The sequence below is a fragment of the Adiantum capillus-veneris genome, chromosome 25 (assembly GCF_014529385.1).
Source record: "Adiantum capillus-veneris isolate H3 chromosome 25, ASM1452938v2, whole genome shotgun sequence".
Lineage (NCBI taxonomy): Eukaryota > Viridiplantae > Streptophyta > Polypodiopsida > Polypodiales > Pteridaceae > Adiantum > Adiantum capillus-veneris.
In genome coordinates, this window is record NC_140955.1 from 38,070,803 (window position 1) to 38,142,891 (window position 72,089).

Here is a 72,089-nt window from a genome sequence, read left to right on the forward strand (position 1 = left end):
GATCGAGAGTGTTCTTGCCTATTTCATTGGAAGCAAAGCATGAATCAACACATGATGAAGTACATAGTAGCACCCTCAACAAGCAACACACATAGAAATGTGTGAAAAGTGGAGACAAGCACCATCCAAGGAGGCAGCGAGTGTCGAAGCCCAATTGATATGGCAATGGTGGCAACTAGGGAATTGCATGGGCAAAAACCTTCCATACATGGATTCATAGCTAAGCTGGTGGGAGGTGTGCATTGCCCATTGGGGTAGGTAGCATCATGATATCCATAAAAAACAACAAGGACGGTCCCAACACCCACACACAAATCTTGTTGGAAGCAAACATGGGAGCTGACTGGTAGGAGGGACTTAAGAGGCAGATATCATTCTACAATGCATGTATCATCGACCTCGCTAATGCACTTCTACAAAGTACGAAAGCTATTTCATACTTGCAAGAAAAACATTTAGGAATGGGTCTGTCCTTACAAAGGCTTGCCGAGTGGCTAAGTAATCGACCATCTCATGTAACAGAAACTACCGAGTAAATGCCGTGCTACAGGGTGCCCTCAGCTCTAACATGTGACAAGGAAACTTCTCAAAAGAGAGGTGATTAATATTGAGGATGAGTCAACTCATTGACTAGATTACAATTCAATCACAAAGGATTGACGGCCAGGTAAGCGGCCAAGGACTCATCATCTTACTATGGTCTTTTCAATAATTGTCGGCTTAAAGTACTCACTATAGGTAGCTAACCATGTTGATTAGCTTATGGTATTGTGTCAATGAGCCATAGCCTACCTTGCTTAGCAATGCCTATCTTCTTCTTATGCTATATTAGCATGTATGATAGTTTGAGAGAGAGAGAGGGGGGGGGGGGGGGGGGGCTTGAGAGGTGTAAAGACATGGGTTCTATGGGCAAGGCCACTGGCACGGTTGGATAGTGTGTACGCTAGGGGGAGGCTATAAGATAGCATGGTTGGGTGGAGACTAGCACACGCATTACCACAGCCCTTTCACTGGTATCAGAGCTATTTTTGGGAGGAAGCTAAAAGCAAGTTGCATGTGCGTGCGATGCTCAGCTTCTCTCCCACGTTCCGCTGCACAGCGACGTCTCCACTGTGCAACAAAAGAAGACAGGCACGCTTTTCTGTGCGAAGCGCATGGACAGACAGCGACAGCCGACCGCAACCGACCCATCTACGCCCTCCACAGCGGGCGACCAAGGCAAGCTCGACTGGCAACTCGACGGCACCGAGGCTCTAAAGGCTTCCGTTGCACGCGTAGGAAGGCCCGCTTAACCCTTGCATGAAGGAGGGTTGAACCCACCCCATGAGGGTAAGAGGCCAACATTTTATCATCAAGCTATTGACCCTTAAGGAAAGATAGCCTACTTGTATTGAAAGGAAAACTATAAGGAAAGGGAAAGCTTTAAACTTCAAGGAAGTAGCTTCACCCTTCCTTTTCACTTTTTGGAGGAAGGCAAGTTTTCCTCCAAAACTTCTTTTTTCTTCAAGGAGGTAGCTTCAAAGTGAACAAAAGCCTTCACAAAAACGACGGGTTTTTGTGAAGAATCATCAAAGGTGTTCTTACAACGAACGACAAGTGAAGCGCTCAAATTTTTGCAAGGCAAGGTTCGCATACAACGCAAATCGTGGAGCATACAAAACGCAAAGACTTCAATTTCTCAAGGTACAAGTTGTCATTTTTTCTCTCTCTTTGCATTAGTGTGTGTTTACCATGGCCACTGAGGATATCCCACCTACATATACGTTTGATTTTGAGTACGTGGATCAAAATCAGGGCACCATGGGTGCTGCTGATGCTCATATGCATGATGATGATGATCTAGGAGATCATGGGCTTGTAGATATGGCTTCTTTCAAGACTTTTGAACATCACCAAAGCGTACTTGAAAGCAACCTCTTTGCACTCAATGCAAATGTTACCAATCTTACGAAGTTACTTGTGAAATTTAAAAGTTACAGACGACTCAGGAGCCACAAGTGGCACGGTTCAAGGGAACCAAGCTCGCATGACTCAAGGAGTCCAAGAGACAAATGCTGCAAAAGATGCAAAAGGTAGCAATGCATTACTTAAGAATATCACCATTCCTGAGTTTCACCGAGAAGAGCGTGATCGCAACAAGGATGCCGTCAATACGTTCTTACACAAATGGAGTGATATTCATAGATTGAGACACACCCCAAATATAAAGACAGTTGTGGAAACAAGTCTATCTCTTAAAGGCAAGGCCTATAAGTGGTGGATGACATTTCCAATAGATGCTCGTCCTCCGTCTTGGGCTGCGTTTCAAGTTTCTTTCTCCAAAGAGTTTTTGGACTTCAATGAAGAAGATAATAATTGGTTAGCATGAAATGCATGCCGCATATCTGGCCTCTCTCTCACAGAGTACCTTTCGAAGTATCGGGAAATCATATTAAAACTAGAAGGTCTAGATGAATTCCAAAAGATACGGGGTTTTAATAGGGGTCTTGACAAAGACTATCGTCTTCATGTCAAGACCCAACATCCAAAAACTTTGGAAGAAGCCATCAGTCATCCCCAAAGATATGATGATGACCAAGAGAGGAAAGGAAATGTTCCCTACTCTAAGAATAATTTTGCTAAGAGCAATGTGGCTAAGAGCCAATGGCGAGATAGATCTCCCACACGTTCCAAGAGGATAAGAGACAATCTACCTCTCCACGCACACAAGAGGCTAAGAAGCCTAAGCAATCACGAGATACTCCACGTGGGTCTCTCAACACTGCTGATTTTGAGCGAGAAAGAAACAAAATTTGTGTTTTAGATGTCTTTCGGACCAACATGACAAGAAAGATTGTCCTCTTTTGCAAGGCAAAGAAAAGGCCATGCACACGGTGCAACGCCTCACATTAGATTCATCTCCTAAATATTGTGTTGTAGAGGTTCTTCATATGGAAGAACAACACAAGTGTTGTGTGACTGCTTCAATGCGACAGCCCACCTTTGGCCCCCATGATTTGATTCACATGCATGGCACTATTAACGGACAACGTGTTCGTATTTTAGTGTAAGATGGTGCAACTCATAACTTCTTGAACTATAAGCTAGTCAAGAAATTGAAGCTTACACACTCTTCCTGCTCTCACAAGTATGTGGCGGAGCAGATGTCTGGGAATGATAAAGAAGTAAGGGGACACGGTAGTTCAAGGGGTTGAGCTTATTGTTCAAGATCATACGATGACCCTTGACTTCCAATTTATGAACATGGACCGTGCTGATGTAGTTTTAGGACGGGAGTGGCTGCCTAGTTTAGGAAACACATTGCACACTAGTTATGAACACAACTCCTTATCCTTTATGGCCAATGGTAAACATGTGCTTTTGCTTGGTGAAAAAAATATACCATCTGCACCTCTTATATGTACAGCCGAGCTTTCTATTTTGCAGAAAGCAAATTTAATAAATGAAGTATTTTTGTGTTACTGCTTGTCTCCAAGTCTTGTGAATTCTCAAGAGCAAAGTGTGGTGAATTCTAGTAATGGTATGCAAAGTGCAATGAATTCTACTGATAAGCAAAGTGTTAACAATCTAACGAGCAGAGTGCTCTCAATTTTAATTCTATAGAGCAACGTGCAATTGTTGTAAAACAAACATTACAGGAACTACTGATTCTCCATCCCGATATAACTCTAATTTACTTTCTCCTTTCGCACGACAAAAGCTAACTCACTTACTCACGGAGTATAGTGATGTGCTCTTAAGTGATTTACCACCGGGCTTACTCACTACATGTGATGTGCAGCATGGCATAGATGTCTTGCCAAGCACTAAAGCGGTGAGCAAACCACCTTATCGTATGAGTGCTAAAGAAGACAAGGAGGTTGAGAGTCAGTTGGCTGACTACCTCACTTGTGGTTTCATTAGACCTAGCACTTCGCCTTGGGCATCACCAATTCTATTGGTAAAAAAGAAAGATGGTACTATGTGCATGTGCGTAGATTATCGTTGATTAAATGCGATAACCATCAAGAACAAGTACCCTCTACCTCAAGTGGATGAGTTGTTTGATCAACTCCACGGGGCAAGATACTATACAAAGATAGATCTTTGTTCAAAAATACCACCATGTGCGTATCCTACTACAAGATATCTCCAAAACTGCCTTTAGAACACGGTTCGGGCACTTTGAATTTTTGGTTATGCCTTTTGGTCTAACCAATGCTCCAGCTACATTTATGACACTCATGGATAGTGTCTTACGTCCCTATCTTGGAAAATTTGTTGTGGTTTTCCTTGATGACATTCTCATTTATAGTAAGACTGAAGATGAACACATAGAACACTTACGATTTAGTGTTCGAACAGCTACGAGCTCACGCGTTGTATGCTAAGCAAAGCAAGTGCAATTTCTTTAAAACAGAGATACATTACCTTGATCATGGATCTCTTATTCTGGCATCAAAATGGACACTAACAAGGTCGCTGCCATTCTTCAATGGCCACATCCCAACATGATTGAGGAGCTTCAAATATTTTTAGGCATGGCTGGATTTTATCGACAGTATATCCATGATTATGCCAAAATTGTTGTTCCTATGACGAATCAACTTAAAGCAAAAGGTAAGACCTTTTCTTGAGAAGAAGACCAAAAATGCAGTTTCGAACAGCTCAAGGTTGCTATAGCCACTGCTCCCATCCTAGCAATCGTCGACCCACTTAAGCCGTTTGTGGTAGAGACCGATGCTAGTGATAAAGCCATTGGTGCGGTACTTCTCCAAGAGGGAAGACCCATAGATTTTGAAAGTAAAAGGTTAGATAGAGCTCAACATAATTATTATGTCTATGAGAGAGAGCTCTATGCCATAATTCACGCTTTACAAAAGTGTCGACACTATTTATATGGTGCCGAGTTTGAAGTAGTTTTTGACCATGAGAGTATCAAATGGTTTACTACTCAAACGGACTTGAAGGGGCATAAAGCTAGATGGGCCAAAATCCTTCAAGACTATGATTCTAAGCTACGATATCGCAAGGGGCGATATACTGTAGTGCAGATGCACTAAGTCAGATGCCTCGGATTAATTCACTTGCTTTCACGAAAATAAAGAGTGGATTTTTAGAGTCATTACGTGGCAAGTGTGCACAAGATCAATCATCTGCTAAAGTGTGGAGTGCAGTTTTAAAAAGGGATCCCTCACACTCACATGTCTCTGAACAGCCAGATCAACATGTCTCTGCACGTGCAGATAAAAACTCCAAGACACAGAGCTCCACCCCTACTCAGGAAGAGCTTAAGCGATGGAAGAATTTTTCCATTGATGATGGCTACTTACTCCACAAAGGTAGAGTATGTGTGCCAAAGGACTCAGACACTAGGCGCCAAATCTTATTTGAGTGTCACTATAGTCCAAGTGCTGGTCATCTAGGTATTCGTAAGACGTATACCTTAGTTTGAAGGCAATTTTATTGGCCGCGTTTACATCGTGATGTTCAAAAGTACGTACTAAACTGCCAACCGTGCCAAGCTAATAAGGCAGAGGGTAAGTGGGAGAGTATCTCTATGGATTTTGTATAGGACTACCTACTACAAATCGTGGCCATGATGCCATTTGGGTAATTGTAGACCGTCTCACAAAGATGGGTCGATTCATTCCCACTAAGACTACGATTAAGACACCAAAATTAGCATGGCTATTTGTAGAGCATATATATAAACTCTATGGTCTTCCAGCTGGTATCATTAGTGACAGAGATCGAAAGTTTGATAATCACTTCTGGAGAGCTAGTTCCAAAAGTTGGAAACTAAACTTAATCTAAGTACGACTGATAATCCAGAAATGGATGGTCAAACAAAAAGAGTTAATCAAGTGCTAGAGGATATGCTAAGAGCGTACGTTAGCAAGAAGCAAACCAATTGGGAAGACTACTTACCTATATTGGAATTTGCTTATAATAGTTCAAAGCATGTGACTACAGGGTTTAGTCCATTTATGCTTCTGTATGGATTTCAACCTAGATCACCCGTTACGGTGGGGTTGGCTAAGGAGAAGATACAGCAAGTGAAGGATTTTCTCCAAGACCATTTTGACATGCTTCGAGTTGCTCGACAAAATGTTAAGCAAGCTCAAGATCGATATAAAAAGTACGCAGATGAGCATCGCCGTCTTGCTACTTTCGAAGAAGGAGACAAGGTTTTCCTCAAAGTTTCAAAGCATTCAGAAAGTCTGAAGACGAAAAAAGCTGTTAAATTTTCACCATGCTATTGTGGACTGTTTACCATTCTCAAACATATAGGTCAAGTGGCCTATAAGTTAGCTCTTCTAGAGCACTCACGAGTTCATCCTATTTTTCATGTTAGCCATTTACGAAAACAGCTAGGACAGAATGATAATGTCATTGACACAGGTGTGTTGGTTGACCTTATCACACCACCAAGTATTCCTCATGAGCCCGAAAAGATTTTGGATTCTCATAAGCTTCGCACCAGACATCATGTCAGACGACAGGTGTTGGTAAAATGGCTAGATAGACCTGAAGAAGGTTCTACAAGGGAGAATGTCTCCGCACTTAAGAAATGTTTTCCTACATTCGTTTTTGAGGATGAAAACGATTCTCCAAGGGGGGGGTAACGTAAGGACATGGGTCCTATGGGCAAGGCCATCGGCACGGCCGGACAGTGTGTACCCTAGGGGGAGGCTATAAGATAGCACGGTTGGGTGGAGACTAGCACACGCATTACCACCGTCCTTTCAAGATAACACAGGGAATGACATGTACTTCTCGACTCAACCTTCACTTAAATAGATTTTGCTATAGAGGTCCCGTTTCCAATGCCATATGGACTCATGACTTATGGCTAGGCCCTGCCTAGGACCCTTGTCCTCACACTACTCCCCCCTTGGAGAAGAGTTTTTGTCCTCAAAAACCAAAGTGAAAATCCATTTTTTGATCACACAAAGTGTTCTCCAAGTCTGTCCTTCCACTTGAGCAAAAACTTCATAAACATCATAAAAGTATAGCCTCCACAAATATGCATGTGGATTTAGGAGACATAGACATGGAATAGCAAATCATAATTCTCATAGCATAGAAATAAGTTGAATGGATTGATGCACCTATTGAAATGAATTGTAGATAAGTATTATCAAAACGTGCATTAATACCATACAATCAGTCATAAAGTTTTTATACTTCCGTATCTTGCCACTTTAGGCAAAATCATAATCATATCGAAATAGACAACTCTGGCCACACAATTGTCTAAAAAAAGAGAGTTCTTTGAATGCTTCTCATAGAACGAGAGTGATCAACACCTTAGGACCCATCATGACACACATGAAAAAATGGTGTCAATGCCATAGTCCTCGAGAACTCATACTCTCCATATGTGGACTATTTATTTTATAATGATATTGATACGTTGAGCATTTGCATTGTTATCCTTCGCAAAAAAAGAGTTAATGTATGCATGGGGAAACTAAACTCCATAAGCTTCCAGACCATATTATCGCCCTTGTGACGGATAACAAGTGTCAATAAAAAAAAGTCTCTATTGTTGTAAACATGGGATCTTTGTGATCCAATCTTGCTTTTAAGATTTTGGAAGACATAAAACTATTACATGTTCACTTGTTTGTTACCTTTGTAGCTATACTTGTCTTTGTATAAATAAACAACCTCCCTTCATCTAAAAACCTGGAGTTCAAAGCGTAGAGCCTTGTCCACAAGCATTGGCATCATAATAGTATGGAATCTTTTGTCTTTGTATCCATCTCGTAGAGTACAATGGCATGAATGCTGAAGTGTAAAGTGATAAGAAATAGGCAAAGTAAATTCCACTTGATTGCCTCACTATGGTCCATGCTTACCAAAAAGAAAAGAAACCATATATTGTGTGAATATAACAATGATAAGGCTCAATCATAAAGAGTCATTGGTCATCTATAGAAGCAAAATAAATGATTAGAAGAAAATATCCATGTCCAAAATATAATAGAAAATTGGTACATGGCAAAATAAATGCCAATCATAAATCTTCTACGAACGCACACTTATGCAGATTTCCATAGGGACTTTAATGAAAATGGCCTATGAACATTGAAAGTAGTGGAATTAGGAAATAAGGTGAAGCATTGTTAAGGGATTACTTTGTGAGAATAGCGGGTGAACTTAATTGAAGGTAGCAACATCAACATGGTACTTAGTTAACTTGGCATGAACAATACTTTTGCAAGAGAGAGAGAGAGTTTAGAGAACATGACAATAGTTGAGGACCGGATTCATATGGAGCCGGTCTCCCCTCCAATAGGCATTTGTATTATAGTTTCTCTCATCAAGAGAGACTTGGTACAATACAATCTTTGTGTTCCTTGTGACCTAGGTGATGCAATGAAGATGGAAAACTTCATGCATCACAAGCATAACATAAACTTTGTAGAAAGCATTAACTATCCCAAGCCTCAGTCCCAAGGCCTCAAACACCTTCAAAGGTGGAGAGAGAGCTAGCGGGGAATGAGGGTAGGGAAGAGGAAGAAGAAACATTCCATAGGAGAAAGAAAGTTCCTCACTTATCATTACTCTTCTTGCTAGCATACATAATAGCATAGTAATGGAGATGGAGAAGATGGCAAGCTTAAGCATTGAAGCATGGCTCTTGGTTGGAGTTGCATTTCATAGCCAACAGTGTTGATGTAGGCTCTCACTTCTCACAAGCTTCGAGAAGGAGGTGGTGTTCCTCAACTTTCACCAAGTGAGAATGTTCTCAAAATGAGTATGTGTGGGGTGTATATCCCCCTAGCACCCCCCTCCTTGCTTTGGGCGAGTGGTAGCTTTCCCACATGGTTCAATCTCATTGGACCCCTCTCCCCTTAGCCAATCACATGCAGCATGCAGTCAAGTACATGGGTAGTCTTTTTTGACAAGTGTCCTCCTTACCCCTTAGAGAGAGAGAGAGAGCTTGAAAATATCTAGATATCTGTTGGGATGGAAGTAGAAGCTCATTGGACCCCTCTTTATCCCAACCAATAGCATTCAAGCACACCATGTGGTTAAGCTTAGTGAGAGTCTGCTGACATGTGTCCCATGTGCCCTTTTAGAAAAGGGGTGCCCCTTGGGTGAGTGGAAGGTTAGGTCAAAGATTCCCCTAACTTTGGGACTTTTATGCATAGGAAGCTTCTCAAGCAACTTCCTCATTAAGTGTGTAGGGTCTCTTTTTGACTCAAGCAATCTTACCCCCCATGCATAGGAAACTTCTCGAGCAACTTCCTCATTAAGTGTGTAGGGTCTCTTTTTGACTCAAGCGTCTTACCCCCCATGCATAGAAAGCTTCTCAAGCAACTTCCTTATTAAGTATGACAAGTACCTCAAGTACCTTAATCATCGAGCATGACAAGCACCTTAGGTGGAGTTCCCACCTCAAGCTCAGCCCTAGCTTGCCTAAGGTCAAAGGCAAGTTTAGGTCGGGTTCCCACCTCAAGCACAACCCTAGCTTGCTTAAGGTCAAAGACAAGTTTAGGTCGGCTTCCCACCTCAAGCTCAGCCCTAGCTTGCTTAAGGTCGAAGGACTTTTAACACTAACCATTGGAGGTCTTTAATGAAGCTAACCCAAAGGTCTTTTAAGCTCCATTAGTTAACCTTTCTCTTTGATAGACCATCTCTCATTTGGGCCCCTTTACCATTGGCCCCGTGTTGAAATAGATTCATAAGCACGTGTCTATATTCTAACCCTTGTTCCCATTTATTATCCCACATTAAATGATCAGTTTAATATGAGAAAATCATTTGGGTTGGTTAGATATTAGATATTTAATGACATTACCTCTCCCTTGAAATCATAGTCGTCCTCGACTATGAGGTAAAAGATATAAAGTCATAGTCATTAGTCAATTTGTCTTAGCTGGTAGAGGATCCCTTTTTACCCTACGACATCATTCCAAGATGGATGACTAATCCATTTGGTGCTTGGGAGATATAGCTGCCGGAATGAGCCAATGGTTAGGCAAGTTGAGTTGATAAGCCACCTCATCGATTGGCTTCAAAATTTAAAAAGGACCATAGTATCTTTTTGCTAGTTTAGTATAATACGTTTGATGGCCGTAGGATTTTTGCCCGTCATTTGCCTCAATCGAGCCTTAAGAAACTTAAGTAAGACCCAATCATTTTCTTTGAACGTTAAGGCCCTTCTGTGATTGTTGATGAGTACGCGGATGTTTGCGTACGGAAGTGCGCATGCGTATGTGTGTGTGTGCAAGAGGATGGAAGAAGAGAAATGGGGAAGGGGGAGATGCACAGGCAGCCACTGTGTGGGTTAGTGGAGTGAAGAGGGTGAATACTCTACACCCCTTATTCTATATATGAACAAAGAATAAGGGTCAGTGGTCAATGGTCAGTGGGCGGCCTGGCGTTGGGCGTTGGCCAAGGGTGAGGCACACCGCCTTTACCCCAACAATCTCCCGCTTAAAGGCGACTGTGCCGATAAGGGGATCGTACTAGCTATCTACTAGTATATACAAGATGGTAGGGGAGAGACTCTCTCAGCCTACGTCCACTGGCTCACTCACTCGATCTACATGCAGTGGCATTGGCTCTAGGCAAGCGTGTAAATCCACGCTAGAGCCTGCATGCAAATCCCGCAGACATAGCTGTAAAGTCTGCATAGCTCCACGAAGCATCATGCTAGCATCAGTCATAATCGAACTGGCAATCCCCGCTGCAAATGCTCCCACCGCAGCTGCTAAGTCGGGCCTTGACACTAACAATTCGAACATGAGACGCCCAAACGCCGATGAGATCTACGCAATCCTGGCTCTGTCAGCCTCCTTAGTGCTATATGCATAAACTGCACCATTAGGAACACTCATCACGTATGGGTGTGTCGCGTCTGACACTCGAACATGCATGTCTCTATTGTCCATAGGTGGTACCATGTGTCCTGGCAACTCATCCTCAACATCTAGCATAAGCATATCAAAGAACTCCATATCCGTCATCTCGGCATGTGCCTCTAGGGAGCAGACCCGCTCTACCTCTGTCTACACAAAATCGAATGACGCCTGTTGTGCCTCACTGGAGCAAACCTGCTCCACCTCTGCTGCTGCAGAGTCTACTGACATGCCCTGCACAACTAAATGCTCTGTCTCTGAAGCATACTGGAGCTCACTAGCGAAGGAGACTCGCCTCATCTCTCGCTCATCACATGTCAGTGTAGTAATTGAGACTATGCCGTCTCGTACATCAGATACCTGCAGTGGATACACAACATAAGACCTAGCTCCACGAGCTATCACAAGTCTACCCAACTGCATCTGGAAAGACTGCTCTCTAAGCAGTACCTGACAGCCCTGCTGTCGTAAGCATATCATCGAGATCAAACTCTGTGCAATCCCGGGAACATAGCGCACATGTGACAAAGTATACGATGCACCACTGGGAAGTAATAAGCATACATCTCTAGCACCCTCTATGTCATGTGCTAAACCATCAACCAAGTGCACACGTCCAAGATTCCCACTAGCAAAACTGCTAAACCAGTCACGACAAGGTGTGACATGGAATGATGCTAACTCGTCAAGCAACCATCGGGAGCTGGTGCCACCTATGGACGACAAATATCCTGGGTGTAAGCTAGAGGTAAATGTGACATCACCGTCACTGGCATAAGAAGCAATCTCTCTAGCATCTGCAAACCTGTTTCTGTGCATCACGTATCTGTCTCCGCTGCTGTCTCATGCGTCTAAAACAGTAGCGTCTAATGTGCCCTGTGTGACCACAATGCCAACATCGCATATGCCTGGAAGAACGAGATCTACGTCTCCCATGCGTCGACTCAACACTGTCACACATCATACTGTCAATGCATAAACAAATCACGCATCAACTCTATGCATCCAATGGCTCAACAGTGCATACTCATAACCCGCATGCTATGGTCTCATGCTGGGAAAACTCATCGAGTGAGAACGTCCAACAAAATCAAAGTCACCTGTAAACCACTAGAGCATACCAACCAAACCTCACTCCTGCGAGAGTGGAAACCAATGAAACAAACTATCCAAATCTGTCAAGAAAACCTGTCAATGTGAGAGTCCAACTCGATCACAAACTGTCTCAAAAACCTATGGCAAGAATCCTGGAGAAAATCCGGCAAATTCTCCTTTGTAAAAATGACTGAAAAGTCAAACCAAAACTGCCATAATCCGGCAACACAAGTAGTAATCCAACTCAAGTGAAGCCCTGCGAGGCTATGCGCATAATCAGACTCAAAGTCTAGCACTCCCAAGTGTCCATTATCAAGTCAGCACGACCAAAACACTCTCTATACGACTATAGAGGCAAGACAACCTGTGGAGTGTCACAAAAGCACAAAACCTATCAACCAAAGTCCACAATAGGCATACATACGCCAAAACCTTGGCAAACTGCTCACTCCTGAACAACTATACCTGTGAACCTGTATCATGAGCTATCGTAAGCTCAACTGCACAAAACCTGTGCTAGAATCCTCTGCTAAACCACAAAGTCAACATACATATCATCAGTTGGAAAACCGTCAGCTGGAACTGTAAACACAAAGTGCATACATCACCGCATAAGACCATACAAACCAATGTATGTAAAACTTGTCACTATGAAGACACCACCTGTGATGTCGTCGCCAAAAAACTACGCCTCAGTTGGAATAAATGTCGTCAGCTGGAACCAAAAGAAGAACAAATACGCCACCTCCGGACAGCGAATCCAGGAACCAGTCTCTCAAGAGACTCCGTGAGAGCGAAAACCTTCTCTCTATGCACCCCCACTCGCGCTCAATGATCGAGAGCACGCGTGCATATATAATTGCTGCTCTGTCTCTCCGCTGAAGGGCTGGATTCTTGTGGTTTTCTACAGCCAGATTGTATTGCTGGTGATACACAAGTGTCGGGCCTCTCTATGAGCTGGTCGGCTAGCCCTAATTGCTGTTGCTCGCCTCTCGAGTCCCCCACCTGTAGCGCTACACACATAGTGTGTGTGTGTGTGTGTGTGTGTGTCAGTTGAAGGGTGCGTGTGTGTGTGCGGAAGCATGTGTTTCTACTCGATTTCCCTGCAGACATTTGACTCGCTCTGCTCGTAGCTTTGCAGATAATGCTCCCACTGTGTGTTTGTGCTTGTACACATGGTCTCAAATCTCCTGCAATGCTCTCCAAGCTCCTACAGAGAGAGTGTGTGTGCGTGCGCACTATACACAACACCAAGCAAGTGCTCTCGGCTGCCTTGCTTGCCCGATTCTGCCCACTGCTAAGACTGCCCGCTTTTCCCTACTCTTGGTTGATCTCGATCTGCTCTGCTCACAAGCAATTCCACTTGCTCTCACAAGCCTTTGATTGATTGCACCCAATTATGCCTCACCCAAAACTGGTTGCACCACTCTCTGCAGATCCTCGATTTGTGTGCAGAATTTCTCGATCTGCTGGCTGCAGCTAGCTACACGCATTCCCAAGCTCACACCAAGCCTTGCAGAGAACTGATCTGGCTTCTTCTCCCCCTAGCTCAACACGAGAGCTTTGAGCTTACATCAAGCTCGCACATCACACCAATAAAACGCAGCAGAAATTGAAAACGCGAAATACCTCGATCCAGTTACGGTTGGAACGGAGAGGGGGATGCACGGGGAGATACGCCGGGGAAGAGGGAGCGTCCGCACGCGATGCTACACCATAGCTCTGATACCAATTGACGAGTACGCGGATGTTTGCGTACGAAAGTCCGGGTGCGTGTGTGTGTGTGTGTGTGTGCAAGAGAATGGAAGAAGAGAAATGGGGAAGGGGGAGATGCACAGGCAGCCAGTGTGTGGGTTAGTGGAGTGAAGAGGGTGAATACTCTACACCCCTTATTGTATATATGAACAAAGAATAAGAGTCAGTGGTCAGTGGGCGGCCGGGCATTGGGCGCCGGCCCAGGGTGAGGCACACCGCCTTTACCCCAACACTTGTTAGCAACAGCTTTTTGCCTTAGTTGGGAGATGGATATAGCCTCCTTAATCTTTTGAAAATATGCTTGCAGGTCACGGCTATACTCATCGGCAGCGAAGATCTTCCCATGTACTTTAAGTAGCAAGGGACTTTTAGGTCTTCCCTGTATGATTTCAAAAGGTGCTTTTCCCGTAGAAGTATGGATAGTATTATTATACGCATACTCTACAAGAGGTAGGTACTTTTCCCATTGTGAGCCTTGATCTACTTATGTAACATAGGTCTTTAGTAGATCAAGCATCGTTTGATTGGCTATCTCACTTTGGCCATCCGTTTGTGGGTGATAGGCCGAAGAGAAATTCAATCTTGTACCTAGATTTTCGAAGAGACCTTTCCAGAATTACTAGTCATTTTAGGATCTCTATTTGACACGATGGATGTTGGCAATCCATGGTGTTTGAGAATCTGTGATATGAAGAGAGTTGCCATTTGGTGTGCCTTAATAGTCTTCTTGACAGGGATAAAGTGTGCTTGCTTGCTAAACCTGTCGATTATTGTCCATATTCCCGTATTCCCATGGATAGATTTTGGTAATCCAAAGATAAAATCCATGGATATACTCTCCCATGGTGAATCAGGAATTGGCAATGGCTGGAGTAATCCAGGTTGCTTCCCTCTATCATAATTGATCTTTTGGCATACCACACATTTTGAAACATACTCTTGTATGTCCACTTTCATGGTAGGCCAATAAAAGTACGTCTCTACTCCTCAAAGAGTAGGTTGAATGCCTCTATGCCCCGCATAGGGAGGAGCATGGGATTCATACATGACTTTCTCACGAAGGGAGTGGGTAACACATAGCCTATTGCCATGGAGAAGATAACCCTCCTGCAAGGTGGATGGTTCCTCTTTCTTCCCCAAAGCAAGGGCTGACATTATGTCTTTAAAGTCAGGGTCAGTAGCATACTCATCTATCATAAAAGATAGATCCTTGTGAGTTGCTATTGACACAGCATTAACTTTTGGTCATCATGAAAGTGTATCAGCCACTTGATTGTGCTTACCAGCAATGTGAGAAATGTGGAAATTAAATTGTGAAAGAAAATTTACCCACCTCATTTGTTTGTCGGAAAGCTTTGTTTGCATCATGAAGTACTTGAGACTTTGATGGTCTATTTGTAAGATGAATGGAGTCCCCAATAGATAGTGCTTCCATGTGTCTAGGGCATGTAGAACAGCTAACAACTCTTTCTCATAAATGCCTAAGACCCGTTCATCCGTGTTGAGCCTTCGGCTCTCATATGCTATGGCATGCCCTTCTTGAAGCAAGACTGCTCCAAGGCAATCACCACAAGCATCACATTGGACCTCAAATGGCTTTGAGAGATCCGGAAGCATAAGGACTAGTTGGGAGATAATATTCTCTTTGAGCTTGTCAAAAGCACTTTGCTCCTTAGTAGTCCATGAATACTTAACATTTCTCTTTGTTAAGTCATGTAATGGTCCTGTTATTTGAGAGAATTTTGATATGAAGCGTCGATAGTATGCACACATACCAATAAAGCTTCTTAACTCATGTAGATTTCTTGGATTAGGCCATGCTTTTATTACCTCCAACTTTGATGGATCCATACAGATACCATCTCGAGAGATAATATGACCTAAGTATTGAATCTCTTGAAGGAAAAATTCGCTTTTCTTTTGATTGAGAAAAAGCTCATTCTCCCTTAATGCTTGAAAAATCACTTGGAGATGTTGCTTGTGTTCCTCCAAGGAATTGGAGTGGATGATGATATCATCAAAGAACACTCCAGTGAATTTGCGATAGGGTCTAAAAAATTTCTCCATTAATCGATTGAATGTAGATGGTGCTTAGTCAAGCCAAAAGGCATGACTAGATATTCATAAAGGCAAAACGTTGTACGAAACGCGATCTTTAGGATATCTTCATTCACTATCCTTATTTGATGGTAGGCGCTTTTAAGGTCAATCCTACTAAAGTAGGTAGAGCCTTGTAGATTATCAAACACATCTTCTACCCGAGGTACGGGAAATCTACTTTTGATAGTGATATGGTTTAGTGCGCAATAGTCCACACACATGCGGTATGTACCATCTTTCTTTTGCACTAAAAGGACTAGAGAGCAAAAGGGAGAGGAGCTAGGCCTCACCATTCCTTTTTCTACCAATTCTTGTACTTGCCTCATGATCTCCTCTTGTTGAGCTTGTGAAACTCGATAGGGAGGTTTGTTAGGCGGTGAGCTTCCTAATAGGAGCTCAATTTGATGGTCATCATCCCCTCGTTTTGGAGGTAAGTCCATAGGGATATCATTGATGAACACATCTTGGAATCCTTTTAGAAAGTTAGACAAGTCTAACTCTTCTTGATTCCTACCATTCACCTTTGATGAAACATTAGGACCTTTTAGGGATTCTTTGACAAAAATCATGTACGCAGAAACTGAGCTCTTCATTGATTTATCAAGAGCAAGAGAATTTACAAGTGGTATAGTACGACCAGACTCATTAGAATCTATATACATGTTCTTTCCCCTGTAGGTGAAGTAGATTCTCCTTTTAGGGAACTTCATGTTGGCAGCCATGCGGTTGAACCATGGTACCTCTAGGATAGCATCCTCATGTTGGAAAGGAGAGATAAAGAAGTCTTCCTTGTCGACATAGCTTTGGACATGAAGCCTCAGCTTCCCAATCAAGGGAGTAACGGAGGCTTGTTGTCCCTTGAAAGCGGCATCGGCAGTTACAACATCTCCCATCTCAAAAAGCTTGAATGCCCAACTTGGTGGCCAACTCCACTAATATGAAGTTGAGAGTAGAACCAGGGTCAAACAAGATAAAGGCCTCATGCTCCCTTACCTTTTCCCCGAGCATAGGAGAGAGGTGATCCTTTGCAATGAGTATCCTCTTTTGGAGCTTCAATAGTGGAAGCTCTAGGAGTCTCATTGCAAGCATTTCTTTTGGGGCAAGAACGATAGCTATGTCCTTGCTCCCCACACTTAAAACATTTGTGATCCTTGCGAAAATTTTCAACTCTTCAAGAGAGAGTTTATTTTTACCTTTGTAAACTCCTTTCTCCTCGGACTTGTTGTTGTTGTTGTTGGAATGGCCGTGGAAAAAATTTTGGGCATTAATTTTTCCCTTTGCATCACTTTTGTCTTTATTTTCCATGGGTTTGACATTCCGTCTAACCCCTTGTTGGAAATTGATGCGTGAAGCAACCATGGTATGGTGGATTACTTCGCTGATAGAGTCAGGCCGTTGAGAGTTGACATACTCGGTCATCTCTTCATGTAATCCCGCACAAAATTGTTGTTTTTGCTCAGCAAAGTCTATCTTTTGAAAGATAGTAGCCTTCATATGTAAATCCCAAAACTTGTCCACATATTTGTGGATAGACTCATGAGAGAGAAGCCTTAAACTACGCCATTCGGTGAGCACTTTGTCCTTTGCATCGCTTGCAAGGAATTACTTCATGATGGAAACTTGTAGAGTTTTCCATGTCTTTGGGGCTTCGCCATTGCCACGAAGGCTAGCCCACCATTGACGAGCCAATTTTTGGAAGTGCATAGCTACATGGCATAGCTTGGAGGACTCCGTGAAGCCCTCGTCTCCAAAGGCTGCATCAAATTGTTGGATGAAGGCCAATACTTTGTCGGTAGCACCAAAGGTGCCATCATAGGTGAGAAAAGAGATACTCTTTCCTCCCTCTTTGAACTTCTTGAGCTTTTGTGACCTTCGCCATGCAGGGTAAGATTTGCGATGTCGTCCCCTCTTTCTCTAGGAGAATAGCCATAGCTTTCATCGGTAGAGGAGGAAGGTGAAGAAGAAGGAGAAGAGGGTGACCTCTTTCTTGTCCTTTTCTTCCTTGGTTTCCTCTCTTCACTTTTGGAGTGACGAGGAGAAGGACTATGGGTTAACCATTTCCTCTTGGGAGGAGTTGGAGATCTTTTAGTCCGCCTTCTTCGTGGAGCCACATCTTAGGAGGAATTTAGGGATTCATTGTTTTCTTGATCTTTGGATTCCTCCTCTCATATGGGAGAGAGTCTTCCTTTGGGGGTCTTTTCAAGAGGCCTCGTAAGCTCTCTCTCCTCTTGGAGAGGAAAGGAAATCCCATAAGCACGAAGTTGTTGAGTAACTTCGGCTTGCAAAGTGGGGTTGCCCATAGCTTGTTGCAACCTAGTGACAAGATAATTAACAAACATGGGGGCATCATCATTGGCACCTTCATGTGCAAAATCAAAGTTATCAATGTTCATTCTATTCTCTTGGTTATTGCCAGCCATGTTAATTAAACTTATATGTTTACTTAGTGTATGCTTTGGCAATTCAAAACCTTAGTTGCTACGTCTCTTAGCCTTTGAAAATAGACACTTAAGTATCTACACCCACTGCTCGAATTGGTTAATTATAGAGAGTAGTGGAGTGATTCTAACATAACAAAGTTGCCGAGGGATAGCTCCTTTCGGACTTCTTATGGCTCAATAATGGTAAAGCCGTAGGCAAGTCTGAAAAGACTCCATTATTAAGACCAAAGCTCCCAAGGTGTGCACCATTTCCCACATAGTGGGCTCAACAAAATCGATAATAGATCCCAGTCCCACATACCCTAATATAATCAACAAAAACAACCATTAATAGGCTACTTAAGGACCTCTCTTCTTAAGCAAGAAAAGAGAAACCAAATGCTCTGATACCAATGTAATGAAAATGGCCTATGAACTCTGAAAGTAGCGGAATTAGGAAATTAGGTGAAGCACTGTTGAGAGATTACTTTGTGAGCATAGTGGGTGAACTTAATTGATGGTAGCAACATAAACATGGTACTTATTAACTTGTCATGAACAATACTTTTGCAAGAGAGAGAGAGAGAGAGTTTAGAGAACATGACAATAGTTGAGGACTGGATTCATACGGAGCCGGTCCCCCTCCAACAGGCATTTGTATTATAGTTTCTCCCATCAAGAGAGACTCGGTACAATACAATCTTTGTGTTCCTTGTGACCTAGGTGATGCAATGAAGATGGAAAACTTCATGCATCACAAGCATAACATAAACTTTGTAGAAAGCATTAACTATCCCAAGCATTAACTATCCCAAGCCTTAGTCCCAAGGCCTCAAACACCTTCAAAGGTGGAGAGAGAGCTAGCGGGGAATGAGGGTAGGGAAGAGGAAGAAGAAACATTCCATAGGAGAAAGAAATAGTTCCTCACTTATCATTACTCTTCTTGCTGGCATACATAATAACATAGTAATGGAGATGGAGAAGATGGCAAGATTAAGCATTGAAGCATGGCTCTTGGTTGGATTTGCATTCCATAGCCAAGAGCGTTGATGTAGGCTCTCACTTCTCACAAGCTTCGAGAAAGAGGTGGTGTTCCTCAACTTTCACCAAGTGAGAATGGTTCTCAAAATGAGTATGTGTTGGGTGTATATCCCCCTAGCACCCCCCCTCCTTGATTTGGGAGAGTGGTAGCTTTTCCACATGCTTCAATCTCATTGGACCCCTCTCCCCTTAGCCAATTACATGCAGCATGCAGTCAAGTACATGGGTAGTCTTTTAACAAGTGTCCTCCTTACCCTTTAGAGAGAGAGAGCTTGAAAATATCTAGATATTTGTTGGATGGAAGTAGAAGCTCATTGGACCCCTCTTTAGCCCAACCAATAGCATTCAAGCACACCATGTGGTCAAGCTTAGTGAGAGTCTGACATGTGTCCCATGTGCAGTTTTAGAAAAGGGGTGCCCCTTGGGTGAGTGGAAGGTTAAGTCAAAGATTCCCCTAACTTTGGGACTTTTATGCATAGGAAGCTTCTCAAGCAACTTCCTCATTAAGTGTGTAGGGTCTCCTTTTGACTTAAGCATCTTACCCCCCATGCATATGAAGCTTCTCAAGCAACTTCTTCATTAAGTGTGTAGGGTCTCTTTGTGACTCAAGCATCTTACCCCCCATGCATAGGAAGCTTCTCAAGCAACTTCCTCATTAAGTATGACAAGTACCTCAAGTACTTTAGTCATCAAGTATGACAAGCACCTTAGGTGGAGTTCCCACCTCAAGCTCAGCCCTAGCTTGCCTAAGGTCAAAGGCAAGTTTAGGTCGGGTTCCCACCTCAAGCACAACCCTAGCTTGCTTAAGGTCAAAGACAAGTTTAGGTCGGGTTCCCACCTCAAGCTCAACCCTAGCTTGCTTAAGGTCAAAGGACTTTTAACACTAACCATTGGAGGTCTTTAATGAAGCTAACCCAAAGGTCTTTTAAGCTCCATTAGTTAACCTTGCTCTTTGACAGACCATCTCTCATTTGGACCCCTTTACCATTGGCGCGGTGTTGAGATAGATCCGTAAGCACATGTCTATATTCTAACCCTTGTTCCCGTTTATTATCCCACATTAGATGATCAGTTTAATATGAGAAAATCATTTGGGTTGGTTAGATATTAGATATTTAATGACAAGCACCATTGTGCCCAAAATCATAATTGAAGACCTACGTACTTATGTAGCAATTTTGCATACCTTGTAGATGTTAATTAGAATCTACTTTGTCAATCACAATCAAATAGTTGGTTGTAATTTGGTTGACATTGTCTTTGACAAAATGTCATATATCGTAGTGGAAACATAAAAAGGCCACTTGCATGGAGTAAGTAAGGTCCATTGCATAGGCATGCATTGCATGTAGTTTCTACAAATGTAGTAACCCTCATTTGCACTTTTTTAATATCTTCAATCATAAAAAAATTGCTTCTAAATTTGGATTGTAATCTTGAGCTCGATTTTGTGAGCCAAGTGGGCTCCCTATGCGTGAGGGGAGCCATTGGCAAGATTTTCTTGCAATAACATCTTATGTTATGGCATAAAATCAAAGTTAATAAACCCTTGTGTAGGAAGCTTGAGTATTACGTGTCACCGAACATGTGGGCTAACATGGTACCTACATAGGGTCAATTAGACCATCTTTTAAAGAAAGCTTGTATAAAAAAGACTAGTACGGCCTTCAGCGGCCTCTCTCTCTTTCTTTCTCTCTCCCTCTTTATCGTGCGTGCAAATTTTTGGACTGTAGCCTTCAGCTCGCAGCTCTCGACACGTGTGAAGAGCACTCTCACTGCCGTTATAGAATACATATAGATGTAACTAAATCGTCAAGGAATCCTTGAACTTGTGGACATGTGGATGCCTTTGCATCGAAGCTTAATTTTTCTTGCTTTAAGCACACAAGCTTTACATGCTTGGCTTTTCTTAGCTTGCCAATTTATCTTCATTCAAGGTAGCCTTATGAAATCGACATCAAAATTCAAGAGTTCACATGACCATCACCCAAAAACTGAAGCTTTACATGCTTGGCTTTTCTTAGCTTGCCATCTTGTGTTCGTTCAAGGTAGCCTTATAAAATCGTTCAAGGTAGCCTTATGAAATCAACATCAAAAATCAAGATTTCACATAAGCATCACCCAAAACCTCAAGACATATTGACAATCTCATCATCAACATCATCCGGTTTCCAAGCCAAAAACACCTTGACTGCATGCAATAGTTTGCTTTACTTTGCTTCATGTACACAAGCCTCACCTTGCTTGACTTGCCTTCACACGACTTTCCACCCTCATTTGCCTCGGGATTTCTCTCCCAAAAAAAAGGTTTTGGCCTTGTGCAAGATTTTTGCAAAATTAACTGAGCTACAGAAGTTAAAAACAATTAAAAACTCGGACAAGAACCTTGTTGTCCTTCCCTTTGTTATCGTGGGCCTCACTTGCTCAAAGGATTTACCTTGTATGTGGATGGGATTGCCATTCTAGCGGATACTTTGGCCAATAAACCCTAAAGTAAGGTGCCAAAAGCTCCAAAATATGAGCCGTGTAAAACAAGTTCGGCCTCTTGTGAGCCCTTTCATGCCTCTTGCATGCCTTTGCATGGGTTTCTTTGGCCATAAGCCTCGCACGAGGCTTTGCTTCCCATGCTCCCACCTTCTCACATCTTCATTCTCGATCATTTGTTGGCTTTTTTGCAGAAACTGCACAATCTTAGACACTACTTACCTACTCTTCAAAAGACTTTTGTGTTTAATTTCTGATGGATTCTCCAGACATCAAGCTTTGGGGCGATGTCGAAGCACTTCTCTTGTGGGAGTAAATAGGGCCTCTTAAAAATACCCCAAAGGGGCACTCTCTTGTGAAAACAAGCTTCAAGCCACGGCGTGGAGGGCAACAAGTAGCGCGCACACACACACACACACAAAAAGAGAGAGAGAGAGAGAGAGAGAGAGAGAGAGAGAGAGAGAGAGAGAGAGAGAGAGAGAGAGAGAGAGAGAGAGAGAGAGAGAGAGAGAGAGAGAGAGAGAGAGAGAGAGTCAAGGGCGCACCCTATAGGCCTTGGCTTGCCAGAGTGAAGAAGCAAAAACTGAGGGCCTCACCATGACGCTCCTCTTTCATTCCAGCCTCCCCACAAACGGCTCTGTCCACCATGGCGCCTTCCTCCATGCAAGAGGCTTTTCCCACACAACTCATACTTCCTTGACTCGCTATGGAAGCTTTGCCTCTCCATGCACCTACCATGGAAACTTTACATGATCAAGCACATGCAAGGTCCACAACCCTTCCTCCCAAAATTGATGAGTTCTAAGACCATTGCGAGGACATAGGGAATGGCATGTACTTCTCCACCCAACCCTCACTTAAATAGCCCTTGCTATAGAAGTCCCCTATTCAATGCCATTAACCCCTCGCCCAGGTCCCTTGTCCTCACATGGCCTCTATGTGTGGAGGTCTTCTTCATGTAATATTCTCCTTCATGGGGCACAATATTTTTTAGATCCATAAAGAGCATCCATGATCAAATACAGGTTGCAAGCTTCACATGAGACTCCTTGGATAGTGATTACAGTCGATACTTCAAAGGAGTACACACTTGTGGAGATTTGAGACTTCATCTTGGTTCTAGCCCTTGGTTTTCATAGTTGAAGAATACATATATTTCTCCTATTACTTTTTATGGTATGGCTATGTAGGAGATCTGCATCCGACCTTGGTGTTTCACATAGGGATCTGATGGAGTGGATGCAGATAGATTTTAGGACACAACATAGGGGCTTCTCAGTCCTATGGTTTATATGAGCTGCTATGGAATGATTTTTTGGAGTGAATACTTGTGATCATTTTTGGTATCCACCACTGGACTAATGGTCTTGCTATAACGAAGCTTTTTGGCAAATCTTTTTAGGCTTCTACACCACTTTTGACGATCGATCATATCGTATCAATTATGTATCATGTGGTTGTATGGGTGTTTTATGCCTCTGATGTCCTTGTCTATGCTTTAGGGTTTTCCCCATATTTTCTTGTATACTAGTACAAGCCCCACTTTGAGAGAGAGAGAGAGAGAAGGAACAATTCCAAGATACCGTAAGTACATAGCCTACCCTAACTAATAATAAAAGTTATCATGTGGGTTACATTTCATAAGCACGTCGTGGAGTAACTTTCGTTCTGGTTAAGTGTGGGGGTGTGTCACCGTGTGTGTGTGAGAGTGTGAGAGAGAGAGAGAGAGAGAGAGAGAGAGAGCAGTGATGGCAGCGGAGGAGGTCCGTGATCGGGATAGTCTCTTCCGAAAGCTCAAATCCAGGCCCGAAAATAAGGTGCCACGACGTTCCTGCTGTCTTTCTTTGCCATTTTTCAAGAAATTTGAGCAAGTTGTTGTTTGTTTGTTCCTGTGCTTTTTCTTTGTAAAGACCGAGTCTGAGCTGCATTTGCCGATTCTATTTTTCGTCTACACAAGTTTCCTCATCGTAGGAACCATTAAACAGTCCCACATCCTTGCTGAGAAAGCTAGGAGCGTAATGAATAAGTCTGATGGTACTGCATGTGCTGAACATTGAAGGCTGCAGTCCCTTTCTACTGTCATGGAGAAAGAGACATCTATGTGCACTTGGTTTGTGTGTGTGATGGGTTGTGCCTAACCATGATACATGGGTGATATATTGAAAGGGGGACTGGCTTATTTCATCTGAGGTTCTGTTGGTTTGTATGGAGAAAAAACTGTGCGCTTAGCTTTATCAAGTGTAGTGGAAAGGTTGAAGACAAGAGAGCACGGGTAGTTGAGAGAGGTGGGGAGGTGAAAGCAAAACTGGAGAGAGAGAGAGAGAGAGAGAGAGAGAGAGAATTCTTTGGTAACAAGAAAATACAAGTTTGCGCACAATGATGCCACAAGGGGGCACCATATAGAGGGAGCAAACCAGGCTGCTTGACTCCCCATACGCAACTTGGTGAACCCGCAACCATAAATACGGAAATACGAGGAAACTCATCCAACAAATAGGGCACCCTCATAAATTGGGCACAAAACATAAGTGCTGACTTATGTCACCTGCCAAGAACTACATGCAAGTGACTAGCTTCACAAGGTTGGGTGCAACCATAAAGAAGCCCACTCTCTTATGATCTAGGAAAATTACCTAGGAAATGACCCTCAAAGCTCCAAGAGTTCAACCGGTTGATGAAAAGCTTAAAGCGCTTTTGGAAGAAGAGGAAATCAGTGGATTTCACCGGTTATTTGGGCCGGAAATCAACTTTCGAGGTGGTGATGGGGTCAAGCAGTCAAGTTTGACACGTTTTTAGGATACTAGGACACCCATTGAGCCCTTGAATTCATACATCAGTAACTCAGTTTGACATTGCGTTCTCGGGAGGTCGTTTCTTGGAACTCTCCAAGTTACGAAGGGCGGTGCCTTGCTTGAAAGGAAACACACAGACATGGAAAAGCACCTAAGGAGTGGAATCGTGGATTAAATCCAAGAGAGTTCACTTTTGCTTGGATAATGGAAGAATATGAAGAAGATGTCATCACAGCTTGACATCATAATGAATAAGGAAGACACGTTGGATGACTATTACGAGAGGTTTTGGGATATCTATTTACTTGTAACAAACTGCTGACGTGTCAAAGCCTAAAGAATGGAGCCAACTTACAGATGCCGGCCGAGGGGCCCAAACCCTAAGAAGAACAAGTAGTAGAAGAAGTGTCACAGAGTGAGGACGTGGTTGCCCGAGTGCAGAAAACCCTAACCCTAATTTCTGCCAGAAACCCTAATTCTGAAAACCCTAACTGCTGAAACCCTAATTCTGGAAACCCTAACCCTAAAACCTGCAAACCCTAATTTTTGCAAGAAACCCTAATTGCTGCAAACCCTAATTCTGAAAACCCTAACCCTAAAACTTGCAACCCTAATTTCTGCCAAAAACCCTAAGCCTAACCCTAACCCTAAGGCAGCAAACAAATTCCGAAAATTGCGCTGACATGATGACGTGACAGGCTGTACGGATTTTCGTAAATTGCGCTGGCAGCTTTTGGCATTGCTTTTTGGACCAGAAGTTTTTGAAAACTTTTTATGTTTTTTGGACGAGAAGCTTTTGAGTTTGAAAGCTTTTCATATAAACTGCTTTTCAGGCCAAGGGCCTTAAAATATGAGGCTAGGGCTCATTCTCTGGTATGCTTCAGTACGAAGGTGCAGAGTCTGGAGTACCGGCTTGTACTTTGATGATGCAATATAAAGAAATACCGAAAGGGGCGCCAAGGTTTGGGCCAATACTCTCTGGGGTGGAATTCCGCCACTCCGTGTCGCGTGTCGTCTCTCTCTCTCTCTCTCAGTTCAGTTGTTATTGAAGTGCGAAGAGTTTGTTCAGTCTGTTCTTTTCTATTGGCACGTGGTGCCCGCCTTGTGACATTACTTGTGTCCTTGTTTCGAAGGATCAATTTGAAGGACCTTGTGCGGTGCTGTTGTGAATTGCAAAAAGAGATTCAATGGTATTGTCTGCAAAAGAAGTCTGACTTCATTTAGAGACTTATGTGAAAAACTGCAAACTCAAAAGCTACTGGCCCAAAAAGCTGTTAGCGTGAATCGCGGAAATCTGTACAGCCTACCACGTGGCACAACCAACGCAAAAAGCGGGATCTCTGTATAGTTGCAACATCAGCATGTCGGCACAATTTGCGGGATCTCGTACTGCTTTGCGACGTCATCAATATATGCTGCCACGTCATCAGTTTGTGACATACCCCCCTCGACATCAAAATTAGACATAAGCCATAAACTGATTTATTAGACACTCGATTACGCTTGCAAAATCAGACATAAGAATTGTAATTGCCCTCGATTACGCCTGCAAAATCAGACATAAGCCATAAACCAATTCAGTAGAAACTTGTTAGATTTACACCACTCTGCTGCTTCACACATGTCTAGGGCACTTCCTTGTACGGCTAGCGTCTCCGGGCTGGCCACCCATAGCATAGGTTGTACCTTGTCCAGCCGTCCGAGTTTGGGGCCAGCCACCCACTTGAGTTGGGCGCCCACCACCTTGGGCACTCATAAATATGGGGGCCAAGGGGGTACACATTTCATAGACATCTGATCATTGTACAGGTCTTTTGCTCTGGTAGTCAGTGGGGGACCTGATCGCCCCCTCTTCCTACATCTAGCGTTTTGTGTTGTTCTCTCTCTCTATCTCTCCTCTCCTCTCCTCTCCTCTCTCTCTCTCTCTCCTCTCCTCTCATCTCTCACGCTTCCGCACACGTGCACTCACATGGTATCAACAGCTTCAGGCTCTCCATGGGACGAGCGCTTCATTGTCAGCATGAGGTTCTCCTCCCGAAGATTAGATCAGCTAGTGTTTGTGTAGATCTGCCAGCGTTTTGCAAAAGCGAGGCAAGCGGTGGAACTTGGAGAGTTTTCATTGCAGAGGACCTTCTCCACCTACGTTTTTTGTCTCCACACCTGGCGTTTTTGCTTCTGGCTGCCAGCGCTACCCTTTTTGGGACCATTTGTCGTCAGAAAACCCCTCTGCCCCATCTGCGTTTTCAGCCAGATCTGCGTTTTTGGGATCTGTTGCGTTTTTGGACAGCAAGCCAGCGTTTCCTGCAGAGAGGGGGAGCGTTGGGCTTCCTACCCCCGATCTTACCTTTTGACACACCGGCTTGGCATGTGGTGCCTTGTCGGCGCATATCCTCTCCATTTCCGTCAGATTACAATGATACACCTGCTGTTTTTTCTCTGTTTGAAGCCCATCTGGGGTTGTTACCGTGATTCCCCACCCTCCCCAGACCCTCTGCACCGCTCCTGACCCTGCCGAGGGCGTACAACAGCGTTTTCATCACCTCGCAGTTGCGTTTTTGGGTGGACAACAGCCACATGGTTCGTGTTTTTCATAGAGGATGAGATTACCTCTTGCTAGGACACCATCTGGTGGTGGTCCATGGGTTCTCTCAGTGACTGTTGCAGTATACGGTATCTTCGACATTGGCTTGATCATCTACGGGAGTACGCTCTTTGGGAGATCCATTCATTCCAGCCATCATTCGGCGGTTGCACACTTAAGAGGGGGTGGTGACTTGTGGTTTGCTATGGACACACCTATGCACTCATTAGAGGAGTTGTCACGAGATATGGCCATGCCCATGGCATATGGGATTCCGACATTCCCAGAGACGACACCACCATCTTGGGTGGACAGACACCTACCACTTAACCTCGACACGTCAGATCACTTGCTTACATAGGAGCATCTACATGGACTTAGGGAGAGGATCTTGGATCTCTTCTTCGACAGGTTTATTGCTTGGATTTACAGACTAAAGTGGGACTTTAGTGCTTTGGACTGTTGGAGAGTTCACCCTCGAGATGCGGGAGATCAGGCATCCCGCGACTACATCCGGAGCTTGGCTTGGCTTGGCTGGCAGTGCAATTGCTCTTCTACACTCCTGATCATGTGGATTGCTACCTTCAGAGTTGCTTACACTCACTCTCGATAACCTTACAACAGACTTATCCCCCGACCTGAGCAATAGGCCTCTCCCAGCTCATTTACATTGAGTGCCACACCGAGATGCGGTTTTGTGGCGTTGTTGGCGTGGATTTTGTTTTGGTTGACACCGGAGGATTGGAGGCAGGAGATACATGGAAGACGGCACAGATAGATTGGTCTGGCCTTTCCTCTTCTCAGAGGATCTTCACAGCGCAGACTTCCAAGTTTGGCTTCCCTACTTCTACATGATGATTACGGTGCAGTAAGCTTGGTTTGACCACACCTCTTCTCAGAGGTCCTTCACAGCGCAGACTGTTGAGTCTGGCTTTCCCCTCATCTTGGATTACCCTACCTACTGACGGGACACCATCCGGTGGTGTTCGTGCGGTCTTCCGGTGACTGCTGCAGCTTACGGTAGCTTCGACAATGCAGACTGTCTAGTCTGGCTTTCCTTGTTTTGGAGCTACATCTCGCCTTCTTGGAGTTTTACACAACTTAGCCACCTGGCCACCTTGGGTTGCAGGTTCATGCATTGACAGGCTTCCGGTCATGCTCATGACGGTTCCTTGGCTTTCCCATTTTCTCCAAACGGTTTAACTACAGACACCACAGATCCTATTGGGCAGGACACTTGCAGGTCTATTGGCACTTTTTTAATGACAAGGAGTAGTTTTCACACTCAGCTTGGGACCTTTATGCAATATGTTCACCTTGTATTGGCGGAGTACAACAGTTTCCTACAGTGCTCGTGACGACACTTTACCATGGAGATTTCTTGGCGGTTGGGACACCCTAGACTGCTGCTATACTCGTGGAGTTCGTCGGAGTAGTCCTTCAGTGGACATGCCAACAGATCTCTTCAATTTGCCTCACATCTTCGGTTTCGTGCGGTTTGTTCAGCATCAGGTGCTGAGAGGGGGTGTTAGATTAGATTTACACCACTCTGTTGCTTCACACAGGTCTAGGGTACTTCCTTGTACGACTAGTGTCTCAGGACTGGCCACCCATAGCACAGGTCGTACCTTGTCCGGCCGCCCACTTTAGTTGGGTGCCCACCTTGGGCACTCATATATATGGGGCCAGGGGGTAACACATTTCATACACTTCTAATCATTGTACAGGTCTTTTGCTCTGGTGGTCTGTGGGGGGCTGAGCGCCCTCTCTTCCTACACAAATCCAGCACTTGCACAAAGACGACAGTCGCTGAACATTCACATCACATTCAAGTCATATCACATAAAATCCATCCAGACCTAGGAATCACATAAAATCCATCCAGACCTAGGACCATGATTGTGGCAACGTGTTTAGCAATGGCATCTAAATCCACACTGGACCTCACTGATGTTGGATTAACTAATTCTCATTGCGATCATGTCCATAGATTCTCAAGGCCGAAATGCTGCAGTCATTTCGTTTTTCAAATCTACACTCAAACACAATCACATGAATGAGTAGTTAAAAATCAGATTTATTTCCAGGAATACTAGTTCATCAATCACACACTTAGTTCACACTGAACACAGTGTTTTAATCATTTAGTCTAGTCATCTTATTGCTGTTTAGTCATCTCATCCCTTGGGAACTCTTGATGTGCTCACCATATTATCCAGTCATATCATTCATCATCATCATTCAAAAGTCATGATTCTTAAATTGAATCGTAATCAGGTTCATTCTAGAGCTGTCATTGCTCCCAATTGCATTCATTCGTCATCATCTCTGTTAGGTGCAGCGGAATGATCTGTATTGCTCAAGGTTCCTTTTAGTTCTTAGGGAAGAAGAGAGTCTTCCGTCTTATGTAGAGTGCTGTGATCACGAACAAAGTGAGTGGATATTGTGCGTGCAAGTGAATGAGACTGAGAGATAGAGAGAGAAGAGAATACGACACCAGAGACGTTGTAAAACCCTCCTCCGAAGGCCCCACTCTCGTCGGCGAGAGTGGTCTACTTATGATTGCACAAAGTGGTACAATGACGATGCATGGACTGATGCAACCTATGACTATGTCGGTGGGACGACGATGGTGATGACGAAGTCGACCTAAGGGCTGAAATCTGTGATCTTCTATTGGCTAAGTTTCGTGGTCTTCTTGGTGGCGGAAAATGACTGTTTCTTGCTGTTTTCATGGCTGAAAATGACTGGTTTATTCGGGGGTCATGTTGAGGGTGAAAACGCTGATGTTGCTGGCTGGAAATGCTGCAAATCTGCAAGATAGGGCAGCGTTTTTAATGGGCTGCAAACCTGCTGCAAAAACGCTGAAGGGACTGAAGTTCTGCTGCGTTTTTGAGGCTGAAAAGCTGAGGTAAAAACGCTATGGCTGCTGGTGGTTGCAATCCCAAAAACGCTGGCTTTTGGGGTTGCCTGAAGGGGGAACAAGCGCCAGGAAGAGAGCTTGTAGGCGATGGTTGAAACTTGGGAGGGAAAACGCCAAGGAAGGGGTGGTGATGGCGATGGTCTAATGTTGAGGGAGGGTACTGTTGAGAAGTTGCCTGTTGAGCGGGAAGCTCCTGCTGCCTCTTCTGCCAGAAAGTGCTAACTTGGGTTTGCTTATATATTAACTTAGCAATATTGCACTACCTACTTTTGTTGGAAAGTCACTTAAAAATAATAAGTGAAAATAACCAAAAATAGAAAAATAGGCTAAATGCACTGGAAAATTCCCCTAACTGATGCTAATGGATTCTGATGGGAATTCCGATGATCATGTTGTGCGCAACCGGAGGATATGCATCTATGCTAAGTGACTGGGCATGCACGGTCTACGAATAGACTCACAGAAGTGCCAGATCACTGCTAATCTAGACTTGACTGAACTGACGGGAACCTTGCTATGGTGTAGCTTGTCCACGGACACATAGGGTTGGGATGTGTCACGTGACATCCCCTCCTTTTCAAAGTGAGGTACTGGTACCGAACTGTATGGCGTCGAGGGAGATCGCCAACAACATTCGGAATCCTGGAAGGCTCTTCGCCGGCCCACTCTGCTGTGTGGGTTGAGCGGTACTTGAACTTCATAAAGGTCTGCAACGCTTGCTTCTTTGGGCCGCGCCAAAAGCGACACAAAGTCGTTTGAATCTCCTTTCTTACGTCAACTTCGTCTAGAGATCTGCTTCTTTCGTCTGGAAGAATCTCCATGGTTGAAAATTCTTGAAACCATCTCCAACACAAAACCATGAACATACCCATTCCATGTAAAGTGAAGGAAAAAAATATTGTCTTCTCTAAAGACCGTGTATGCAATGTCGATGAACATAGAGACGGAGTGACAAACCGTTCATCAAACACATGCAAACAATGAGGTCGAATCTTTTCTGTTTGATTGAAATCAATCAACTGTGGCAAATCACAAAGGAAATGCCCATGCTTGGTGCTCATACAGTCACGTGCTCTTTCGGAAACTGTGTCATGCCAAGGAAGAGACATGGAATGTGACTTCCTGACATACAAACTTTTCATCTTTTCATTAAAATTCCGCATACGTTTGTGCTCATCCGTGAGAGAAACGTGCTCAACATACAATATGTCATGTCTAGGAAAAGGGATCACATAACGATGCTGACTAAAATACAGGAAACCTTCATGAATGAAACACTCGAACAATGCGTGCGTATCAATCATGCGAACACAGAATACTTCCTGTGAGGGTGCTTTTGACCAAGGCTCGAGAGCCAAGATGGCTTCTTCGGGATCTATCGAATCTTCTTGTGGGGGATCTGTGGATCTCAACTCGAAAGCCAAGATCTATTCTTGGTGATTGATCGAATCTACAACGAGGTTAGCTTTGCTAGGAAAAGCATCCACTAACTCATCATGCTTGTGAACAATCACATCTTCAACATGCAAATCATCATGCTTGTCATTGTCATCCAAATCATCATGCAAATCATTATCCTTCAAATCATCACGCTTCTCATAATCATTCAAATCCTGTGTCATGCTGTGGAGAAAAAGAGACTGAGAGAGAGTCTCCTTATCTCGAATCCTTTCAACCTTGTCCTGTATATTAGCAATGAGAGATGGAGAATGAACAATGTCCTCTCCATGAAAGACAGTAGGAGAATCACTTTTGGCATCGAGAGTTAAAGTGTTAGCCTCCCAATCAACGAGAGGGTTTATTTCAGGAAACCATTTCATGCCTAAAATCAAATCACATCCTGAGAGAGGAGAAACAACAAATCTTCTAGTGAAGGTAGTCTGTTGAATTGCAAACAACATATCAAGGCTCTCTTTCGTGATGAGAGCGTCCATACCAGGACGAAAGCCAGAGACCTCGATAGGAGATCTCGGACTTACTTCGAGGCGGGCTCTCTCAACGAGAGGGACTGATCACATCATGCATACTACTTGGGTCAAACAATATGACAAAACGGTGTCCTGACGTACGACCATAACATTTAATGAGAGAATCATCAATGGGAGGGTCCTGAGAAACTTTGGGCACACCCATGTTATCATTCATTGCATTGACAGATGTAGTGGGTGTTGTGGGTTCTTTTGATTCATTCGATTCAAGCTTAGGACATGTTCGTTTTATGTGACCCTTAATGTGACAATGAAAACAACGACCTTCCTTAGAATAAGTGCTTTGTTCTTCCGACGTGATGTATCCTCCTACAATTCCTTGTGCTACCTTTTCATCTGGAGTAAGCTTAGGTTTAGCAGTTGTATTAGCCTTACCCTTAGATTCATTGGAAGAATTCTTTGATGAGAGACTGCTGGAAGATTGGTTAGAAGAGTTATCATTCTTACCATTCTTACCGTTCTTACCGTTTTAAGGGTTCTGAGAAGTCTGCGAGGTACTTGTGGAAGTCTTGTTCTCCTTAGGCCTTCCCTTGTTGTGCTTCATCTCCTGTGCGAGAGCGATCTCTACCGCCTTGTTGAGATTGATTGGATCGAGTACCTCGACATCGTACTTGATATACTCGTCCAATCCAAAGAGAAAAGCCTCTTTGCACTCATCATCCGACATGCGTAATTGGGTACCTAGCTGCAAAACACGATTAGAGAAAGACGTAACCGGCATACCGTTTTGCCTGAGAGCTCGCCAATCGTCCTTTAATCGTGCAAGGTACTGAGGTGGCATAAACCGCGCCTTGAGCTTGTCTTGGAAATCAGCCCAACTAAAAGAGAGGGGCGTGAAATCGTCGGCTGCCTCTAGGTGCGCGGCTAGCTGCCTCTTGCCATGCGTGGTACCAATTAATGGCATCACCGGCAAGGTACATAACTGCCGTCAAAACTTTGCTATTTCCTGTCTTCTTAGTTGTCGCAAAATAAGCATTAAATTGATGCAACCAAGAATGAATAACTGTAGCATCCATCTTACTGTCATACTTATTGAAAGTCAACTTTTCTGCGACTGGATGGTTGGAATCCGCAATCGTGGCTTGCGCCACTTGACGAACTCCCACGATCTTTGGGTGGTTCGATCTTCGAGGATAGGACTTGGGCAATCAATTCTTGAGTGCGTAGCTCTCGTCGAGCCTCACGCTCGGTCTCCAAAGCCAATCTATGAGCGGCACAATCGGCCTCCAATGTCGCGTTTCTTACTGCTGCTTCCTCCTTCCTTAGTTCTTTTCTTTCTTTTCTTGCGTCGCGCTTGCGTTCTAAAGCAAGCAGCTTGTCTTCCTGTCTATCCATCATGGCAGCTATTTGCTTCATCATTGCCTCCATAGGGTCTGGTGCACTTGGTGGCGTAGATGGCGAAGGGGGAGGGTTGAAGAAATCATCTCCGGGTGGGGACGAGTCTTGGTTGCCTCTCTCATGCTCATCACCTGTATGCGAAGTATCCATTCCGCTTCGGGTGACGACCATGCACTATGATCTTGGGGTCTTAAGTCGCGAGGAACTTGGGTTCTTGAGGGTCTTGAGGTTCTTGAGGTCCTTGATTTGTGAGAATCTTGGGTTCTTGAGGTTCTTGAGTCTTGAGGGTCTTGGGTTCTTGGGGTTCTTGAGGTTTTCTTTCGCTTGCAAATCGCGTTGAGAAGGATCTTCTCTTCACCCGAGTTCTACTCTTTTCTGTGGGCGCACCCCCTTGTGGCCTTGCTCTCACACCAAGGTTGTTTTTTCCCACCTCACGTTGATTGGCCGGCCGCTAAGTGCACGGTCCGCTCTCAATGAGTGAAAAGAGACACAAAGGGAGGCTGGACAAGCCCTTCTTTCTTGGGATTCCTGTCACTCTTCAACAAAACACGATTAGGAATCGCCACGCCCAAGTAAACTTGGGTTCGTGCGATCGCAACAAGCAAAAAAAATTCTTGTGGTTCTTTCCTTGAGTAATGCAGAACACTTCCAAAGCTCTGATACCAATGTTAGGTGCAGCGGAATGGATGTTGTATTTTCTCAAGATTAGTGATCTTTATTGCTCAAGGTTCCTTTTAGTTCTTAGGGAAGAAGAGAGTCTTCCGTCTTATGGAGAGTGCTGTGATCACGAACAAAGTGAGTGGATATTGTGCGTGCAAGTGAATGAGACTGAGAGATAGAGAGAGAAGAGAATATGACACCAGAGACGTTGTAAAACCCTCCTCCGAAGGCCCCACTCTCGTCGGCGAGAGTGGTCTACTTATGATTGCACAAAGTGGTACAATGACGATGCAATGGACTGATGCAACCTGTGACTATGTCGGTGGGACGACGATGGTGATGACGAAGTCGACCTAAGGGCTGAAATCTGTGATCTTCTATTGGCTAAGTTTCGTGGTCTTCTTGGTGGCTGAAAATGACTGTTTCTTGCTGTTTTCATGGCTGAAAATGACTGGTTTATTCGGGGGTCATGCTGAGGGTGAAAACGCTGATGTTGCTGGCTGGAAATGCTGCAAATCTGCAAGATAGGGCAGCGTTTTTAATGGGCTGCAAACCTGCTGCAAAAACGCTGAAGGGACTGAAGTTCTGCTGCGTTTTTGAGGCTGAAAAGCTGAGGTAAAAACGCTATGGCTGCTGGTGGTTGCAATCCCAAAAACGTTGGCTTTTGGGGCTGCTTGAAGGGGGAACAAGCGCCAGGAAGAGAGCTTGTAGGCGATGGCTGAAACTTGGGAGGGAAAACGCCAAGGAAGGGTTGGTGATGGCGATGGTCTAATGTTGAGGGAGGGTACTGTTGAGAAGTTGCCTGTTGAGCGGGAAGCTCCTGCTGCCTCTTCTGCCAGAAAGTGCTAACTTGGGTTTGCTTATATATTAACTTAGCAAAATTGCCCTACCTACTTTTGTTGGAAAGTCACTTAAAAATAATAAGTGAAAATAACCAAAAATAGGAAAATAGGCTAAATGCATTGGAAAATTCCCCTAGCTGATGCTAATGTATTCTGATGGGAATTCCGATGATCATGTTGTGTGCAACCGGAGGATATGCATCTATGCTAAGTGACTGGGCATGCACGGTCTACGAATAGACTCACAGAAGTGCCAGATCACTGCTAATCTAGACTTGACTGAATTGACGGGAACCTTGCTATGGTGTAGCTTGTCCACGGACACATAGGGTTGGGATGTGTCACGTGACAATCTCATTCTCACCTGTTATTTATACACAAATAACAAGATCTTCCAAAAACCTTTAATTACACACATAAATCAGAGTTATCTTCGAGAATTCCCATTTCAAAGTTTTTCATAAAGTCATAAAGCAAAATACTGTTAGTACATCAGTATCTCTTTCAATTTTCTTATCCAATATTTGTTCTGGATCGAGTATCTTCTCGCCCAGTTCTATTTCAGTCTATCCGTTGTTCTCATTCTTGTGCCTTTTTGGAGAACCGCACCGATATACGTCCTTGTTCCCCACAGTCGTAACACTTCCCCATTTTGAGATATTCGTCTTTCTGTTCCTTTGTCAGTCAGGGACGTGCGTCTTTCTCGCTTTTGCTTGTGTCATCATTCGTTGAAAGTTGTTATGTTGTATAAGTCAAGTTACCTGAATGCATAACAAATACTTGCTTAGCATGTCCCATCAATTGCTGTACGAACTGAGATTTTTGTAATAAGCACTAGTCTCGTATCTCTTTGGGAAGTCCATAGCAAAATCGGTCTATTTGCTGCTTAAAACTGATCATTTTAAAAGATGAGGCAGGAAGAAAAACATCCCAAAATCTCTCACAATAAAGATCCAAAGTATCTCCCTGTGAGAGTGCGCGTGTGCGGAAGCGTGAGAGAGAGAGAGAGAGAGAGAGAGAGAGAGAGAGAGAGAGAGAGAGTAGACACAAACGCAAGAGATGGAGGGGGCGATCAGTCCCCCATGACTACCATAAGCAGAAGACCCAATACACAATGACTAGATGTGTGATCTCTGTGGGATGAGATGTGGAAGTGGGTACCCCCTGGCCCCATAAATAGGTGCCCAAGGGGAGGTAGGGCAAGGCCTGATAAAAATCCCGACGAGCCAATAGAAAAATGACATATGGAAATATATGTGGGCGCTCGGACAAAAGTGGGCGGCTGGACTAGGAGCAACCTAGACTATGGGTGGCTAGCTCGAGGACATACTAGCCGTGCATGTATGCTCTAGACCTGTGAAGCAGCAGAGCGGTGTAAGTCTTAACACCCCCTCTCAGCACTTGATGTTGAACAAACCGCATGAAGCCGAAGATCTGAGGCAAATGATGAAGATGTCTGCTGCGATGTTCTCTGAAAGACAATACTCTGGCGAACTCCGCGAGTGTAGCAGCAGTTTGAGGGTCCCGACCGCCAAGAAATCTCCATGGTAAAGTTTCGTCATGAGCAGTGTAGCAAACTGCTGTACTCCGCCGATACAGGGTGAAGATACTGCGTGAAGGTCCCGAACTGAGTGTGAAAACAACTCCTTGTCGTAAAAGAAGTGCCGTTAGACTTGTAAGTGTCCTGCCTAATAGGATCTGTGGTGTTTGTAGTCAAAACGTATGTTGGAGAAAATGGAGAAGCCTAGGAAGTGTCATGAGAATGACTGGAAGCCTGTCAATGCATGAACCTACAATCCAGTGTGGCCAGGTGGCTAAGTTGTGTAAAACTCTAGGAAGGCCAGATGTAGCAATCTATGTCGTGAACGTCCTCCGAATCAAGAAAAGCCAGACTAAACCGTCTGCATTGTAGAAGCTACTGTAAGTTGCAGCAGTCACCGATAGACCGCACGGACCACCACCGGATGGTGTCCTGTCAGTAGGTAGGGTAATCCAAGATGAGGGGAAAGCAAGACTTAACAGTCTACGCTGTGAAGGACCTCTGAGAAGAGGAAAGGCCAGACCAATCTGTCTGCGCCATCTTGCCTCCAATCCTTCGGTGTCAACCAAAACAGAATTTGCGCCAACAACGCCACCAAACCGCAACTCGGTGTCGCTCTCGATGTGAATGAGCTGGGAGTGGCCTACTACCCAGGTCGGGGGGGAACTTTGTTGTAAGGTTATCGAGGGTGAGTGTAAGTAACTCTGAAGGCAGCAATCTAAATGATCAAGAGTGTAGAAGAGCAACTGCACTACCATCCAAGCTAAGCGTCGGGTGACTCTGAATGTAGTCGCGTAATGATGCCTAATCTCTCGGCAGCTCACGGGTAAACTCTTCAAGAGAGTCCTAAGAACTAATGTCCCACTCCAGTCTGTAGATCCAAGCAATGAACCTGTCTTAGAAGAGATCCAAGATCCTCCCCCTAAGTCCATGTAGATGCTCTTGTGTAAGCAAGTAATCTGACGTGTCGAGGTCAAGTGGTAAGTGTCTGTCCACCAAAGATGGTAGTGTCTTCTCTGGGAATGTCGGAATCCCATATACCATGAGCATGGCCATATCTCGTGTGAACTCCTCTGATAAGTGCATAGGTGTGTTCAAAGCAAACCACAAGTCACCACCCCCTCTGGAGTGCGCAACCGTCGAATGATGGCTGGAATCAATGGATCTCCCAAGGATCATACGCCCGTAGATGATCAAACCAATGTCGAAGATACCGTGTATTGCAACAGTCACAGAGAGACGCACGGACCACCACCGGATGGTGTCCTGGCAGGAGGTAACTTCATCCTCTGTGAAAAATACAAGCCATGTGTCTGCTGTCCATCAAAAAAATCAAATGTGAGGTGATGAAAACGCTGCTGTCCAGCGATTTTCAGCGTGCTCGTACGCTCCCGGCATGGTCTGGAGCGGTGTAGAGGAGTATGGCAAGGGTGGTGAATCACTGTCACTGCCCCATATGAGCTGAAAATAGAGAAAACAGCAAGGGGTAATGGCTGAAATCTGATGAAGATGGAGAGAAAAGGCGCTGGCAATGCATTAGATGCAAAGCCAGGTGGATGGTGGTGAGATCCGGGAGAATCTGAGCGTTGCCTTCCTGCTGCAAAAACGCAGGTCAATTTGCAGCCCACTTTTGCTGCACTTTTTGGCACCAAAAATCTTCTGTTTGCTGAAAAAACAAAGGCTTGATGGGTACCCTAAATGTCCTGGCCATTTAAAGTAAGAGGGCCCCCTTTCTATGTGGTCCTGTATAGACGTGGTCCTGTATAGACGTGAGGTGCCCAACAACTTGTGGAGGGCGTCAACGACACAAAGTGACCAATAAAACCATCGAAAATGGGCTGAAAACCCAAAAACGCAGATGAAGGTCAAAACGCAAATGGATCTAGAGGGGGTTTCCGCGACAAAGATATCCAGAAGTGGTAGCGCTAGCAGGGAAATTAGAAGATCTGATGTTTCTTGCAAAAACGCAAGTGGCAAAGCATTCCTTCGCAATGGAAGCTGTGGCGCCGCCCCCTCTTGCACACAAATTTGCAGAAACGTTGATGCTTTCCAAAAACGTTGGCTGTTGTGATCCCTTGGGAGGAGAACCTTTGCAGGTGATAAGCGTTGGTCTCATGGAGAGCTTGAAGCTGTTGATACCATGTGAGTGCGTGTGTGCGGAAGCGTGATAGAGGAGAGAGAGAGAGAGAGAGAGAGAGAGAGAGAGAGAGAGAGAGAGAGAGAGAGACAATAGACACAAACGCAAGAGATGGTGAAGAGGGGGCGATCAGCCCTCCATGACTACCATGAGCAGAAGACCCAATACACAATGACTAGATGTGTGATCTCTGTGAGATGAGAGATGTGGAAGTGGGTACCCCCCCGGCCCCATAAATAGGTGCCCTAGGGGAGGTAGGGCAAGGCATGATAAAAATCCCCACGACCCAACATAAAAATGATATATGGAATTTTATGTGGGTGCTTGGACAAAAGTGGGCGGCCGGTGGACCAAGAGCAACCTAGACTATGGGTGGCCAGCCCGGAGACATACTAGCTGTATATGTATGCTCTAGACCTGTGAAGCAGTAGAGTGGTGTAAGTCTAACACTCCCTTGGTCATCCGAATATGATTCCAAGCGGTAATCACATTATGTTCGTACTTTTGAGTGAGGCACGAGGAAAAAAAAAGTCTCTTGAACTTTGGCCACTTTGTTGGTGCTTCTTTTCGTAACAGAAGAGTGGACCACCATGTCCGCGCATTTCCTTTTAAATAGGGTGCTGCCCTTCTAATCTTAGAGTGCTCTGGATAACGCCCTCCAGAAAAAGCTATGTCAAACTGCTGAATAAAAGCGAGAGCCTTGTGCGCATCTTGAAAACGTGAAAAGGTATCAAATTTTATTGCTTGTCCACCTTTCTTTAATTCTTTGGTCTTCTTGCTCTTATCTTTGAGAAAGTCGTTTTGATTGGCTCTATAAAAGTGCTTCCTCTTTGAATAAAAAATCTGGTCATCAGAGTCCGAACTCTCAGAAGAGGATGATTCCTCCTCTGTTGGGGTGTGTGACACATCCGCACCACTACAAGTGAATACCCTCTACTTTGGAAGCCTACACACTTGACATCATTGATTAGGTCACTAGATGCCTCCCAACTCTATAAAAGAAGCCCAAAGCTACACACTTTGTATCCACTTTTGCACTCTATGCACTAGCCATCACTTCGTACTCATTTGCATCTTAATCTACTTTGATTTGCTACTTGTATTAGTGTCAGTCTCTCTCTAATCTCTCCTTGTAATTAACTTACTAATCATATCATGAATGGCTCACTAATGTTTCCGTCATAATTGCCATTCCTAAAATGTGGTATGAGAGCCGATGGTTCTCACCCTAGGCCTATTAATCTTCCTATTGCAGCAACACTTAGTTTTGCACTCTTGCATTTAGCTTTCTCTAATACACTCATAGACTAAGCATTACTAGCTAATTTTTTATTAGTGCGTTTATTTTAACTCATCTCGCGCCAATAAAGCTCGTCCTTTGAGCCACTTTGAGTGCATTAGAATTAAGCCTCCATTTTTCATCTTGCATTAATTCTTTCATCTTGCATCAGGTCCCGGAAAATAGATTTCATTTGAGCTCTCAAGAGCTTCAATTGGAGGAGTCTAGAGCTTGAAAAAGCTCTTTGGAACACGTACAAAACAATGCTTAAGTTTTTGTGTTTGGGGAGTACGGGCGCACAAGCTAATTTTGGGTGTGTGGTTACCTTGCCAACAATAGGGTGCTTGACCCTAGGATATCGGTTTGAATCTCTAGTTCTTCTTTTTCGGAGGAGAAGCGTGGCTAGACGTGAGCCAGGCGCTCAAATACATAGGGGATTGTTCCCGCACTTCAAAGAGATTTGTTTTTCAACACACGGACTTCTCACTCTACTCAATAGAGCCTATGGCTTATGGCAGGTCCGTAGGAGGCGTTCATGCATCGATGCCGCGTCTTGGTTTTATGAAGCAAGCCGCTACCAAAGTGCCTCTTCACACGAGCTTTAAGCCCCTACTAAGCACGACTTCACTCGATCGACATCCTTGTTCAACCCAACAAAGAAGGTGTTACGGACTTGGACACTCCAAGTCGAGAATCCGACATGACACGCGAGAGAATCACTTTAAATACTTCACAACTTTAAAATTTGAGTCGACACGGCCCGACGTAGTTCCATGCCCAAAGGTATTGGCCCAAAAAATCGAGCATCCCTTTCAGTATTTATTTTTCTATTAATGTTTGAGCAAAGTACAACACTTGTGGGACCTGTGGTCTCAGACTGTGGGTCCGGATGTTGTGCGTCCAGATGGTGTCACCAGGTGTATTTTTCCTATTGCCTTCTCTAAATATGTACTACAGATTTTTATTTATTTTATTTTTACTTGTTTTCCCCGGTGCAAGTGGACATTGCATGGCTAGTGTGAAACGGCTACGGCCGAACAGGTTTCTCACATTGGGAGGCTAGGTTGGTCGATCTGGGACTAGTCAGGCCAGCTAGCACTGAATTCTGATGAGTATGAAAGCATGTATGCGCCAGAAGGAATTTGGGCCACTCGACAAGTCACTTACAACTTCATAAGTTGGTGGGAACTAGGGAACACTGAACTTAAAGGATACTCGACAAGTCACTTACAACTTCATAAGTTGGTGGGAACTAGGGAATTGACTCAAAAGGGGCAAATTGGACACTTGGCAGAAGGAGAGCCACTTGCAGGACACCTCAGCAACAGGGGGTGCCCAATTTGAAGTTGGGGGCTGATTTTTGCTCCATAAGTGATCTGTAGAGTGTGTGTGAGTAGTGGGTGCAAGTGGACATCGCATGGCTAGTGTGAAATGGCTACGGCCGAACAGGTTTCTCACATTGGGAGGCTAGGTTGGTCGATTTGGGACTAGTCGGGCCAGCTAGCACTGAATTCTGATGAGTATGGGAGCATGTATGCGCCAAAAGGAATTTGGGCCACTCGACAAGTCACTTACAACTTCATAAGTTGGTGGGAACTAGGGAATTGACTCAAAAGGGGCAATGAAACCGGCCTGTTCAATCCAAAAAGGGCGGTAGACTTTACTTCAAACCTTGATTTAGCTTTCACCCATTATTAGTCGTCTATTATACCTGCGCTATAGTGACACAAGAGAGGGGAATGGGATTCAGATGCTAGAATGCACCTGTATGAGAAGACTGACACCAGATTGGCCCCTAACTTAGGCGCCCCTTTCGGTATTTCTTTATTGTTTAAAAGAGGGAATAAACGTTGTGGTTCTTTCCAAGCTGCCCCGCACAACCTCGGCTGAATTTTGACTGTTCTGGCCTGATTTCGGCAGCATAACTGTACTAGAACCCTTCACAGTCAGTATTCCCACGCATTGACTGACTTTCCCGACGCATACGGGCACTTTGCAAAACCTGGCGAGAATCTGCAGCACGCTGAATTCTCTGTTTTCAGCCCTGAAAATGCGCCAGATCGCCTGTACAGCGGTCCCCTTGCGTCCCCGAACCTCCTGGGGGTATTAGGGTCCGTTTAGGGCCAAAACCCTAAACCTGCAAAAATACGCAGCAGGCTGTAATTCACTGTTTCGGGCTCCGTTTCGCGTGCCGGTCGCATCCGTAGCAAGTCCTCGAGCTCCCGCACCTGTAGGGTTACTTGCCCTTTGAATCGGACGAGATTTCTGGCATGAAACCTCTTTGAATTCACCTGTACCTGCGGGGGGATTGGCCGCTAGCTAATCCAGTACCTGTGCAAGAGGCTCTTGCCTCGGCAATCGCGCATGAACCCACACAACTTTACATTGGTCAAATGAAGAGCCCACTAGAGGGGCATAACATACTGCCAAAGGAGAGAGAGAGGGCAGTGCGTAGGGTGCAGGGCATCACTCCTGGCACCGCACTGTGCATAAGAGGGAAAGCAAGCACTCCATAGCTCTGAACCTGTGACAAAAACTGAAAATGAGGCTCTCCCCCTCCTAAATTCAGCGCCAACTCTTGTTGCATGAGGCAAGTGCACCAGAAGGTGCCACTTGGCACATTTATAAGCATTTTCCCGTTTCGGGGTTGCCGTCTAAAAATATCCCAACCGGTTGCCCAGTTGACTTCACGGCAGAGTAAGAAAATGTTCCCCTTGTCATTCCGGAGGTAGTGACGTCAACACATTTTCAGGTCCCAAAATAGCAGTTCCCTAAATTTTAGGAGATGCTGCCATTGTATCTTTCTAGGTCATCCGACCCTCTTTGTACACTGTGGCCACATCCAGAACTGAAATGTAGCCTCTGTAGCAAAGGATTGCACTTTGGCTAGTCAATGACCCCACTTTGGCTAACCATAGTCCTTGTCCAACCTTAATGCTCTCTTGCCCTCAGGCCTGGACTCCCTTTGGACAGTTCCACACTAGCTATGCAATGCAAGGCAGTTAGATATCCCGAAAGGTGTTTCCAAAAAGTGAAAGTAAATAGATAATAAGAAAGAAATCAACAAAAAGGATAGATAGTAGTCACACGCTGGTGACATACCCCCCTCTTGAAATCTCAAACGTCCTCGTTTGCATCTATGTCGTACATGCTTACTGTCAACACTGATGTATTCAACACCTGTCGACACATATACGACACATACATGCTCATTGTCAACCCTGGTGTATTCAACACCTCGTCGACACATGTATTGCTTGCGTGTGAACCCTGTCCCAATGACATAGTGGTAGCTGCGCACTGTGCCATTGCTTTGAGTCACTAACTTTCCAATGACAAAATGGTAGTTGCACATTTTGCCACTGTCTTATAGTACACGTTGGATCCCGTAACACTTTCGAGTATACCCAAACCGACAGTTTAAGAATGCAGTTACACATGTACTCTTTAATAGAAGCAACTACTGTATCCTTGACAAACTGACAAGAAATACTTACTTCTATAGCACTAACCAAACTTTTGGACATTCCATAAGAGCAATTGCCAAACTGACAATCTGTACAGCTCTAACATTCATGTAACAGGTATTTCATTTGAGCTCACTTTAAATACCATGTACATCATTTGTTTCAAAAGCCATTGTCACACTGACAATCCATGTAGCTTTGAAACTCAAGGGGTCAAGGTAGGTTGCAAATCGAAGGCGTCCATGTAAAGTGATAACATAGTTGGTGACTCTGCAAGTTCACCTTCTATTGGTGGATAGTTTCTGAACTTTACCAAGTATCGCCTAGCAACCTTGCCTTTCACTTTCCTTTTTTTGTGTGCCAAAATCTGTTCCGGGACCAAGATCTCGTCAAGTTCCTCGACTTCCGGCTGATCTTCAGCTGGCATATCTTCTGGCACATCACCCACATAGGGTCTGAGAAGACTCACATGAAACGCATTGTGAATCTTCCAACTGTCAGGCAATTTCAGCCTATATGCAACATCACTGATTATATCGCATACTTGAAAAGGCCCATAGTAACGCATGCTGAGCTTTGGAAACAGTCTTTCCTTGCCCTTCATCTTCTTTAACCTTGCCTTTTTAAAGCGTAAAAGCACCCAATCACCAAGTAAATATACCACTTCACGACTGTGACTATCAACTGCTTTCTTTTGCTTTGCCTGAGTCTTCTCTAAGGCCACTTTGACCTTCTTGTACATTTCATCCATGTCCTGAACATACTTATCTGCTTCAAATATCTTGTCCTTTGTATGCAGTATGGGAGGAACTTTCTTGCCACCTTCAACTATCTCAAAAGGTGCCTTGCCAGTTGATGAATGCACTGTATTATTGTATGCATACTCCACCAATGGCAAATACTGCTCCTACTTTCCTTTATGCTCTTACACATAACACTTCAGCAGATCTAGGACAATAGAATTTGCCTCTTTTGACTGCCCATCTGTTTGAGGATGAAATGACGAAGAGAATTTGAGCGTGGTGCCCATATTCTCAAATAAGCCTCTCCAAAACAAACTTGTCATGCGTGGATCACGGTCGCTAACAATTGACTGTGGCATGCCATGATACTTGAAAATATTGCTCATAAACAAGCGTGCCATCTGATGTGGCTTTATCTTCTTCCTGACAGGAATAAAATGAGCCTGTTTGCTGAATCTGACTCCCTCTGGACAGTTCCATACTAGCTATGCAATGCAGGGCAGTTAGATTTCCCGAGGGGTGTTTCCAAAAAGTGAAAGTAAATAGATAATAAGAAAGAAATCAACAAAAAGGATAGATAGTAGTCACACGCTGGTGACATGCAAATTGGACACTTGGCAAAAGGAGAGCCACTTGCAGGACACCTCAGCAACAGGGGGCGCCCAATTTGAAGTTGGGGGCTGATTTTTGCTCCATAAGTGATCTGTAGAGTGTGTGTGAGTAGTGGGTGCAGGTTTACAGCTTTAATGGAAAGCTTGCCATCTCCTTTGTTTCATGTAGCGCGATGATTTGCTCTCGCGCATCTCTCTCTTCCCTTTGCACATACGGTAATGCCCCACTAGTTGGGCTACTCAGATGATCATGTACAGTTCTGAGGGTTTATGTGCGTTTGCCAAGGCAAGAGCCTTCTGAACAAGAACTAGATTAGCTAATTGCTAATCCCCCACTAGTACGCACAGTTCCATCGCGAAAGATAATTTGGAGAGTTTTCTCGTGTGAAAACTCGTCCAATTTACAGGGGAACTGCCCCATTGCGTGTGGGAGGCCTTGGGAGTCCCATAGTGACAACCGAAACGGAAACGACAACGGAAAAACTGGAGTTTCAAAGTTTCAACCTCGGAGAAACGGTTAAGAAACAAGGTTTATTATTTATCATTAAAAACCAATATGATACTTAAAACAAGAAGCCTAGAAAGATAAATCAATGATCATAATTTCATATTCTACAAAACTTCAGATTTTATATGACAAAAACTCAGAACCTTCAACCTACGGTCTACAAGAAACTTGCTGTCACGCAACTCCCTTGTGTCCAAAATGTGTTGGTAGGCACTATAGAGGTCTTGATGTCACGTGCGCACTTCACTTGCACTACGTGGACATGCTTCTGCCGTGGTCTAGCATCAGTCATAACCTAGCTTAGGACTGAGCGTGGCACTTTGAGAGCCTCTAGCAAGATGTGCATGCCCAGGCTGGTCATAGTTGCATACCCTCTCTTGCACAATACAATCATTTCAGCATGAGCATTTTCCAGAGCATAGAACCCTTTTTGCCAAAAGTACACATTTTTCAATTATTTATTAATAAGTGACTTCTGTTGGAAAAGCAGGTAGGCCAAATTGCTAAAGAAACTATAAAAGAAACCATTGGGCACTCAATATAGGCAGAGGAGCAGAAGCAGCAGAGCCTCTCAAGCAGCAACACCCACGCAGCAGTACCCCAGCAGCACTAGCGTTTTTGGAGCAGTTTTCAGCCATCAGCGTTTTTGCAGCAATACCCTTCCCTAGCCTTGTTGCGTACCAGATCCCTTCCCAGTAGCAAATCATCACAGGAAAGCCATCCATTGCGCTAGTTTTCAGATTTCAGCCCTAGCATTTTTCAGCCTCGTCGTCGCCGTCGTCGTCATCGACATTGTCATCGTCATGACACAGTTTCCAACTTTCAGCCCTAACCATCAGCGCCATATTCAGCCCTCCAAATCAGCCAAAATTTTCAGTTTCAGCCTTGACGCCATCGTTGTCGACATCATCATCATCATCGCAGATCCTAGACTTGACGACAACACCATCGTCGTCGTCAAGGTAGTCACCATCGTCGTCGACATAGACTCCATCAGTACCCGTTGACATCGTCGTCGACATAGACCCCATCAGTACCTTGTTGTCGACATCGTCGTCGTCAACATAGACTCCATCAGTAACTCGTCGTCGACATCATCGATGAAGAGGAGCATAGGCGTCACTTGACCATTGTGTTCGGAGAGTTGCGCAGTCACATGTTACTTGTCAATCCTAGGAAAAGTTAATTCTTTTTAGAAGAGATCCACTTTCTTGGCCACATAGTGTCAAAGGATGGTGTCCGAATGGGTCCCTCAAAGGTTGAAGCTATTAAGACATGGCCAGACTTAAAGACTGTGCATGATGTTTGAAGCTTCTTGGGATTGTGCTTACTATAGAAGGTTTATCAGGAAGTTTGCAGAGATAGCTTCACCTCTTCACACTTTGCAAAAGAAAGAGGTCACTTTCAGATGGACCCAAAAAGAGATTCAGCTTTTAGTCTCACAAGGGAAAAGTTGACTTCAGATCCCTTGATTGTTTTACCACCTCTTAGGAAGTCATTTGTGGTTTAGGGTGACGCGTGTGGCAATAGCGTCGGAGCAGTGCTAATGCAAGATGGTCGGGTAGTAGCTTATGAGAGCAGAATCTTGCAAGGGCTAGAAAAGACTATGCATGTAAGGTGCAACGGAATGAATGTTGTTCTTTCTCAAGATGAGTGCTCCATAATGTGCTCAAGGTTCCTTTTTGTTCTTATGGAAGGGAGAGCCTTCCGCCTTTAATGAGAGAGTGCAATGATCACGAACAAAGTGAGTGGACACTGTGCGTGCAAGTGTATGAGAGTGAGAGATAGAGAGGGAAGAGAATATGACACCAGAGACTGTTGTAAAACCCTCCTCCGAAGGCCCCACTCTCGTTGGTCACAGTGGTCTACGATTGATTGCACAAACTGGTACAATGATGATGCATAAACTGATGCAAGTTTAGACTATGTCAACGATGACAATGGGGATGGCAAGGCCGACAATAGGGCTGAAAACTGAATGTCTTTACCTACTGTCCAAAAACGCTCAAGGCTGAAATCTGCTGCGATTTGAAACGCTGATTTCGAGGCTGTTTTTATGCTGCTGAAAAATGCAGGTTTGGCTGAAGAAAACGCTATGTGTAGGCTGCGTTTTGGTACTGAAAACGCTGCCCTTATGCTGCGATTTGACGCTGGAAACGCCAAGGCACTGCGGGTGATGCTGGCTTTGGAAACACTAGGTGCAGAAAGCTATGGCGATCTTGGTGTTTGCTGAAAAATGCCAAGGGGGAAAGGTGGCTGGCGATGATGAAAAACGCTAGGGCTTGTGTGAGGGAAAATCGCCAAGGGTTGCTTGGGGAGTCTTGCTGAGAGAGAGGGAACCTGTCGCCAATGGCCTGCTGTTCTTCTTGCTCATCTGCTCTTTAGTGCTAACCTTGGTTTGCTTATATATTTTCTTACCCAATTTGCCCTACCTACTTTCAAACAAAAGTCACTTAAATTAATAAGTGAAAAATGTCAAAAAAAGGTAAAATAGGCTAAGTGCACTGGAAAATTCCCCTGAAGGATTCTGATGGGGAATGCTTACGATCATGCTGTGTGCAACCAGAGGATATGCATCTATACTAAGTGACTGGGCATGCACGGTCTACGAATAGACTCACAAAAGTGCCAATCATTTCTAATCTAGACTAACTGGACTGACGGAACCCTGTTATGCTGTAGCTTGTCCACGGACACATAGGGTTGGATGTGTCACGTGACAACGCAAATCTATGAGAAAGAGTTATTGGCCGTGATTCATGTGCTTTCTAGTTGGAAGCACTACCTGTTAGGTGCTGATTTTGTTGTCCAGGCAGATCATCAAACCTTGCGATACTTCTTGACATAGTCAAAGCTATCTCAAAAGCATATGCGATGGGCAAACATTCTTTCTATGTTCCATTTCGAGATTATGCATGTGGAAGGCAAGAAAAGTGTTGTGGCTGATGCGTTATCAACAAATTTCAGCTGTGTCAATTCTGTATCATCATGAGCTTGATGACATGAAGGAACGGTATGCTACTGATGAAGATTTTGCAAGGATCTTTGAACAGTTGCAAGATGGGCAACGTCATGAGCACTACCTCCTGAGAGACGGTTTTATGATGATGCATGGCAGACTTTGTGCGACAAGGCCATTGCGACATAAGGTCATGGTAGAAAGTCATGTCCCATCGTATGCAGGGCATCGTGGAATTGATGCGACAATGAAAGCGGTAGAGACGTTCTTTTATTGGCCTACTTTGAGGAGAGATATGGATGCCTTTGTGCGAGCATGCGTGATTTGCAAAATGGGCTAAAAATAGTCCTGGACAAATATAATGACAAAATAGGCATATGTAGGGTCAAAGTGGCTGTACAAGCACTTGGTGATTTTAAGAATTCCAACCCAACTTTGGACAGGGTGAGAACCTAATGATTAGGGTTTTCTTTATATTGTTTATGGTGATACGCTTTGGAGCTAGTCCCCAGGACTTCTATTATCCATACGGTGCAGACCAGAGAAAAATGCTGTGCCCCACCTACTTGCAAAGCTCAAAAACAAGGTACTCAAAATGGAGCTGATAGAACAAAACTTACAAAAGATTTTGTCCTAAATGCACATCCACAGTGGGAGATTGATGATGTCTTGTTACTGATGAGGATCCATTAACCCATGCAAACTGCTTATCCCTTACCACTGCAAATTTGAATTGGCTAATGCGATTGTGCTTTGTTTTTGTTAGTTTTAGTTAATTATGTTATGTAATATGATTGTACTTCTCTTTGCACTTGCTGTGGTGCATATAGGAGTGGAATTGGATGATGCGATTGTGCTTTGTATTGATGATTATGCTGTGGAGTTTCTTCCAAGTGTTCAGCGCTTCGTTACCTTGTTGATGTTGTGCAGGTTTGTTTTGACTGTAATGCAAAATTCATCTTGGGCATCTGTGACGTATAGCTCTTCTCTTTGCAATTGCCACTTTGCAAAGAGAAGTTGAAGTGGTTGATGAAATTGTGCTTTCTTTTGTAGCTGTTAGAAGATTATGTTCTGCGTTGATTGTATAGTATGTTTCACATGTTTCTTCAAATTTTCAGCACTACGTTATGGTCTTGGTGTTGCGCAGGTTTGTTTTGACTGTAATGCGAAAAATCCATCTTGGGCATCTGTAACATACGGCGTCTTTATATGCTTGGATTGTTCAGCACTGCACCGCAGTCTTGGTGTGCACATCACATTTGTAAGGTAAAGAAGGGAGAACACAAACATTTCTGAATCCAAATGTGCTTCTTCAGACATTGGTCGTGAATATGAACCTTCTTATTTGTTTTACTTGGCAGGTCTACAAATCTGGACTCCTGGACCCAGGAGCAGTTAAAATTGATGTCGGTTGGTGGCAATGGACGAGCTGGGTTGTTTTTTAAGCAGCATGGTTGGACAGAGGGTGGTAAGATTGAGGCAAAGTACACGTCACGAGCAGCTGATCTCTATAGACAGTTACTAGTCAAAGATGTAGCCAAATCTGTCAGTGGCTTCTCTTCTCCTGTTGCAGTGCCAGAGTCTCCAACTGGCTTCAGCTTCAAAGAAATTTCGCTCGACAAAGATGGTGAATCAGGAACTGACAAAGTAGAGGCACTGGAAGCTGATTACTTCATGGTTGAGCAACCAAAGCCTGTTCCTATTCCTGTCATTCAAAATGCAGCACCTGTAATGAGAAAGAGCACTGCGATAGGAACCAAGAAGACATCAGGAGGGAAATCGGGTGGCAGCTTAGGTGTCAAGAAGTTGTCCTCAAAAGTAAACTCAAGTGCATGCATTGTTTTCCTCTGGAGTGTAAGGTTTGTACTAAATATTTTCATGTATTTGCAGGCGAATGAGAGCATTTATGACCAAAAGCCGGCTGAACTTCCTCCTGAGCCTGTGCCTCCGGCACCATCCTCAACAACACAGCCTGTTGCACATGTTTCCCGATTTATTTATCTGGAAGATCAAGAAACAGAAAATAGTCGGACTGCTAGCGCTGGAGCTTCAGGACATGTGCTGGCTCCACCATCTGGGGGAGACTTTTTCATGGAGTTTGGAAGCTCATCTGGACCTCGCAAGTCGAGCAATTCGGCGCGGTCCAAGGTGCAGGTGTGACTATCTCTTCTCTATTGTGTTTTTTGAGTTTCACTCAGGTCAAGCAGACACTGATTAAATCTCGGTTTATACGTGTTGTATGGGGCGCACTAGCGAATAGGGTTTTGTTTGCTAGTCACAATGTAAGGACTGATTTTATTTTAGTGACTTGACTTGCAGTTTTTCTACTCGTGGGGTGAAAAATTGAGCAGTGTGTTTGTTTATGTGACACTTTTGCACAAAGCTTCTCTCCTAGGTGCTTATATCTTAAGTTTGAGTCCAGGGGGTGATGCACAACTTGCGGAGTGTGAAAAATTGAGCAGTGTTTGTTTGTGCCATTTTTGCACCAAGCTTCTCTCCTATGTTTATATTTTGACTTTTGAGTCCAAGGGGCCATGCAAAACTGGCGGAGTGTGAAAAATTGAGCACTGTGCTTGTGTATGTGGCAATTCTGCACCAGGCTTCTCTCCTAGATGCTTATAACTTAACTTTGAGTGAGGGCCTTATAAATCGAGATGAAATCTTATGAATGTTATCAGTATGCAGTTTAAAGGTCATTCTCTATATTTGTATTTTAGAATTCGACCCACTGAACACGGTCATTCAAACCCTGTACAGATAGAGGAGAGTGATGAAGCACAAAAGAAGTTTGCCAACGCCAAATCTATCTCGTCCTCTCAGTTTTTTGGGGACGATAAGAAGACTGTGGATGCTGACAGTCAAGTTCGCCTGCAAAAGTTTGCGGTTGGTACTCTTATTTCAACATGCTGTGAAAGGTCTTTTTAACAATGCAATGTTCTCAAAAATATATGCCATGAAACCTATCTGTCAGCTGTCATCTTCACCGCTGTTTTGTTTTATCCCTCTCGCAGAATTCAAGTTCTATTTCAAGTGCGGATTTTTTTGAGCGTAATGAAGGGGCAGATTCAACTGCAGACTTGACTGCTAGTGAACTTCTGACAAGGATTACCTTTCAGGTTCTAACAATTTCCGACTCAACAATGTTTTGGGCTGCCTTTTCTAAAAGCATTTTCAACTAAACAGTGGTTTGTTTTTAAGGAAAATTACCAAAATGCTGCTGAAGTTTGTGAAAATTCCCAAAATACCTCTTTTATTTGGCTAAAAGTTCCCAAAGTGCCCTTCAATTTTCTCAAAATTCCCAATATACCCTTGATACATGCTGCAAACATCTCTTGAGACATAAGGTTTTGCAACTCTTTATACAATATTGGTTCTCCATCTCTAGATAATAGTAGGAGTACGATTTGCAATCCTATTTTGGGCTTTTGGATCAGTAAGTTCATTATTTGTGGACACAAATGACACTATTTGTCAACTTATTGGTGAAAATGTTTGTTTGAGACAATTGAAGATATAAACAAAGGATGAGGTATGTGAATAGTTGTGCAATCCATAAAAATTGCGACAAGGGTACTTTGAGAATTTTTGAAATTTGAGGGGATTTTGCGAGTCTTCAGAAAATACAAGGGTATTTTGGTAATTTTTCCTTGTTTATATCTTTTTAATTTTGAGATGATTTAGTTTTTCGTGAGTGTTTTAGCCTCTCTTATAATTCGTAAAACAGACTTTTTTGACCTTATGAAGGTATATGTGAATGTTAAGGCTTGCTTGTACTACACAAAATCAACTTTCATGTGCGCGTTTTCTGGCTCGCATGGACTTCATAATTTTTCTGTGTGGTTGGCTTACATTGAAATTCTGCTATTTGAAGGCTTCCCAAGACATGTCATCCTTGAAAAGCTTAGCTGGTCAGACTGGGAAAAAGCTTTCGACGCTCGCAACAAATCTGATGGCGGACCTTCAAGATCGCATCAGATAATTTGTTTGGATTCATGTAATTTTGAATTCTGCTTGGCAAGCCTTCAATCAGAAACCATTTAATTACAATGCAGCCTTTAGAAAAATCTGCGACTGCTAGTTGGCTGTGATATTAATGCCCTGCTAAAACTTGAACGGACTACAGAAATTGATTGCCTACCCCCCTAAGCCATTTCAGATGGTGTCTGCTTGTAATTAAGCCCCCTTCTGTTTACCGTACTGCCTTGTTTTCACAGTTCAATCTTAATGGGTGGACCTTGCAAAAGTAGTGTTACATTGATTGCGATGTGGCTTTATGTTTGGTCTACTCTGTTCTAATCTCTCTTGTATGTTGGCTCGGGGAGTGCACCTCAAATATGATAGTCTACCACGTGCGAGCAAAAGGAGTGGTACTTTTTAAGAAAGATTATTATATTTTAAATTATTGAACTTCCAAAATTGGTTTTTAAATTGAAAATTAGACAAAACCCACTAGTTTAAGAGGAAAAAAAGGTCATTTTATTGCCTCACACTATGCAAATACAGGGGTTTTTTCATTACCATTTGAATGCACGTGATATGGATGGTTTCTTGGAAGTGTAGAGCAGGTTGGTCCATCTTGATGGCAACTGTGTGGTAGTTTGTCAGCCATGGCTTGGAAAATTCAGTTTGAGCTGGTGTCAATTCATTCTCATTGTAATTTGAGAAGGAAAATGCCAATGTGATATTGATCTAAATTCGAAATTTATAACTAAATTGCGCCAAATTCGGTAAAGCTAAATTTAGTTCCTTCTCTTTCGAGTTTGAGAGAGTAATTTCTCAAGTTGAACAAGCTTTGCACAAAGCAAATTATTAATCCCCACACATTGATGTAAACAATGATCACAGTGGGGCATTGGGACTACTATAATTTGACTTCCTTAATAACTTTTGTGTAGCCTTTTTGTATGGGATAGCACACTTTGAGGGATATTTTTTTTTGTCTTCACACTTCGGGGTTTTAAAAGCCTATAAAGCGTGAACCGGTACCGGTCTTGTACCATTGAAGGGGTGATCCTGAGTGTCCTGTTGAATTAATTCAATTTGTATTCATAATTTAGGATCCTTTTTCTACAGAGATGTTCCATCTCAACAAAATATTTTTTCCCAATAAGATAAACTTTTGATGGTAGGTGGCTTTGACAATTTAAAAGGAACCCTGCACTTTCATAGGTTACATTCCACCCTCTTTACGGAAGGGAAGATGAGCGTAAGGCTGCTTTGCTCTTTCTACTCTCTAGTATATTAAAACCTAGTGTGAAGCATACCATTTCACTAGCAATTGTGGCATATACTCAATCTTAAGTGACAGCATGGCATTAATGCACTTTTAGAGTGAGCTTTACAAAATATGAAAATAAAAAGCCTAGAGTCTCAAAAGGAAGGATCGTTTTAGACAGGTAATTGCCTTGTCCTTAAATACGGGTTTAAGAAAGTCCTCCCGACCCTAGTTGAAGGGAAAATTGTCTTTAAACCCTTATAAAGACACAATCATGATAACAAGAGAAGATGCATGCTGAATCCTATACTTGTTTTGCATGTTGGATAATATCAACCACATACTTTGAGCACAAATTGTTGAACAAAGGTGGAATATTGCTAGTCATCAGTTTTCAATTTCTTTTATCAACAAAGCTTGCCCTAGTCAGTGTAACATACGAATTGACAACAATGACCATTACAATGTCGATATATCCTTCTAATGAGGATAATAGAATATCTTAATGTAATATTGTACTTACAAGTGTAAACTAGTTTAAAAAACTATGCTAAAAGAAAACAAGACTTAATTATTGTTATTGGGATTCCATTCAACCAAAAGCCCATATTGACTACATGACCAAGCGTTGAAAGAGGTTCCTCATTCAATGGATTATTCTAGTGAAGTTCCATAATCCATCAATAGTAACATGGATGGTGTTAGTAAAGTATTGATTGAGAAATTCAATGGATTAATGTGGTTCAAAATCATAGAAAAGATAAGGGTATACTTGAAAAACATCGGTAAAGAAGTGTATAATGCATAAATACAAGAGAAACCCCAAGACATACTTCCAAAGACAAGTTACAAGAATATGCCAAACGGAATGGAAAATCATACTTATTATGACAACATTCATCAGTAATACGAAGGTTAAAAACTAATTCAAGAATAATACATAGATCCGCTTACTAATTTAGCTTGAATGATTAGGGAGGATCCTTAAGAGAGCCATTTTCTGCCTCCCAAGCCACCTCAAAATAGAGGAAGGGTATACATTTGTCTACAAGCTTATACAAACCACTGATAACTATGAGAGGTCTAAACTAGTATTGCAAACTTACAATTTTGGACAATGGAGGAGGTAGACTTTTACCATTATTTGCTCTTTCGAAAAATGTACCGTATCCAGAGATGATTGTTGAAAAGCACAACCTGAAGATTCTCAACCATCCCCATATTGTGTAAACGTTATTGGGTAATAGGTTGAAGCATGTTGTGTGTGAGACTTTCTTCAAAGCAAATGAACGGGATTGAATTGCACAAAAGATCATTGGAGGAGGGGAAAAAATAAATCAAAGCTATGCTCTTGATGTAATGATGTGTAGATGTAAGACTCAGTGCTCTATAGAAATTATTAGTAGTACATTAGAGATTAATGCATGCTAAGCGAGGTCCAAAATCTCACACGTCACCCTTGGGCATGCCAAATGATGGTAATTCATGGAGTGTCCAAATGAGTTTTGGTGCCAAGCCCAAATAGCTATATGGCCAATAAATACTAAAAATAAGGGCATTATGCCATCAAATATAAATTACATGTAGCCTAGAAGATAATGTGGAGAGTGCATAGAAACATGGTACACGTAAGAGTCATAGCCACTTGCACATTATTATGTGACATACTATAATGCTTTATGTACATGCACAATGTTGCTACAAAAGGCAAAAAACTAATGCCACAAGTTCAATTGTGGTAAAATGTGTCTCTCTATCTAATCTCTCTATCCTAGGAATTTTGATTCTTGTCATTGTGGTTTATGTAAGTATAGCCTAGTATACCTTGTGAATGCCACATGGAATTGTTCTAGTCGTCACATACACAACTTGACTTTTTGGCAACGCTACACATCATAAGCAAGTGTAGAGTTTTGACCTCCTATTACTTCCTCCTTGTCACACATTGCATCATGGTAAGGCTATGCCATCTCTAGCATTGCACACCCATTTAGGACTGATTGATCCTTATATGAAATAATTCAAAAAAAATATTTTAATTCACAATAGGGGCTGATTGGAAATGAGGAAAAGCCCGTAAGTTTAATTGGGAAAAGGGTCTTTGTTTGCCTCACAATATGTAGATACAGGTGTTGTTTTAACACCATTTGAATGCACGTGACACAGATGGCTTCTTAGAAGTGAACCCCCGAGTATGCTGGTCCAATTCTTTGACGGCAACTATGTGGGAGGTTGCTAGCCAAGGCTTAAGAAATTTAGTTTCTTGAGCTGGTTGTAAATCCTTCTCATTGTAATCTTACAAGGAAAATGTCAAGATAACATCAATATAAATTTGAAATTCATAACTATATCGTGAGAAACTTGAGAAAGCTTTAGTTGCTTTGCTTTCGAGTTTGTGAAAGTAATTTTTTCAAGGTGAACAAGTTTTGGAGAAAGCGAAGTATCCTTTCCCATGCCTTGTTTCCAACAATGATCATAGTGAGGCAAGGGCCTACTTTAATTTGATTCCATTACTAACTTATTTTGGAGTAGACTTTGTGCATGGCTAGCACACTGCAAGATTTTTTAAAGCCTTTAAAGTGTATCAACACCAGGTTTTTACCATTGAGTGTCCCATACTTCAATTTATATTCGTACGTTAGGCGAATTCTTTTTCTACATAATGTTCCATGACACTCAACTTGGATAATGGAACTCGCCATGATAAGATTTGAAAGGAACTCTATACTTCCATAGCTTGGTTTCCACCGTTCTCTATGGAAGGGAAGATGTTCCTGGAAGCTGTTATAAAACTTGAGACCATCGGATTGTGAACTCTCTACTTCTCAAAAGGAAGAATCAATTTGAACAAGCAATTGCCTCTACTTCTCAAAAGAAGAACCAATTTAAACAAGCTATTGCCTAAAGGGAAAATTGTCTTTGAACTCTTTCAAGGACAACCATTATACAAAAGAATGATTGTGATAAGAAGAGAGGATGGAAGTTGAATCAATGTTTGTTTTGCATGATGGATAATATCAACTGCAAAATTTGAGCATACATTGTTGAACAAAGTAGAACTATCTCTAGTAACCGATTCTTTAATAGCTTCTATCAATGAGGTTTGCCATAGTTAGTGTCACATACAACCAATGAGCTATGCATTGACAACAATGGGACATACAATGTTGATATATCCTTCTAATGACAATAATATAATGATACCTCTATGTTCCTCACCAACATTTCAAAGACTGTGGGACTTCGAGAGGAAGAGAAATCCTAAATTATTTCATGATCCTCCCTTGGGAATGGAGCTTTGGTAATTATGGGCTTTGTGCTCTTTTAATATTTTTGTATATCATATTCTGACTCTCCATTTCCTATTCTTCGTATAGTCGTTGGTGGTGAGGGAGAAGGTGTTTCCATTTCCATGCAAGGACATCATTCTTCGTATAGTCGTTGGTGGTGAGGGAGAAGGTGTTTCCATTTCCATGCAAGGACATCATTCGATTACTTTTTTCTTCACTTGTGGGGTTGTTTGTTCCTCTGTGGTTTGAGCCGTATTCTTCTTCCTCTTTTGAGATTTCTTTGGACTTTTCAATGAGGTTCTGGTCAAATGTCCCCTCTCTGCAAGAAGTCTACTTATATGGGAAAATGGGGTCAACTGGAAAATGATACAAACAAATGTGTTGCATTGGGACTTGTTGGGTCCATCGTCCTCATTTTAGATTTGGATATTTTTTATTTTGAAATATCAATAATGACCTGCCTTTGTTATGGATGTCAGCAAACAAACTATTTATGGCTTGTTTCTTTCACAATTCCATAAGTATCAAGTTGTTTCTTTCGCAATGCCATAAGTATCAAGTTAGCTGTGAGAGTGAAAGTTGTAGATCACTCAATTTTTTGGGCAGAGTGTGGGTTATTTATTATAGCTATTGAAAATGGTTGTCAACAAGTCATTTGTAATAGCTACAACAAAGAGATTTGTACTCTATCCAAAAAAAATTGCAGGTTTTTTTCGACGGTATAAGTGTCGATATATGCACTGGAAATACTGATGCATATATTTACGCTGATATTAACATTTATACCGGAACTAATATCAATGCTATGAGGTGATCGCTCATACCGACGCTTATATCAATGACATGATAAATTTGTATCCATTTTAAAGTGTGGTAGGAGCGAATGTCTGCTGGCAATCTCTTGTAGTGATTAAAAAGTGCATTCATAGGAGTTTAACTCCATGATGTGAACTATTGAATATTTTTCTTAATATTGTAATTTGTGAAAGAATCCTTTCATTTAAGGAACTTTTTTATTTCTATGCTTATTGGATCTATCTTTTATTATCTTTATTTAGCTTCCCTTTTATTTTATTTTGTTTAATCATTTCCTATTCTTATTAGACCTACCTTTTATTATTTTTGTTTGAGTTTCTTTTTATTTTATTTTGTTTTGAAATATTAATGTGCACCTTTCATCTTGTTGTTTAGGTGGGGCCCTTCGTAACATATACTACAAAAGATTGCTCGGAGACAGTCGCTAATTGCTGTCCTTTAAAAGGGCTACACATTTACCAGGCTATCAACATAAGCATCGGTATGAGTGATAAACTCATAGCATCATTATAAACATTGATAATTTTTATGCATATACCGACACTTATAGCATCAAAAAAATTTGCAATTTTTTAAAGATAGAGTGTAGGTTTCTCTGCTACAACTGCTACAAATGACTTATTAATAGTCATTTTCAGTAGCTACAACACACTCTATTAAAAAAATGGGCAATCTACAACTTTCGCTTTCACAACAAACTTGATACTTATGGCATTGTGAAAAGAACAAGCCATAATTTTGTTGGCTAACACACATAAAATCCTCTTTTGAATCAGTCAAAAAGTAAAGACCATAACATCACGCAATCATACCGAGAGTCTCAAAAGTTTTGTAAAAGTTTGGTTCAAAAAATAATAACCATAACCATAACAAAGTATGGAATTGTTTTTGGTACAAACCATATATATCCAACCATAAACAATAAATCTTCAAAAGTTTGATGGCTTTACTTCATTCAAATAGTCAACTATAAATTGGAATACATATAAAAATTGTAATCACAAAGTTACACATATATCTCAAAAAATATACATATGCATAAACAATTGAGGGCTTGAATTAAGAACCATATCATCATTTGATAGAAATATACAAACCATCATCAAGCTATTGCACCTATAGGCGATCCATGCCACAATAACAAGAAGAAAATATGCGATAAATAAACTCCAACTATCTATAAAGTGGTGCAAGTCCATCGTCAAATTGTCAAATACCTGTAAACAATGCTTGTAGTCAAAATACATGCAATATATTTATCAAAAGATAATGAAAGCCATATAAAAAAAACCATATCTTATGTTCTCACCTCAAGATGTTAAACAAAACCAATGATCGGCATCCCTAAATTTTTTTCCATGTGCTTTGAAAGAGCAATCAACTCATGTGAGTAACCATACTCCTCCTCTATCCGAGAAGGACAATGCTCCACAACTAGCTCTTGCAAACAAAACAACTTCAACTACACTTTTTTGAATGTTCTATATTAGAAAATCAACAATTTTTAGATAATGTAATAGCACTTACAAACTCGTAGGCATAAAGTATTGTGCCCTCCAATGCCCAAATGAGAAGCACTTGTAGTCTGTAGTCTCACTGCTATAGCCTCTCTCTACTATCTGAATTTGTTTGGAGTTCTCTCTAGCTCTTCTTTGAGCTGCACCTACTCCTTGCATCGATCCATGCGGGCTCATCGTACCCTCTTCTTGGTGAATCACATGATTTCAAGTGGAAATGGTTGGGATTGTATGGCACGGTTCTGCTGCCAAGCATACGATCTGTCTCTATCTTCTCCAATTATGTAGCATATCTTTTTAACCACTTCCTCATTGGCTCAAAACTCAAAAGACAAAACCTTTTTTAGTCCATAGGTGAGGCATCTTGGGGTCTGAAGCGAGATAGAACTTGCTAATCAATACCATAGGCTCTTTCACAAGTCATTCCTTGGGCATGCTTCCTTCTGGACGGGCTCATTTCTGAGCGACCCCCTTTAAAGTTTTCATAAAGTGCTCTAAATATGAACATTGACCAATTGTGAATAGTACCAACCATAGCATTTTGTCAACCACATGAACTAGAAGAGGCACTTGAATCATCAAAACACTTGCAAGAAAGTGCTCCTCTACCATGCACACAACCTTAATTTAGTTGAGAAATGCCTCGCCAATGGAATTCTTGTGGATTTCCTTTGAGGATATCCACCTTGCTAGCTTGCTTATTTTGTGAATGGTGTTTCTGATTTCATATGTGAGATAATCCTTTATAGCGATCCGCGGCACAAACTATAAGAACTTGTGCCAATTGTGTGACTTTAATCCACTGAGATTATCATCCTTTATAAAAGTGGTTTTTAGTCTACGCATGCATCTTGGAGGAGTCTTGAACTCTAAAATTTTCTTTTTACCTATCGTGCTTCCACTTTGTGCATCGCCCACGGTTATCTTGTAAGCTTAAGTTTACCATTTGCCTTTATTTTGGGCCACAACTCCGGCATGTGACCCTACTCTACCAATTATTCTCTTTATCCCTTTCTCTCCTTTTCTCTGATCATAGCTTTCCACAACAAATCTGCCACGTTTTTAAAAGTATGCATAGGATCAAGCAAGTGAATTATAAGAAGGTCTCTCCAATATAGTAGATCATAGAGTATGGAGAGTCTCTTCATGCCGTGGGACCATTTTCTATCCAAAAATTCTTCCATTTTCTTGCCTTTAATTGATTGCAACAACGTTTTCTCTCTCCTCGAAGCTCATGCCCTGGAAGCTACTTGTGATTCCCTTGGTAAACATTCTTTTGCACTTGAGTAACATGTATCAAGGCTTGGATCACACATTGTATATGCATTGTAGCCAGATACAGACAACCTTATCAAGTAGAAAACATTGAAGGACTATGGATTAGGCTTTCATTATGTTAACACATGCGTCATGAAAATTCCTTGAACTTTGGCACCATGATGCTTACTTTATTTTTTGTAGCAGCTTGGCCAATCATGCATCCTTCACAATAGAATTTGTTGCACTTGAAAGTACCTTCTATCAACCGACTGTGACATGTCCATCACTTGTTCCCATTCCACAATGTTTGTAGCTCTTCCACAAGTGGAGCCAAATACACATGCATGTTTTCTACTTTGTACTTCTTGAGCATAATTAGAGACAAAAGAAAGTATCCCCTCTTGATAGACAACCATGTTGAAAGGTTGTATTTCACCAGGTAGACTGGCCACATGCTCCAAGACAAACTACAAAGCCCAAATGGATTAGCCCCATTCATTGCCAAGCCTAGCCATACACTTTGGTTTGTTATGCTTCCATGCAGCTGAGTCAGATGGCTCGTAAAACGCCATTTGTGGACCTATTGCCAGCATGTCATGTCATCAATCTACAATTGACTTTCTCTTAAACATATTTTGTATTTTAGGAACAATAGGAAAGTACCAAAGGACTTTTATAGGCACCATTTTGCCTAACATATTCTCTTTGTATTGCTTTTCTCTGCTCTTTGGACATTCTTGCATATGATCATACTCCTTACAGAATATATTACAATCAATTTGACATGCATGGATTTTATTGTATTCCATGCCTATTAAAGTGAGAAAATTATTGGCATCTCTTCTAGTGGGTGGATTTTCATTGCCACTTGGAAGGATCCTCTTTTTAAGCAGCCTAAATATCAAATATCAAAGAAGGTCATGATAATCTAACAATGAAAGTATCACATATTTAAGTATTTATTAGGATGAAAGTGAATTTTACCTAAAAAGTTCACTGACACTTACGTTTGGCCAGTCATAGATAGATCAAAGAGTAAGTATTGCAAGAGATGCCTACAATACCAAAATAGTAGCTCCATTATAGAGGGGGAGACGTGCAAGATTGTGAAGCATATCATTGGTGTTTTTTTTGGCACGACGTCTTCTCACTTGCCTAACTTGCTCCTTTTGCTATTACCCTTTGTGGTTTGGTTTCCATGTCAAGGAATGCATCAAGCATCTCATCAATGTGCTTCTCCTCAATATAGTCTTTGCATACACCTGTGTAGGCATAGAATTGATGTCTGGTTCAGAGATTCTTCTCTTTGCATGACCCATCAATCTCTAGCTCCTTCATATAACTAGAGAAGAAAATCATGAACCAAGATTGCGTCAAACACACCATATATATGGATGTGAATGTTACAAATCCATTGCCTTTGAAAGCTTTGATACTTGAATTGGATACAAGAGAAAACGATCTTCTCCTCATAAACATTGTTCTCCATTTGCATTTTTATAGATAAAGTTTGTTTGAAAAAAATCCCGCAAGAAACGTTCATTAGCAGAGCTTTGAAAAAGTTAGTAAACTAAGTGGACAATCCGTTTCTGAGTTCCATTTGCACCTTTCACTCAAAACACACAAATAAACTATAGAATCGGCTTGTGCACTTGCCATTTTTGACTTTTGCTTTGCATACAACTTGTCCTTGTGCTTGTTTATGGTTTGAGCAAGCCATACTCAACACGGCAAGTCCAAATGGCAAGGGAGGAAGCTATTTTTTAAGTGTGTTTTCATTTTTAACATTAATACGCAAACAAACTTCAAAAACAACTTGCAATGTTGCATATGGCTTCCTCACTTGTCTATTGGTTTTGCCATATGCAAAGTGGCAAGCAAGAATGTATCGATTGGAAAGATTGATTTTGAATTTTGTTTGTGTTTTTTAACCTTAGAAACGCGCAAACAAACTTCAAAAATGGCTTGCCATTTCCGCTTACCACTTTGTGTATCACTCACTTACCTATTGATGGTTTGGGAAAGGTGTATGCAATTTTTTTTTTTGCATTTTTTGTCCCAAAAATGCAAACGAACTTCAAAACAGTCTTCCCTCTTGCCATTCGAATGGTTTAAGCAAGCCATATGTGAAACGAAAAGCAAAAATGGTAAGTAGGTAATTCGTTTTTGAAGTCCGTTTGTGTTTTTCGCTTAGAAAACCCAAATGATTTCAAAATTGGCTTACACACTTGTCATCTTTTGCTTGTCACTTCACATATAGCCTAGCCATGTGCCATGTACTTGCTTATTGGGCAAGCCATATGTAAACTAGCAAGCTGGAATGCATCAAGTGGGCAAGCCATTTTTGAAGTCCATTTTATTGTCCTAAAAATGCAAACAAACTTTAGAAATGGCTTGTCTGCTTGCTATTTCCACTTATCGTTTTGTGCATTTCTTACTCACATGCCTATTGATGGTTTGGAAAAGCCATATGAAAACCGGCAAGTGAAAATGACAAGCGGGTAAACCTTTTATGAAGTCTTTTGTATTTTTTGTCCAAAAACACAAATGGACTTCAAATATAGCTTTTTTGCTTGCTATTTTTTCTTACTTGCCTATTGATGGTTTGGGCAAGGCTATATGTGAATCAAGATGCCAAAATGCTAAGTGAACAATCCATTTTTGAAGTTCGTTTGCTTTGTTCACTCAAAAAAATGCAAATGGATTTTAGAATTGGCTTGCATACTTGTTCTTTTTTCTTTGTGCTCTACATATGGCTTGCCCTTGTGCCTATTTGTAATTTTTGGCAAATCATATATAAAGCTGCAAAGTATACATGGCAAGTGAGCAAGCCATTTTTGAAGTCTGTTTACATTTTTATCCAAAAATACAAGCGGACTTCGGATATGGCTTGTCCACTTGCCATTTGTGGTTGCCAGCTTGCATATGGCTTACCCTTGTGCCTATTGATAGTTTTAACAAGCCATATGCAAGTCACAAAGCACAAACGACAAGTGGGAAAGCTGTATTTGAAGTTTGTTTATGTTTGTTATCAAAAAACGTAAATGGACTTCAAAAACGGCTTGTCCTCTTGCCATTTGTGGTTGTCGACTCATATATGGCTTGCCCTTGAGTTTATTGATGGTTTGAGCACGCTATATGTGAGCCACATATAGCACAAAATGGTAAGTAAAAAAGCCATTTTTGGAGTTTATTTACGTATTTTTATTGAAAAAGGATGAAAGCATGAGTGGCCGGACAAAAAAGCTTTGTCCGAGACAGAGCTATTTTGGAAGTGTTTAACCAAATATTGTTCTTTAATATAAAAAAAGCGAGTCTATGTTATATATTGTTGGATAGCTCTCCAAAAGGAGAATCTAAATCTATAATGGATGCACAATTTAGAGTTGATTTTTTAATAAATTTACCAAACCCCACTTTTGAAAAAATAGATGTTGAAAAATAGCTTCCCAGCCTCAAAAGTGTGTGACCCAGTCATGCTTTGACCCAAAAACTCAAACAAACTTCAAAAATAACTTGTCTACTTGTACGTATGGTTTTTCCTTGAGCCTGTTGGTTTTTCTTTGAGCCTATTGATATGCGAGCCAAAAAGCACAAAATGGCCAGTGGAGAAGCCATTTCTGAAGTTCATTTTTTTTTCCACAAAAGAATGCAAACAACTTTGGAAACGGCTTGCGTTTGTGTCTATTGATGGTTGGGGCAAGCCGTTTGGGCATTCTAGATCGCCCTCTATCTTTTTATCTCTCTCTAACTTGTGCTCTGTGTGTGTGTGTGTGTGTGTGTGTGTGTGTGTTTCTCTTGTCTCTCTATGTCTTTTCAACTCTCTTTCTAGCTCTCATTCTCTCTCTACGTTCCTATTTTTTTAATGTCTTTTCAACCAACTCTCTCTCTCTCTCTCTCTCTCTCTCTCTCTCTCTCTCTCTCTCTCTGTGATTTGCACTAGAGGCCTGGAAAGTGAAGGTTGACGAGGGGGGCAAGTTTGGCATGTGCTGGTGCAACATGCCCCATCTTCGACATGAAGGCCTTGGTAAGGAGCGGGAATGGTGCCGCATAGCAGGAAAACCAAGGGCCTCAAGAAGATTATGAGACATTGCACAAAAGAGCAATTGAAGCCGCAACAGAAGGGAAAAACATTGCTGACCTAAGAACAAGAGTGGAGGTTTCACTACTTTGCCGTATTTGTGTAGGCACACAGAATGCAGATATTCATACGACTTTCAAAACTCGTAGAGTTTTTTCTAGTGTGGGTGTGGAAACGGTCTTTCGGCCATTATATTCTCCTACAAACTCATTGACAAGCGAAAGGTTCACCATGCCAAGCCTCATAGTTAAGATTGCAAGGCTCTCCTCCTGTTGATAGGTGCCGGAAGAAGCTCTGTCCAAGTACATAAGGCTTGGTTTGGTCATGTTTTAATGGAGTCCACCAAAAGATGTTGTGAAAGGCCAGTATATTATACTCTGACTCCACCTTCAACTAGAGCTAGATAGTCTCATCTTTACAAGCGAAGCTACTTCATGGCCCCATCTTTTGTTTGTAGACAAGAAAATCTACTCTCTGCTATCTTGAGGTTTTGTTGCTTATAGTGCGTGCGAAAGTACATGTGTGTCGTTCATCCCCAAATGTAAAATTCTCATTTTCTAAGGAGACTATCTGAGCATGGTTGGAAGCATTCTTCAGTTGCATTGCTTTTGTTTTCCCAAGGTCCCGTTTGATTTGTAAGGTATTAACCAAAAGCACTTCCATCAAGCTCTTGTCTGATAGCGACGTCAATGATCTAGAGAGTTGAATTTGTTTATTTAGAGAGAGAGAGAGAGAGAGAGAGAGAGAGAGAGAGAGAGAGAGAGAGAGAGAGAGAGAGAGAGAGAGCCTTTGATCATGAATGCAGAGAGAGAGGCATTCTTGCCATCTCCGTCTAGCCTAATGTTGAAGGGGAGAGAGAGAGAGAGAGAGAGAGGGGAAAGCGGGGGATTCAAGGCGAGGAGTACTCAAAGACGGCCATGGCTAAGCGGACTCTAAAGAGCGGATAACAATGACACAAAGTCTTTTTTTAAAGGGAAAATTACCAAAATACCCCTCTAACTTGAGGAAATTCCCAAATCACCCCTCAAATTTCAAAAATTCCCAAAATACCCTTGCTTGTGAGAGAAAATTTCTCGAAAAATAAATTTTTTTGTAGGTCTTCACAAGAAGAGTGATTGTCTATCGTACAAGATGCTAAAACTACAATTTGAGTTAATTACGTAGGCTTTGGAGATGAATTGCTTCATTATTTTTAGACATAATTGCCTTTTTTGCGATGTTTAACTGGTGACAAATTACATGCTAAGCACTCAAAAACGGATCTCAATTGTCAAAAACAAATGAAGATTAGAAAATCTTGAACAATCCAACCAAAATAGATACAAGGGTATTTTGGGAATTTTTTAAATTTGAGGGGTATTTTGGGAATTTCCTCAAATTAGAGGGGTATTTTGGTAATTTTCCCTTTTTTTTAATACCTCAAATTAACACATTGGTTAGATTTGAAAGAAATCTCATAGACAAATTAATTCCTTTTTGGGATTAGATCCAAATAAGTAGTACTTATTATCTTTTCAACATGCATAGTGATAAAGTAGATAGTGCAAGAACACTTAGAAGAGAAAAAAAACACTTAACAAAAGAAAAAAAAAAAGAAAAAGACAAACACAAATGTATCGATGTGAAATAGATTACCTCTTTATACGGACACTAGTAAAACGGCGCCGCCTTCGGCGGCGGCATGGCCCCTCTTTACCCCCATTGCACTCACCACCAACTTACTCCTAAAAGCCTCCCAAATTGGATTTTGCTACTCTGTAAGGATTTACAGCTCCCAGAAATCCTTCTCCTATAATTAATCTCTCCACAAAGAGAAAGATTTTGTGCACTGGCCGCCATGCACCTTGGTTGTCGTACGACATAAAGGCAGAAGGCCATCTCTAGCAACGGCAACCCCCTGGGACCTCCTTGGCAGTCCTCTCTCTCTCTCTCTCTCTCTCTCTCTCTCTCTCTCTCTCTCTCTCTCTCTCTCTCTCTCTCTCTCTCTCTCTCTCTCTCTAGGTCGTTCGAGGCAGGCTGCACTTGCATTCGCGATTTTGTGCACTAGCCGCCGTGCACCTTGGTCGTTCTGCGACATAAAGGCAGAAGGCCATCTCCAGCAACGCCCCCCCCCCCCGGGACCTCCTTGCCAAAAACTTGGCAAACCTACATATGTGAAACAACAGAGGTAAAGTGTCAAAATTTGAAGGTTTTCTTACCTTCAAATAAAAAAATTAGAGGTAAATTTCAAAATTTGTAAGTGGGACTACACTAAACATAGGTTTTTTAAGAGCACTGCGAGTCCTCTCTCTCTCTCTCTCTCTCGCTCTCTCGCTTTCTTTCTTGTTGTGCAGAGCACATCACCGAAATTCGACCTCTGAATCTGCTCTCTCTCTCTCTCTCTCTCTCTCTCTCTCTCTCTCTCTCTCTCTCTCTCTCTCTCTCTCTCTCTCTCTCCGCGCTCAGCTGAGCACTGTCTGGAAGCTCAGTTGTCAACAGCCGACCGCCTCTCTCTCTTTCTTTCTCTCTCTTTCCGAGCGCACAGGTGCAGGAGTCTGCTCTCTCTCTCTCTCTCTCTCTCTCTCTCTCTCTCTCTCTCTCTCTCTCTCTCTCTCTCTCTCTCTCTCTCTCTCTCTCTCTCTCTCTCTCTCTCTCTCTCTCTCTCCGCGCTCAGAGAGCACTGACCGGAAGCTCAGCTGTCAACAGCCGGCCACCATGGTCCATCTTCTCCCTAGTCCCGACAAGTGTTCGGGAAAAATCATTTTTCCAAACATACAAAATTCCTTTCCTTGAATTTGCCTCTCTCTCTCTCTTTCTTTTTCTCTCTTTCCGAGCGCGCAGGTGCAGGCAGTGTCTCTCTCTTTCTGAGTGCGTAGGTGCAGGCCACACTGAGTCTGCTCTCTCTCTCTCTCTCTCTATTATGGGGTGGAATTTCTCCTTTTCCCCTTGGTGTGAACCGGCATTTTGGAAATTGAAAACGGCAAGATATTATGCTTAGCTGTGAACAGCCGGCCGCCATGGTCCATCCATCTCCAGCAACGCCCCCCCCCTCCCCCCCGCCCCGGGACCTCCTTGCCAAAAACTTGGCAAACCTACATATGTGAAACAACAGAGGTAAATTGTCAAAATTTGAATGTTTTCTTACCTTCAAATAAAAAATTTAGAGGTAAATTTCAAAATTTGTAGGTGGGACTACACTAAACCTAGTTTTTTTTTGAGCACCTGCGAGTCCTCTCTCTCTCTCTCTCTCTCTCTCTCTCTCTCTCTCTCTCTCTCTCTCTCTCTCTCTCGCTTTCTTTCTTGCGGTGCAGAGCACATCGTCGAAATCCGACCTCTGAATCTGCTCTCTCTCTCTCTCTCTCTGCGCTCAGCCCCCTTTTGAGTTTGCTCTCTCTCTCTCTCTCTCTCTCTCTCTCTCTCTCTCTCTCTCTCTCTCTCTCTCTCTCTCTCTCTCTCTCTCTCTCTCTCTCTCTCTCTCTCTCTCTCTCTCTCTCTCTCCGCGCGCTCAGCTGAGCACTGTCAGGAAGCTCAGCTGTCAACAGCCGGCCGCCTCTCTCTCTTTCCGAGCATGCAGGTGTAGGCAGTGTCTCTCTCTTTCCGAGCGCGTATGTGCAGGCCACACTGAGTCTGCTCTCTCTCTCTCTCTCTATATATATATATATTATGGGGCGGAATTTCTCCTTTTCCCCTTGTCATGAACCGACATTTTGGAAATTGAAAACGGCAAGATATTATGCTTAGTTGTGAACAGCCGGCCGCCATGGTCCATCCATCTCCAGCAACGCCCCCCCCCCCCCCCGGGACCTCGCCAAAAACTTGGCAAACCTACATATGTGAAACAACAGAGGTAACTTGTCAAAATTTGAAGGTTTTCTTACCTTCAAATAAAAAATTTAGAGGTAAATTTCAAAATTTGTAGGTGGGACTACACTAAACCTAGGTTTTTTTCAAGCACCTGGGAGTCCTCGTCTCTCTCTTTCTCTCTCTCAATTTCTTTCTTGCTGTGCAGAGCACTTCGCTGGAATCTGACCTCTGAATCTGCTCTCTCTCTCTCTCTCTCTCTCTCTCTCTGAGTTAAGAACAAAAGAATAACGGCTTGGAGGATTACAATGTACATTCATTGATGTGGTCAAAGAATCTCAAGCAACGAAGAGGACAAGGAGGGTTAGCATGTATGGTTAAGAAAGGATTGGAAGATTTTGTATCAATTGTGAAAGATGACAAGTACAAACGTTATGTATGGCTGAAAATTATGACACCAAAAAGAGCACCCATTTTTGTAGTTGGTTGCTACATTCCTCATCATGATTCTCCCTTTTATGCTTGCATGGATAGAGATCAACCATTTTCTGATTTGGAAGAGGACATTGCTTATTTCAAAGGTGAAGGTGATGTTATTGTATTTGGGGATATGAATGCTCGCACAAAAACATTGCAACATGATACTCAACAATTTGATATGCCATACATTTCAAGGGAGTTGGAGGAAGTTCACTTGTATGATCATACTTCAATGGATGAGAAAGAGCCGGATCACTATGGAAAGTTACTTTTACACATGTGTAATAGCACGGGTATGCTCATTGCCAATGCTGTATCTTTGTGGAGTGGAACCAATGGATTTACATGTAGGAGACATAATGGGGATAGTGTGATTGACTATATGCTACTCTCTGAAGCCATCATGTATCGCATAAAGAGTTTTATGTTTGGTCAATGGACCCCGGAATCCGACCATCGCACCTTATGTATTGACCTTTATGTGGAGAAGCAACTAAGCATGATAATCTCAGCCAAAGGAAAGAGAAGTTATCACTATGTATGGATTTCAAACGGGCACCAATGTACATTGAAATGGTTGAGCAAAAATTATGGATGACAAAGCTTCAATGTGATGCACCATTGGAAACTAAATGGGAAGCTTTCAAGAAAGCTATTTGTTCTTGTGCGGAAGAATGCTTTGCCATAAAGCATCTCCATGGTATCAACAAAGATAGATCACGCAAAAGGTGGTTTGATAAAGAATGTCAAGATGCTCGAAAGTCCTTGATAAAGCTTGATGCAACTATGGACAAAGACAACTATCAAAGTCATTTGCATACATACAAGGCATTGATTCAAAAGAAGAGAAGAAGATGGGAAGTAAAGCAACAAGAATTTCAAGTCCAAGAAAAGGCACATGCATGTGGAAGATTTTGGAGAAACTTGAGAGGCAAGCGGGTTGAGAATTTTGGTAACTTGAGTCTAGTGGATATGTACACACATTGTAGGCAATTATATGAGCAAGAAAATACTGAAAAAATGTCATTTTATGGTTCACTCCCATGTATGCGGTCTTTTTTTACTATTGAGGATGTATGCGGTGGGCTTGAAAAGTTGGCCACTCGCAAAGCGGGAGATCTTCAAGGTATCAAGCCGGAGATGATCAAATGGACGGGAGATTTTACCCATGAGTGGATGTGTGATATGTTCAACCTTGCACTTCAACATGGTATGCCTTATGATTGGAGTACTAATTGGGTTAAGCCTTTGCATAAAGGAGGGGATGTAAAGAATGTAAGCAACTACCGGACTATAATGATTGGGTCTCTTATGGCAAAGTTGTTTGGGTGCATAATGGAGATGAAATTGAGTGATTGGGCTGAAGAGAATGACAAGCGTGCAAAGGGACAAGCGGGTTTTCGTCGATGCCATAGCACCATTGATCATCTTGTCACTCTTCGTGTTCTCATGGAGGAAAGTCGGTTGAAAGGCAAACGATTGTATTGTTGTTTTGTGGACTTTAAGAAAGCCTTTGATATGATTCCACGTAACAATTTGTGGAGAAGGATGGAAGAACTCCAAGTGCCAAGTGAGTTTATGCTTGCGGTTTCTCGAATCTATGAGAAGGTGATTTGTCAATTGCGCATGGGAAGAGAAATTTCAGAAATTTTTGTAAGCACTATTGGGGTTAAACAAGGATGTCCATTGTCACCAACTCTCTTTGGTCTATGCATCGATCAATTGGAACAAATGGTACTTGACTTTATGCAAGAAGAAGGCATTGAAGAGGTCACTATTTGCAATGCGGTAATCATGCTTTTGTTGTATGCGGATGATGTAGTGCTTCTAGCACACACTTTAGAAGATGCACAAAAGCTTATGGTTGTCCTTGAGAACTTTTGCTTGCATAGTGGGCTGATTGTAAATGAATCCAAAACAAAGGTTATGCTTGTGAAAACCAACCATAAGGAGAAGCCATGCATTGTGTACAACAACGAGACACTTGAAGTTGTTGAGAGCTTTAAGTACCTTGGCCTTGAGGTTCCATCCAATGACAAGTGGCATGAATGTGCTATGCGTCGTTTGGAAGCGGGAAAGAGAGCATATTATGCATTTGAGAACATGTGCAATGCGGGAAACATCAAGTGTTGGGTTCTCAAGAAGTATCTTTTTGATGCATTGGTGACACCGGTTCTTCTTTATGGAGTTGAAGTGTGGGACGGGAGCATCTCAAAGTCTACTTGGAAAGAGTTTGAGAATGTCCAAAAGCGTTTTCTTACGAGGGAGGGTGATATTCTGGGAGCTGACGAGGACTAAGTCACCTTTTTGGAAGAGTTCGGCAGGCCTTCGCTTTTGGTTGGCGTATTTGGCGATGCGTACCTTGCTTTGCTCGAGACTCTTCTTTGCCCTTTGCATGCGGGTTTGCCATTGTTGAAGAAACTCTTCACATTCCAGATCCTGGGCATGCACATCGCCGGTTGCCAGTGCAAGAGGTGTGATGACTTCTTTACCTGTGGAGAGCTCGAAGGGGGTGTAGCCAGTGCTGCTATGGATGGAGTTGTTGTAGTGGAATTCCAGGACGTCCGTGTATTCGGACCAGTCCTTCTGATCGGCCTTGACGTAGCTGCGGATGTAGTCTTCGATGCCTTGGTTGACTCTTTCAGTTTGACCATCGGTTTCTGGGTGGTAGGCGGAGGAGAAGCGGAGCTGGGTGCCTAGCAGCTTGAAGAGCTCGCGCCAGAGGTCGCTGAGGAAGCGGGTGTCGCGATCAGAAACTATGGCTAGGGGGAGGCCGTGGTATTTGAAGACTTTGGCGAAGAAGTGTTTGGCGACTTGGTAGGCGGTGACGGGAGGCTTTGCAGGTATGAAGTGGGCTTGCTTGGTGAAGTAGTCGACGACCACCATGATGGTAGTGTGGCCGTGGGAGGGGGGGAGGTCGACGATGAAGTCCATACTTACCATGTCCCAAGGCCGGGAGGGTGTTGGCATGGGGTGGAGGAGGCCAGCAGGCTTGACCCTTTGAGCTTTGACCAATTGGCAGGTTGGGCAGGTGCGCACGTAGTCGATTACGTCGTCCTTCATTTTGGGCCACATGTAGTGTTGATGGAGTTTGTCATAAGATCTCTTCTGGCCACCATGTCCAGCTAGCTTGCAGTCATGAGCCTCCCACATGAGATCTTTCTTGAGCTCTGGGTCATTGGGAATGTAGATTTTTCCATGCGCATAGAAGAGGTTATCTCTGACTTCAAAGAGACCCATTGCAGCTTTACCAGAGATGTGGTCGTTGAGCATGCGGAGGACAATAGGATCAGCTTTTTGAGCGTCGAGGATGCGTTGGTGGAGGGTGCTGGTTGCTGTGGAGATGGCTGTGAGGGTGGGCATTCGACTGAGGGCATCTGGCATGACATTTGTGGTGCCAGGTTTGTGGATGATGTCGATGTCGTACTCTGCCAGTGTATCTTGCCACCTGGCTTGCTTGGGGGTTATTTTGGGTTGTGTTTGGAAGTACTTGAGGGATATGTTATCTGTGTATACCTTGGTGTGCTT

The 72,089-nt window shown here is 42.8% G+C and overlaps 1 protein-coding gene across 1 annotated transcript; it reads left to right on the plus strand.

Moving 5' to 3' along the window:
- Positions 1–23,406: 23,406 nt before the first annotated feature.
- On the plus strand, positions 23,407–52,374 carry LOC147424733 (putative ADP-ribosylation factor GTPase-activating protein AGD8). Its single transcript, XM_086499919.1, has 7 exons — positions 23,407–23,571; positions 49,270–49,388; positions 49,484–49,940; positions 50,013–50,276; positions 50,880–51,005; positions 51,134–51,238; positions 51,994–52,374. Exons 1-7 carry the CDS (start codon positions 23,503–23,505, stop codon positions 52,099–52,101), a joined length of 1,248 nt encoding a protein of 415 aa, XP_086356045.1. The 5' UTR covers positions 23,407–23,502; the 3' UTR covers positions 52,102–52,374.
- The last annotated feature ends 19,715 nt before the right edge of the window (positions 52,375–72,089 follow it).

Bases quoted from the DNA above. Each gene is read 5' to 3' on its own strand.
- LOC147424733 (XM_086499919.1), top strand. From the start codon at position 23,503: ATGGCAGCGGAGGAGGTCCGTGATCGGGATAGTCTCTTCCGAAAGCTC. The intron at 23,572-49,269 runs GTGCCACGACGT...GGTGTTGCGCAG, and splicing joins AATCCAGGCCCGAAAATAAG to GTTTGTTTTGACTGTAATGC. The intron at 50,277-50,879 runs GTGTGACTATCT...AACCCTGTACAG, and splicing joins CGGCGCGGTCCAAGGTGCAG to ATAGAGGAGAGTGATGAAGC.